Source organism: Hippoglossus stenolepis, chromosome 8, assembly GCF_022539355.2.
Source record: "Hippoglossus stenolepis isolate QCI-W04-F060 chromosome 8, HSTE1.2, whole genome shotgun sequence".
In the NCBI taxonomy this organism is placed as follows: domain Eukaryota; kingdom Metazoa; phylum Chordata; class Actinopteri; order Pleuronectiformes; family Pleuronectidae; genus Hippoglossus; species Hippoglossus stenolepis.
This window is the reverse complement of record NC_061490.1, coordinates 4,530,042-4,602,130: the sequence shown is the minus strand read 5'-3', so window position 1 is coordinate 4,602,130 and position 72,089 is coordinate 4,530,042. Positions and strand designations below refer to the sequence as shown.

The window sequence follows — 72,089 nt, the reverse complement described above, 5'->3', positions numbered from 1 at the left end:
TGAGCCGGTTGATAGTGATCAGCAGACACATCAGGCCCCTGCTGGTAAATCATGGTTATTCTGTGCTATTGGACAGTGAAAACTTTTATTTCCTCTCAGCAAATTCCTCCTTTTCAGAGTAACGGTATAACTTAGAACAATGTAAACAGTAAGACAGCGAGAAAGAGGGGAGACAAATACAACAAATAAGCCTTGCCATAACATAACACAACATGGCTGCGCGTCATCCCCAGGAGGTTGTACACAGAGGCCCGCTGCCTGCTGGCCAGCCAGGTACGCCGCTTCGCTCTCAAGTCTCGGGGTGATTAATGAAATCTTAACGGCAGGCCAGACACAAATATTCATCACCTGGCTGCCCCTATTGTAATGCATGTGGAGAAGCCGGAGCGTGACAGAGGAGAGGGGAGACGAGAGCCGGCCCAGAGACAAAACACAACATGGGGCACGGGGATTATTACCAGGCCCACGGAAACAACGCTTTTTGTTCTCCTCAACAAAATGGAGGCATGTGATTTATGGACAGCCAGCATCTGTTTGGAGCAAGGGGAGACACAGATTCATGTCTGCTATTATGGGCTGTCCATGTTACCGGGGTGAGAATTTGAAGGTAGGATGGGGGTGGGGGGGTGGGGGTTGAGTTGAGTTGGTTGCAGCCCCGTAAAGAGCAAGACCTTCTGGGAAAGTGCGCTGTGTCAATTCCTCGTCGCACTGTGAATCTGTGACATTGCAGCGTGTGGGTGAGGTGTTGTATTACACTGTATATCACAAACAGATGTAGGCCTACGAGCCACCCGGGGGCGTTTTTTTTTGGAAAGAGTGAAGTGTACAGTGGGTGGGACCGAGAGCGACATGCACACACACACACACGCACACACGTACACACACACACAAACACACGTACACACACACACAAAAAAGTTTGATACACCAGCTGATAATGTGTTACCGAGCCGAGCAAGAGGGAGGATGAAATCTATTGTATCATCATTCCTCACAATAAATACAGCGTTGTGCGCAAGACTGATATGATCACTTTGATTTATGACACGAACGCGAAACTTCCAGGAATCCCTGTGTGTGTGTGTGTGTGTGTGTGTGTGTGTGTGTGTGTGTGTGTGTGTGTGTGTGTGTGTGTGTGTGTGTGTGTGTGTGTGTGTGTGTGTGTGTGTGTGTGTGTGTGTGCATGTGTGTGTGTGTGTGTCTGTTTTAGGAGGATGTTAGTGTCTCTGAGAGGTGCAGAGGCAGAGGGACAAAGAGACGCACATAAAAACAGAGAGAGCGAATGAAATAGCCAAGCAGCGGAAGTGAGACAGAGTGCAGTCGACAGTGAGGGAGATTGTGTGTCGGTGTGCTCACTGTAGCATTGACTCCTGCATGCTCCCAGTGATAGATAGTGTCAGGTTAGGCTGCTCAGTGGCAGGTCTCACACTGTCAGTGCTGTGGCTGTGGGGAAAAGCAGGGGCCCGAAATGTTTTACACCCATCGCTGATCCCTGTCAACATACACACTAACACACATGACATCAGGTGGCGCTGGCTGATACACGCTGTGCATATGTGCACCTGAGTGTGTGTGTGTGTGTGTGTGTGTGTGTGTTGTGTTTTCATGCGACCCCCACATGCTTGTGTGTGTCACAGCACACACTTTACATTCTTTTGTGCATAGCATCATCGTGTCTCCTCCCTGAAAAAAAAAGAAAAACTTAACATCTCCAAATCACAGCCTTAGAAAATAATTATACCAGCCCATTTTTTCATAAGGATCTTTTTTTTTCTCTCCAGGCAGCAACAGAGAGGGAAAAAAAAGGTCCTCATTGTTCCATTGTTCACATTGTGTCATTCTTTGCCTTGGAACAGCAATTGTTTGCTGCACAGTTAGGAACACAATGGTGTACACATAAAAATGAGCCACTTAGCTCTCACACTAAATTAGCACTGCAGAGGAGAGTCGGGCTTTCCAAATTTGCTTATTCACATTTTCCGCTCCTTACCAGCCCTATAAAACCCGCCGCTTCTGCTGAGGTGGACAGAAACGGCGACAGGCGGAGTGTGCGACGTGTCTGTGCCCTGTGTTTTGATGGAGAAAGAAAGGAGATATTCAATTATACGAGGATAATTTTATTCTCATTCGACATGATCATCTGGAAAATCAAAAGCCTGTTGCAAATAATATCTTAGAACAAAATATGGGGATTAACATGTGCTGTTGACATACAAGGGTCCAGTGGGAAATCCTTTTTTTGGTTCAGTTAGAGTCCTTTATGCTCACCTTTACTGTAAATCTCACATGGCAAGAACATGTATCCAGCCCTGCTTGCATAGCAAATGGCATGTCGCACCGCTGCAGCTTTAAATCTGAAAAGTGGCCGTGAGGTGCTCCTGGTGACGAGTGACTGGAAAGTATTGTGTCATCTGTAAAGAAGAAAAAAAATGGTGCACAGGAGAGGGTGATTTTTCCAGGCGCTGTTAAAAAATAGTTTTGCATGGGTGCCTTTGCTCTCCTGTTAGTAAAACACGTCTCGGAGCCCTCCTGCTGCCGTGACCAAGAATGAAGTACTCTCTTGGGCCAGACAAAATCAATTCCTCACTCGGGCAAATTTCCTCCTACCCTGCTTTTTTTCTGTCCAGCTATTTGTTTTTAATGCTGGCATAGACTTATGGCTCGAGGAAGGCAGTTGTGCCAAACAGTATAAACTACACCTCCTGACAAACATTCAGAACGGCATTGAACTTTCATTCATTTTTGGGAGTGTCAGCCTCAACTTTCCAAGGCTTTGTTATGAAGAAGTAGTGTTGTGAAGTCCACCGTTCCTCAACTGTGGCACACACCTTTTTTTTTCAAGAATGCACATCTGTCTATGTCTTTCCAAAGCCTGTATTTATCATTGAGATCTGTTCATTTGAATGATCCCCTGGACAAATTACCTGAGCCGCTACATGCACAGCATTTACAATAGATAGAGGGTTTTTTTCCCTGTGGGAAATCAGAGTCACTGACTCAGAACCCAACATCCCTGTTAAATCAAGTATAATCCTATGTTTACTGCCTATCACTCCAACGCCGAACACTCTAAGTACAACACTTGTCATTAATTGATCCTGCTCACGCAATCACAATGTACAAGCTGTAAAAGGTTGTTTTTTATTAATAACAATTTCAAACACAAAAAAGAAAAAATCAATGTTAAGCACCATTCTCTGTAATTTTATAGATTGGTCCAGTGATTGACATGTGATTAGTAAACCATGTAAATTCTAAACGACCTCATACGCCAATTTATGAGCAATAGATTTGAAATATGGACTCAAGAACCAGAACAAGATGGAGCCCATTGTTCGAAGCACATTCACAAACTTTGTGATAAAATAAGAATTCCCTCGAGAACAGCCGTCTCTGTGTATTTGGCCGGAGTAGGTTTCACACGGTTTGCTGCTCCTCCTCCTCTCTTTATGCGTCAACTCGGGGTGATTTCCATGAGAATCAACGCGGTGATTAATCACAGTGTTCCTCCACTCCCAGATGTCATTCAGGGCCTTTTAAAGACATCACTGCTCTGTGATGTTTATGGGAGGAGAGAGATATGGGCTTGGCAGCCCTGCAGCCCGAAGACCCTTGTGCAATCTCCCTGTGGGACACTCTTCCAGTCAGTCAGCTACTACTGTGCTGGATCATCCCAAACACAGGCGAACTTCCTTCCTCCAGAGAGAGAAACAATCAAATCCAGACCTGACCGACAGCTGTTCTCCATCTATGATTGATGGTGTTTATAGAAACTTGTATAAAGACTAATCGCACACATATTTAACCAAGATGTGGTCATTTTAAGTTTTTTACAACAGTCAACTCTGATTTAATGGCGTGATTTTACAGTTTTAATGGATTAGTTATTTATTATTAAAAGGACTATAAAACACTCTCTTTCAAAGTGCTCAGTAATTTATTGTAATTATTGCATGTTTTAATCATGGTAACTACTCTAATTATACTTATTTGTGGGAGAAAACTCTGCACTGTATTTATGATCATTTTGCTTCAAACTATTTCACTCACACAAAATCACACTTTAGTCACTTTATTTGGTAGAGTCAGCTCTATACAGTACGATCTAAAGACCGTCAACTTTAGAGGTGGTCATGTTCACATAAGCTGTTTTCAGACATGACCTAGGGGTAAAATCCGCAGAATTGGCGTTAACGTGCAGTTTGCCTCTAACACATGCACCACACAGCGGGAGGTTCTCTGCACAGACACGTTCACAACAGCAACAAATCCTCCACATTATTCAGGCGAGAGGTGGAGCAGCCGGGAGCCGGTGTCTTCTATGTGTATGACACCGCTTCTTCACTGGGAAATATTTGTTTTCTTTCTGTTCGTTTTTTTTTTGCATCAACCTCCCCACTCGCTCGCGGTAAATCCAGCGGAGGATCCCCCGCTGTGATCTCGCATCGGATTCTCCTGACATTCCACGGACTTAATACTGGGAGGCTAGGCGGAGAAAGTCGGCAGATAATCTGGAGCCTCTCACTCAGACTTTTGCTTTCACGCATCCACCTGCGGAGTGCAGTGCATGTCTGAAAGCAGCTAAAGCAACCTAATGTTTTTATTATTACAAGTAAAATTCAAGTAAATATAAAATGTCAAAAAATACTCTATATGGTGTAGTGGAGCTATGACTCATGTTCAGGAGACCCCAGGCCCGATGTAACAGCTCACTTTTTCCCAGTGTTCATAATATGATTTTAATCTGATGAAATGTTTCAGAAGTCTACACGTTACTTCAGGAATCTCAGAAAGCACTGCTGTGAAACAATGCAATGAATTTTCATCTGCTCCATTTGTGTGATGGGGTTTGACAGAACTGTTTAGGCAGCACCCAAATACCAAATACGTCTATTGGAGCTCTATTATTGGAGTTTCTATAAAAGCTAGTCTTGTAGACGATTTAATTGTTCGACCTCTCTGGGATGTCCTGACCTTAAAAACAAGCAACACCACTATTCATATAAGCCATTTGTAAATATTTCCTTATTTGGGACGGTAATAATAGTGCTTTCATTTCTGTATTTAGTTTGTGGCAAAGGGTCAATTCTTTTGTTTTTAATTGGTTCTAAAGAAAAGCAGGTTCATTTGTCAGAAAATAAATAGTTAAGAGTCAACAAAACACAAAGTTAATCACACAATCAACTAAATTCAGCCAATTCAGTTGATAGCATATGTTTATTTCTGCTTCATAACCTGCTGCTGGAACACAACAATCCAAATCATCAATATGCTGTAGAGTTCTTTTTCTTCAATGGACTAGAAATGCGGCTGCCTCCACCATAAGTATATGCAGATGAGGGCAACAAAAGCAAGTGACAGGAAATTCCCCCACATGAACTGAGCAAAAAGGTTACGAATCCCGAGCGCTAACAGGTCCCTGGTAATGAAAGGGAAGGCGCGGGCTTCAAGTGACGTCTGAGTGAAGGTGGTGGGTGGAGGGGTGAGCTCAGTTTAAAGAGTCTGGTGGAGTCAAAGACGTGTTAATAAACAGTTATGGAGAGCCCCGGGGTGGGGGTGCGTGTGAGGATGGAAGGAAGCAAGAAGGGTGAAAAGGTTGGTTAGGGCAACGTGTGTGTGTGTATGTGTGTGTGTGTGTGTGTGTGTGTGAAGGGGGGGCTGAGTGGATGCTGGATGGGGTGGAGTGGGGGGTCAGGATCATGGTACTCGAACCGCTGTTTCCTCCTGGGGAGAAGAAAGGAGTTAATGACACCCTAGAGCTTCTCACCCCCACCCGACGCTCCTCCCTCTCCTTTATGGAGGGTGAGCGACACACACAGCCCTTTTCGGAGGTGAGGAGGCCAGGGAGACAGCCATGCCGTCCCACCGCCCCGCAAGCGGGAGGCTCTAACAAAAAGGAAGGAGGAGGAGAGGGAGGCGCGATAACTGTGATTATTATTACTAAATATAATATAAAACAGTCAGTGCGGGGGCACACGGAAAGGGATCCACCCCTCCGCCCACATGCTCACTATTGAAAACTCTGTTGAAGATGTGGGGACAGGTTTAAAGACAGCGCCTTTTCAATGCCAGGGGAAAAGGGAGGGGTTAATGAGGGGCTTGGTGAAGGAGCTTATGGCAGGGTGAGGGGTGAGGGAGCGCGGAGAGGATGAGTATGGCGGGGAGGGATGCCTGGCTGCCATGGTGTCAGCGGAGGAGACGGCGGAAACAGACCGGGAGACTAAGCTGAGACAAGGCGACAGTGAGCATGTCTTCTCCCCCACAAATGAGGGACAATCAGCAACCAATATGTCACCATGTTTTGAGCTGTAATTGTAGCTTCCTATTCTGGCCAGGAAGTGTAATTTTTGAAAAGGTGAGGCTCATCATTTCTCCGGGTTTTGTCAAAAACGGGAGGCAAGGCTGTCAGAGGAATCACATGTGATGGAGAGAGTAACAAAGTAGCTTCCCCCGCCGTGCCATTTTGAAAATACCAGAATGTGGTGGATTTGGGCTGATGTTGTTACTGTTTTGGTGCCTGCGATTTATCATGATCTGATGCATCATTTCCCCGAGTTTTCTCACAAAGTGGAACAGTGGTGACAAACCGGCGAACAAACAAATAGACTGACACAAAGCCCCTCTTTGATGCGCGGATGAAAAGAATGAGCAAACCTGATTTTCACGTCTCCGCATGACGAAATGACAGCGGTTGTGCGTCCTGACAGCCACCGCAGAGGTGTTGACCATGTGGAAAGTCAAGTTGGAGGCAACACTGGCGATAGTCAAGGTCACTGGGAAATCAGGGTAAAGACAGAAGTGAAGGGCTGATGTGTTGTGGCAGCAGCCATGAGCAAAGGGGGCACTAACTATGGGACAGTCCAAGCTGGAGTCCCAGAGCTATAAATCCCTCTTCTCCCTGTCCAAAATTCATTAATGGTCACACAAAGTGGCCAGTGGAACCAGATGGAGGGAGAAACGGGGGAGGAATAGGTGTGTGTGTTGGGTGGGTGGGGGTTAGCGTCTATTCTTTGGGCACAGCAGGTCCCGGCGTTCGGGGACAACTGGTTCTACTCCATTGTAGTGTGAAATTATAAAGCGTTACCTGCTTTAATTTTCCAAATACAAATTAAATCCTCAGTAAGCTGACTTTAAATCAATAGTTTCATTTAAGGGGCCGCGTGATTTAACAAAAATGAAAACTAGCTGGTCTGGTCAATGGAGCCAGGTCATAAATCACAGGGCTTTGGGAGGCAAAAAGCCGATTTGACTTGTATATGGAGCGGCTGGTGGCCAGGGGGAGTGCAGCGGGGAAATGAACTCACGCTTTATTAGGACTCATATTGACCTGCCTCTCCTCCACCAGCACCACCTCCACTCTCTGGCATCATAGCGTCATGCTGTATACACCGCCTATTGAAAACCAAGAGGTGCTTGGCTGGAAAACATTAATTCCTAAAGTCACGTGCAGCCCGGAGTAGATTTCTCTGTTTCTGCTCCTCCATTCTGGCGACTTTTGTGGTTCGAGAAAGAGACAAATAAGAGATAAAAACAAACCAAACTTTTAAAAAGGGGGGGAAAAGGTAAAACTTGAAGCGAATCTGGAAACAACAAATGTATTGTCAAGAAGCGGAGAAAGAAAAAAGAGAAAAAATCATGTCTCACCGGTGAAGTTTTTATTTGTACATCAGTTGAGCATGCCAACATCAAACATTTAATGTCAGCGTTCTTCAGAGACACAGACGAAAGGAAGAGAGATGCGAGGCTCACATTGTCATCAAACAATCAAACACTCATCCGCTTCTCTAAACAGCTTGCAGCTCGGCTCAGCTGGCACCAGACACTCACATTACAATAAACAGCTCTCCTAATGTTGTGCTTACACCACACCATGCTTACACAGACACAATGCACACAGACATAAAAAAAATTAAAAAATAATACACTGTGTAATAGGTCGGTCTGACAGCTGGAAAATGGAAGTCGGGACAAGCCAGCACACACAGACATGTGAAGATCAGATTGAAGTTGCCCTCGCCATCAATACTTTGCCGGAGGATTATTCAGGAAGAGGGACATGAACATTATGCTTGATTGTAAATGAATGGTTCAGAGTGCCACAATAAATCCATTATCAAGTTGTTATGTCATACTTAAACCCCCCCTCCACCCCAAAGTGTTCCCATATATCTTGTCAGCGGTTCATTAGCAATTTGGACAGGTAAAGCTTTCTGAGTTCGGCCCTCGGCTGACCCCACATTCTGCCTCTGTGTTCCACTTAAAAATAATGGACATCCCCTGTCCCGCGTCCATCAATCACACTGCGAGAATCCACGAGAAAAAATAGTTTAGAGGGATAGAAATTACAGTTACAGTGGCGCGCTGACTGGGAATAGATTAGCCAGGCATTAGCAGTGTTTCATTAACCTTGCGTTAAGTGACATCCCCGCGTGATTAATGGACATTATTAACAAAAGGGAGATTGTGTTTCCGAAAATGAACCTTTTGTGGAATGTCTGCCGCATTGTTAATAGCTTTGTTTATTAATCATTCATGGGAGAGGGCCTTCATTTCTGAGGTAGTGATACAGAGAACGATGCTATGAAGGAGAATGACAGCAGCTCAGAGGGAGCTCCGTGCAGAATGCAAGTGGACACTGTTTGCATCTGAAGCACTCAGCAGTTTCATGTGAGCAGATGCAGTGGTGGAAATTAAGTTCATTTACCAAAGTACGGTTACTTTACTTGAGAATGTTTTCCTTGTTATGCCTCTTTTCACATGTACTCCACAACAGTACATTTCATAGGGAAATACTGTACATTCTTAATCCAAATCCAAATATCTGACTGGAGCAACTGTGGCTCAGGATGTGAAGCAGGTCATCCACTTACCTGGCTGTTGGCGGTTCGATCCCCCTGGAATGGTTATTCTGTGAATGTGAGATAGAAAAAGTGTTGCACATATGCTGCATGATTGTGTGTGTGAATGGGTATATGTTACCAAGCTCTTTGAATGGCCCTGAGAGCTCAACACACTGCAGCTTAAGAATGCACGTTCATATAGAGAAAACATGTGGAAATGGAAGAATCACCATCATCAATTGGACGACACTTCGTTCTGCAAATACTGGCAACAACACAACCAAACACTTTGTAGGAGTTGTGTTGTGTCTATTTGCATGTTTTCTTCAATTGTAGAGCTTTGAGCTCTCAGGGCCGACGTATGTTAAAACACGTTTACCTTATATACAAAAAAGGGCCCCAAGTTTTAATTCTGATGTCTTTGAGTTATTTACAGTTTCAACAGTTTCACCTCTTCACTTCTAAAATTGTTTCATCTAAATGAGATTTTTAGGTCGAAAAAGTCAGACAATCCAATATTTCACAAAGCTAAATACAAAATTAGAGTCATCTAAAAGAATGAAGAATGAAATGTGTAAGATAATCTTCTATTCTAAAACGTACAACCCCTCAGATTTACCTTGAGTGTCATTAGAAGAGGCCGGAGCCCTATACTGTATGTTGAAAACCACTGGAGTAAGTTTACTGCATTTAAATGTATGAGCAGCTCTAACACTCAAGCAACTACAGTAGTTAAACACTAAATGCTAAATCAGTTCCCATCTAATAATGTCATACATATTAATAAACATCACTCACAGGGGCCATGGCTCTGCAATTCACTATGTTTACTTTTGACTCTTGAATTCTGTACATTGGCATATATTAAGTAGGAATTGATCCACATTGATGTATTGGTACTTTAAGTAATGTAACGTATCTGAGTGCTCCTTCCTCCACTGAACCATTTTACAACTTTGTGGGCGGCTGTAACTCAGGATGGAGAGTGGGATATCCTCTGAGAAGCTCAGTGATTCAATCCCTGGCTCCTCCATGTGCTGAAGTGTCCTTGGGCAAGACGCTGAACCCCAAATAGTGCGTGAGTGAGGTGTGATAGAGAGAGTGCTGCACATACATGCACTGTGTGAATGTGCATGTAAATGGTAAAACTGTGCGGTAAAGCACTTTGAGTCGAGATTAAGACGAGAAAAGTGCTTTATAAATACAGTTTACCATAACTCACATTAACAAATCTGAGTTGATGTGAAGGCTGAGGTGTATGAATGCAAGAAGAAGTGTTAGCGGGAGCACTAATGATCACTGTGGCTGAGAAGACAAAGAAAAGAGCTCCACCTATATTACCTTAAACGGCACACAAAGGTAAAAGGCTCCACAAGCAGTCTTTGACTGACACATGAAACCACCAGGCAGAGACATCACAGCAACGTGCAGAGACAAAAGTCAGCGCAAAACATGAGCATTTTGAGGATAACCACTTAAACCGTGCCCCCTCTTCTGCTGCTTCATGCCACAGCTGTCTGTCCGTGACGTCGACCAGAGAGGGGAGAGAGTTCACACCAGAGACGGCCCGTCCATCACCTCTCATCCTGCGGCTCTCTTCTGAGGGTTGCTGTCCTGCACGGTGAGAGGCAGAGGGTGAGGCTGGAGGTGAGGCAGGAGTGAGGTGAGGTAAGTGGGAGGAGGTGGGGGTGCAAGATGTGACGAGGGCATGAGGTGCTGCTGCTGCTGCTGCTGCCGCTGCTGCTGCTGCTGCTGCCCGGGCCTCCTGTCCTGCTGTCTGGAAATTCTCCGAGCCACATGGGAGCTTGCGGCTCAGTCGGCGCTGTCGGACAACCTGACAAACCGGGCCTCCGTCACATCTTCTGTGTGTATATATGGGAAGAATAAAGTGCAGGGTGGTTTGTGTGTACACCTGCGTTTGTTTATGGGTTTGTGTGTGTGTGTGTGTGTGTGTGTGTGTGTGTGTGTGGTCGTGCGTGTGTGGTCCAGGTATTACTCATGTTGTGGGTACCTAAATCTGTTTACACAGTCAAAATATAGGCACATGTCATCCTTACGGGGAAAGAAAACAAGTCCCTATAATGTAAATCATTACATTTTAAGGTGAAGACATGTTTTAAGGTTAGATTTAGGTTAGGGTTTGGCAGTAACTATGGTTAGGGTTAGATTGAGTCTCCAGGAAATCAGTATAAGAAGTTACACATGTCACGACGTGTGTGTGTGTGTGTGTGTGTGTGTGTGTGTGTGTGTGTGTGTGTGTGTGTGTGTGTGTGTGTGTGTGTGTGTGTGTGTGTGATGAGTATTTGTGGCGGGTTTTTGCAAGACTAGCCATCAGGTCTGACAGGATAAGCAGCTCAATCACCAACTTGCCAGCTGTCAAATCCCCAAGCCAGACACAAACAGACACTGTGTCGCACAAGCATAATGCAAGAGGTTAGTGAGCCACCAGAGAGCCGCTTCAAAGCTTTTGGACCAGCTGAAGAAATACTGTCTGTATCGCCCTCCGCCTCAAAGCAGGTGTGACTGCGTGAACCAGCTCTATCACCTCTTCTATATCTAAATGTCAGAACCATAAAGTGAGCACGAGGGTGTGTTTGCGTATTTCCCTCGTAAAATCTGATTCCGGTGGCATTTTCCTTGTAAAGGCAGGACTCTAATCCCATCCTTGCCACCTCCTTGTCAGCCTGTGGTGAAGGTCTAACTCCAGCACCCACCCCCCCCTGCCTCCCTCCTCTCTCCCCCTACTTCTCTGTCCCTCAGCCTGCTGCTGGGCTGGAGGATGACTGACGCTGTCATAACGTCTGGCAGTCAAACAGGCCCGATCCTGACGGGTGGCGGCAAACGCAATGTGACACAGCCAGCAGTATCTGGTTTCTCCTGCACCGACTACATTTCATATGGCTCAGAGGGGCTTAGAGCGGCCATGAGGAGGGTGTCTCTCTCTCTCTCTATGTGTGTGTGTGTGTGTGTGTGTGTGTGTTGTGTGTGTGTGTGTGTGTGTGTGTGTGTGTATGTGTGTGCGTGTGGCTGTAGGAGGTAATCGAGCAGATGTCAGGAGAGAGTCTGAGAGGGGATGTGTACACTGAGGGACGACTGAAACCTGTCACATTGATTTTCAGTGGTCTTGTAGCATGTGCGTGTGCGTGTGTGTGTGTGTGTGTGTGTGTGTGTGTGTGTGTGTGAGTAGAGTACAGGAGCATGTCCATATTAAAAGCCCCGATGTTAAGTGTTTGTGTGGCAGCAGGACAAATGTAACCACACTGTATAGGAAAAGACTGTAGAGTACAATAAAAGTGATTTTATACATTACAATATAAATACATTTAAAAAGGATCACATGAAATGTACTTGACGTTTGAAAACATCCATATCGGCGTGCGCTTTCAGCACGTGTGAAGATAAATTGTAACATTGGCACTTCTTGAATCGTGAGCCTTTTTTCCGAGAGAGCAAATTCCCCATGTTGTATTTTTGTAACAATGATAATGTGATGCTTCCCAATTAACCCCTCAGAAAGGAGACGTTCCAATCCCTCATGTCTGGCAAAAAAGAAATTGTTTGGTACAGATACGAAACTGCATCCGCAGCCCGAGCGTAAGGAAAGGATGATTAAATGAAATCAGCAGCCCCCATAAAAAGACAATTTTGGCGGATTCAACGAGGATGCGTCACGACAAATTTGTTTAAAACATGATGTATGAAGTCATCTTCTTCATTCCACTTTTATCTTCTTTTTTTCCTGAGGGGGTAACCAAAAATATGAAAAACCACACAATATGTCCCACCTGCTAAGTCGGGCCATTTATTTATGAGACATAAAAAAAAAAAAAGGAGAAAACCACAACTCATCAGAATAACTATTATTTTTAGCCGCTGCGTTGTCAGACTGCGCCGTAACTCCACATGTTCCTCAGACGAAATGAACCGGGGGGTGGAGGCCCTCAGATACAATGTCACAGCTATATATCCTCAGGCTCATTTTAGTGTAAAAGCAGGCACAGTGCGGTGTGTTGAGCAACATGAGCAGAAGCATGACATCCGTTCACCTACCTCGCTCTTTCTTCTCCCTCCTCCTCCTCCTCCTCCTCCTCCTCCTCCTCTACGAATCCTAGAAGCTGAAGATTCCCAGCAGAGGAAGCACAGACGCTCTCCAGGTTCGAGGTTAAATACAGACGCCGCGGCCGCCTCGACGCTCCCCGCACAGCCCTTCCTCCAGCCATACGTAGTGTGCCATCTTTTGGCCGCTCGCAGAACTGCTCCCTCTGCCGCCTCCTCCTCCTCCTCCTCTCTCTCTCTCTCTCATCCCCCTCCTCTCCCTCCCCTTTGCAGGCAAAGATCATAAAATCAGTGAAATAAAGTGAAATGGTTGTCTGGGGGATGGATACGTCCCGTGCAACGTGAAGTGGAACTTGAGGAAATCGACGGATCTCCTGCAGCTTTAAAGAGGACTTTTGCTGCAGGGCTCGCTCTCTCTCTCTCCTTTTTTTTTTTTTAAACCCTCACAATTTATGCAGGCTCTCGAGCCGTAAAAACACACATTGCTGCCTTCTGATGTCTCACACGCTCGCTCCTGATGGGAGGATTGGATGAATGAACGAGTTGAGAGCTGAGAGTAATTATGGCAGTTAAAAACAATTAGACGTAAATAGTACAACTTGGTGTAAATTCACAAGGACCCTCGTGCATGCGCTGTACATGGGATTGCGTGTGTGTGTGTCAGGGTGTGTGTGTGTGTGTGTGTGTGAATGGCATGCATTCATACGCTTCCACACAGCAAAACACAGAGAGAGATAGAGATATTCACCTTCGAAGGGTCACTCTCCTCTTCCTGGCTCATTAAAAACAGCCCCATTAGCAGTGTTCCTTCAGAGCCTGACTGCCGACAGATATGTGAGTGTGTGTGTGTGTGTGTGTGTGTGTGTCTGTGTGTCGTGTGTGTGTGTACTGTGGTAGAGACATGCAGTGTGTTTTGGAGGCCTCTGGGCTGCTGAAGAATACATTAAACAGCAAAGAGCTCCTCTCCTCTTCCTGACTGACTCCTGCTGGGACTACTTAGCATTTCTGGGGTGAGAACTTCTCCAGCAAGGTTGTCAAACACTATATACAAATTACAGCGCAGCTAAATTACTCCGGTATATAGTTATTTAACTTGTGTGTGTGTGTGTATGTGTGTGTGTGTTTCTCGGGGTGTTTGTCTTGGCCCGCTGAAGGCTGTATTCCCTCGATACTCAACGGGGAACGTTCCTAGAAAGGAGGGAGCAAAGAGTAAGAGGAAGGGTTTGAAAAAATTGTGAAAGAGACGTTCAAAACTACAAATCCCAGAAGAGTCCAAAACAACTTCGACAATCGTTAGCTCATGAAAATTCTAGTAGTTCTAATGTGTTTTTAGGTCGCAGATGGTTAAAGAAAGTAGAAAAGCCTTTTCGCACCACACTCATTGCAGCATAATCTGGGGAGAATTAAGCAGAAAAAAATTTAAATTAAATTAAATGCTAATCACAATCAGACCACATGCAAGTTTGTCCTTGTTGCTCTATAATGTTAATGAGTGAGGTTTGATTGGCAAAGGCCAGATCTCAGATCAGCACTGGAAGTCAGGAAAACTCTTCTTGTCTTTTCTCTTTCATGAGACGTGTCCTTGTAGCACCGAGGGGTGTTAATGTGTGTGTGCGTGAGTTTAACTTTTTCCTTCCTCTATTTGCAAGAACAACTGTGAGTTGGAAGTTGGAAGTATTATCATTCTTTACTTGGGTAAAAGTACAACAAAGTAAAAAAAACACACCATTAAGTAATAAGTGATTCTTATTGGAAACAAATGTACTGTGGTATCCATTGGAGATGGAGCTACACCCTGAGCCTCGGACAGTTCCAACTCATCTAAAGGAAACATTTAGAGGGCGAATGTCTCATTCGTGGAGCAGCTAACGTTTCGTTGGGAACCACTGGTTTAACTTTGACAATGTGCTCCTGCTACTTTTACTTCTTTAAGAGCTGCTTTAGAATGGTATGAAGGAACATTAGTGCTCTTAAAGGAAAAATTTAGATTTCGAGAATAAAATGTAACTTTTTTCTGATAATATTACAACTTTATCCTCATAATATTACAATTTTTTATTTTTATTTCACAGGATTAGAGTACCGTAATAGAAGTGCCATTTTAGAGGGGGAATATCAGAGGATCAGCCGCTCACCCAAAAAGAGGAATGTGGAGCATTTTGTTAAATTATGCTTTAACATAGGTTTCACAAATAACAACATCCACATACTGTTTTTTCTTATCATATTACATCTTAGTTCTTGAAATATTACAACTTTTTTTCTCATTAATTTCCGTTAAAGGGGTAGTTTGATGAACAGGTGAACTATCCCTTCAAGACATTATTCTCAAAATATTATGATGCTATTTTTGAATCCTCCAGATACTTTTATCTATAATATGGCCTCCATACTCGTAAGAATGGTGACTTGAGTTTGGAATTGTTTTCCTAAAATTAGTGTAAATTTACACGATAAAACCACAACAATCACTCATTTGTTGTTGTGGCTGATTGGTGAAGGTTGCAAGGAGGAGGCAATGAGAAATTAACATTATCTCTAGAGGTCCTAAGAGGAACCATAACACCACTGTGTTTGTCCAGGTATTACACAGTCACATTATGGGGTTTTGATTTGGTTATGAGGACAAAGGAAGTAGTACAATTTAAGGTGAAGACATTTTTAAGGTGAGGGTTAAGGTGAAGGTGAAGGTGAAGGTTAGAGTTAGATTCGGTTAGAGGTTAGAGATAGAGTAAGTCTCCAGGAAAAGAATGTCAGTCAGTGTAATTTGCTCTGAAGTCACGGAGACACTACTGTGTGTGTGTGTGTGTGTGTGTGTGTGTGTGTGTGTGTGTGTGTGTGTGTGTGTGCGTGCGTGTGTGTGTCTGTCTGTGTCTGTGTGTGTGTATACGTGTCTCGTAAGAGTGAAAACAAATCGCCCCGCTGCTCCTGCACCATCACCAGCCATCCATTAAGCAGTGAACCAGGATTCAAATACTCGACCCATCAGAGGTGCCAATAACGAGGAGCGCCATAGAAAATTACAGGGGAATTTAAGTCTGCTGGCTAATGGCATTGGCACCGACACTTTGCCAATACACATTTAGCAGTGTGGTGGTGCGGCTGGCCCGGGGCTCAGGCAGAGACTGACACATCTCTCTTGAGTCTGTCCAGGCAGGAGATTGGCCTGTCTGTCAACGGCAAGGCCCCTGCCATTACCCATGATCACCCCCAGCACTTCTGACCCTTTTAACCCCCTGTTCCTGCTCTGAAATACCCCCTCTTCTCTCTTTGTCCACAGCAATCCTCCATGTTTTCTTGTTTTCTACCGATACCTCGGTCCTCCATCTGTATTTTACGACCATGTAGCCGCGGTAAACAGAAGAAGTGTTTAACTCTCCAATTAATGATCTAAATGAGAGAAAACAACAATTAGTTAAAGCTGCAGGAAAACATTAACTGGTGATCTTTTTGTTTTCTTCCAAATAAACTTAACTTTTTTAAACAGTCTGGCGTTCCACACATGATCCCACATTCAATTCCAGTCAGTGGATATTGTGAATATACAGTATACTGTATATGGTTCCTGAAGCATGCTCAGTGGAGCTAAACAGTCACACAAATGTTGGGCTGCACACAGACGTTAGCATATGGGTCCATGTCACAAGCAACACAGTGGACCCAAGTGGACTGGTTGATGCAGAAACTATGTATTCGCTATAACAGGTGAACAATGAGTCGACTGAAGGACTTAGACACATGGACGCTCCAGGTGGTCTCTCTGTTATTCATCGATATTCCTCTGTGTACGGACTACAGTTAGGGATGTACAGGAAGTACTCAGGTCAGTGAGTATGTATTGGTATCAGTATCCGTCCCGCTGAAGCTTTTAGTTTGTACGTGTTTGTAATCCTGAACGGTCTCATCAGGGAGCACATGCAGCTTCAGTAAGCCCCCGAGGGGGAGACGTGTCAGTCACCACCTGCACTTCTTAAAGCTCAACTTTATTACACAGTACTCACGTGAGATTGCTACACTACTCAAGATTGTAAAGTTTTAATTTATATGGCTGGTAGTTAGTGTGTGTGAACATATAAAAGCTGAGTCAGGGGGAGAAGGTGAAAGCTTTTCTTAAGAGTCTCTCTTTCACAAATGGCTAATTCCTGGAAGCAGGGCGGACCAGGCTTGTTTCGAGAAAAGATGCGTTTGTTCGTTTAGGATCAGAACTAAAATGTAACACTTTAATGATTCTGTAGTATTATCATACTGTTGCAGTGCTGGAGATACCAATACCTATATGATTTGTTAAATCTGAATCTGGTCATTATTCTTATTGAATTGGTCAACAAAAAGTATTTAAGTTAATCAACTAATTAATTAATTAATTAAAAATAATCATAATTTGACTCATTTCAATTTAGTCTGGGGTACTTGTATGGCTGTTTCCCAAAGTAAAATCAATTTATTATATATTACTCAAAAATACACAAAACTTCATCACATTCTTAAAAAATATTTGAAATTTGTCTTTCAATTTTACTAATTTATATCAAAATATCCAAATAATGTACACATTGATTTTTAAAAAGAAAAGTATAATATAACATGAGCTTATGATGGCAAACGCCTACTATGTTTCCGTATCCCCCTATTTTCACCTTTGTCACATGTTTGCTGTGGGATTGTGGGACCTCTCTGTAGAAGCACATGGGGAAATCCCTCACCCCTTGAACAAGGTTGGAGACAACCTCTAATTACCAGAGAGGAGGGCAGGGGGCTGGAGACTGTTTGATAGAAGCACCATTTTATGGAATAATCACATCCAACTTTAAGTTGAAAAAGAAAAAAGATATTGAAACACTGGCATTTCATCAGAGACTGTTATCCTGGCGATTTGGCTCTGCTGAGGGAGGCTGGAGGTGCTGAAGGAGAAGAAGAGATGAAGGGTATCGGACAGCAATTGTTTAAACAAGACGGGCTGAGGGTGATAGAACAAGCACTGAGCCAGAAAAGAGAAGACCCCCCTTTTTCTTAATCTGCTGTGATCCTCATGTCAATTGGTAAAGAGGGTGTGACCGATAGAATAGATTCCCAACTTAAAGGCTTTATACCCCCCCCCTTTAATTCACTATCGTTGTTGTCTTCTTGCAAAGGAGCAGAAAACGTAAAAAAAAAAGGGCGACTGAAAGATTTCTGCCATAAGTGTAACATGAAATTTAAGCTGCAAGAATCTGCCACCAGCATTAGCTGGTTAAGTATCAGCAGCAGAGAAGGGGTAATGAATGTAGAAGGGGAGACATCTGAAATGTCATTAATGTTAATTCTAATCACTTTTTGGCTATTAAGCACAAATTAGTGAAGGCGATGTTAAATGTCATGGTCTGTCCTGGGATTCGTATAAGAGAGGGTGGGGGGCACAGAATAGGTTCTCATTTACATACTTAAGATCCAACTTAATTCTCACAAGGGGTGATGGAAAATGAAGCCGAGCCTTAAACCAATGGCGATGACACGCAGGCTCGGCAAAAACACAAACGTTTTCTGGCGGCTGATTCTTCATTGTTCGCGCTCAAGGTCATTTTCATGAGCCTGTCGTCGAACGTCATTCCCTTGAATAATTCCGCTCAGGCTTTTCCTCCCTCTGGCTTTAAGGTTTGCGCTATTTAAGACCAATCATGTCAATGGGGAAAAGAATTAATCCTGCTTAAAAAAATATATTACATGACTAGAATGTATGTTAGCATCCCCCTGATTCTGTCTCTGGATATAGACTTTAGTTTGGTGGAGCAGGAGATAGTTGAAGTAAATAATCATGCGGGCTTAGATATCAAGAGAAGTTCATTGTCAAGTTCACTTAGGTACTTACAAAGGCTTGTTTTCATGTAGGTGCTCTGTATCTGTCAAGCGCTCAAATCCTGGAAGAAAATCAAGGCAGTGAACAATGCCGCATTTTAAAAGCGAGTCAAGCTCAGGCCCCACAAAACCATGTCGTGTAATTCATTGCGATAGATAGATTAACCTCAGTGCACCGCGGAGGCCTCTGCATACTTGTCCACATTGTTCTAATGGCAGCCCACAGTCTTTGGGAATATCCTGTTGTTGTTTTTATTTTTTTTATATTTTTTGCTCCTCTCTCTTTCTATCCTCTGTGGCTACAGTTGACTGTGGGAGAGTAAATAACATTTGATATGCATAAACAGCCCCTTCCTATTCATTACTGTCAGAGCGTTGGAGTGCAGGAGGCGGAGGTCAGCATGTGAAGGTCCTCCTCAGGCAGGAGAAACGCCTGTGGTAGCTGTCACTCCTCTGCTCCCCACCACCACCACAACTCAACCCCCAGCCCTCCCTACCTACACCTCCTCCTCTATCCTCCTCTCTCTCCCCCTCCCTCACTCCCCTATTAGCACAGGCTCCAGGTCATAACCTTTCCGTGGCATTTTGCGATTCCACCACCCTTTGATTAGTGCAATATTTACATATTTCACAGTGGAGAGGGCGTTCTTGTGTCGCAGACACTTGAAGTGTTGTAAATGCGTTTGGCCTTTTGCCTGGGAAATGCGGAGGAGTCGGACTCTCTGGTGGTAACGGTAGTCAAGGCTGCCATGCTGATTTACGCCGTAGTGTGTTTTAAGTATATTTACCCCTCCGTTGCCCACACCGCAGCGGCTATCGTACACATACAAGTGCCATTTGGTCTGTGATGTGGCCCTCGCCTTCCTGAGGTAGGCCGTTTAGCGGCCATTAGAGAGTGATAGTGCTCCCTGGTGGCAGATATAGATCATGCCCTCTGACATAGACTCCACACAGCAGAGTTTCAAAGGGTTACATGCAAAGAGGAACAGAGAAACCTTCCCCAGAGGGAGGACCACTGTTCATTCTTACTTGCAGCAACAACGTGAGAGATACCAGAGCAACATGGATGAAATGCAAGGCTATAGAAACATGGTGAAGGGTTTACAAGGGTTAGAAACTGACTCCCAGTCGTGTGTGAGGTTAGATAACTTGACTTATTGTTTGACATGCAGGGTCATGTGTTGGGTCTTTAGGTGAAGGTGTAGTCTTTTACCTCTCTGTATCGTTTTAGACAAAACCACAGGATCGTGCCAAAGAAAGACATATCGGCTTTGAACAATTGTAGAATCATTATTTGATTTGATGACAATTAATGTCAGAGAAAAAAATTTCTAAAATAATTGTACTGTTATATGTGATGATTTTTCTAAACATACTATAAGAGTAATACGTGGTGAAGGGGCACTTGTCTTGAAGGGCCACAAAAATGTCTCCTCTTAAGAAAATGCTTCATCATTTTGGAAAATGTTCTGAGACTGATCACATGCTCATCTTTGTTTGGTTTAGCACAAAAACTGAGGATACGTCCTGGTAACTGCACCTTGCCTAGAAATGTTCACATAAACAAACCACAACTTTTACACCTCAGTTTTTATGAATTAAACAGACAAGATACATTTTGAATTAGTGAGCTGTAGCGCTGCTGGGAGGTTGATTTTATCAGACAAGGTAGACAAGATAGCCATTTTCCCTTTTCCCGTCTTTGTGCTAACCTAATGGCTTTAGCCTTATATTTACTACAGACACAATGATATTGATCTTCTTAACTCAGCAAGAAAGCTGATAAACTAAAACATCTTGAGTGGGCTTGAAACAAATTACTTTTATGTAATCGTCCACTCTGTCTAAATATAGATTTACAGCAGTTCTGGTCTCTGTTCCGGCCAAACTCGAAGGCTGCATCATAGAAAGGTCTGAGACATGATAATCATTCAAATGGGGATGACACATTTTTGGACAGTCTAGACAAAGTTCTTGGCACACTTGTCTGAACAATATGAAAAATTTAAAACAAAACGATGTGTGAGGCATGGAAAATGCACTCATTCAGCCTTTAGCATTCTGTGGAGGTCAAAATAATGTTTGAGCCTGTTCCCAAATGGTCAGAATAGAATTCTGAGTAAAGTGTTTTTGTCCTTTAAAGTTTGGGGCACAAGAATGTTCACATAACCCCAGGTACGCATGCATTTGAAAAGCATGCATGCATTTGAAAAGGTAAAAAAAAGGCCTTGTAGATTTCCTGTGCAATGGGAGAAAAGTAATGTGTTGATACCCCCGTTGTTAACATCTCTATTAAAGCAGAGACTTCGAAGGAGGAACAACTGCTCTCTTTTTTACAATGAAGTTGGAAAAGATAAAAAAAAAGCACATTACACTCTGTTCACCAACACACCTATCCATCAAATTCGAGCTCGCCTGACGTTCAGCGAATTTTCCACCTCAGTCAGTCATTCAGTCAGTCAGTCAGCTTCTCTCTGCTGGGTGACAGAAAGAAAAGATGTCAGCGAACAGGTTTTTCAGGGAGCTCAGGGCCGTCACGTCTGTCTCCGCGGTGACTGATGAGGTTGGGAAGAGTGACGGGCAGCTGCAGTCTTTTCTCAGCCTGCAGGCCTGCCTGGCATTAACGTTATGTGCCATGTTCTCAGAGGGAACCCGTCATTCAGCTGTCACTCAAACCGACAGACAGATGGTGCACATAGACGCCGAACATGAAAGAGACTGGCAAAGTAGCAACGAATCCCTAGGTGGTCCCTCGTAGTTGAAGGGCGAGGGTTTTCTCATCACCGTTGCTTGGCAGCTCGACTTCGACTGCGCGGCCACACGTGGACATCAAGGTGCCAACGGGCCCGGACAGACATCAAAGTCTCTATCCATCAAATGTGTCACATGCTATGAAAGTGAACAGCTTGCGGTATGGCTTAGGTCTGATCTGTTTTCACCTCGTGTCCATGAATCATGACCACTTTCACTTTCTTCTGCAGGCAATGGAGATTATGTATGGAACCCCGCCGCAGCCAGAAGGCGCGATTAGACGCACCAGACTGTATTTAGGAAGCATGTTAGCGTAGTAGAGTTTCAATCAACTAAGTGCATGCGTGGGAAGAAAATTATTTAAACTAGTTTACCTGTTGGCACGCTTAGGTCCTCGCCCTTGTCTGCCACCCGACTTACACTGAACCCGACCCTGATTCCTGGGCAGGTCGGTTAGTGACAGACAAGTTTCAGATGACTTTATTTATTGATGGTTATCAGGATGTGAAGCTTTCAACAAATAAGATGAAGTAAGAAGTGAAGTAAGAAAGTATCTGATAATAAATGACCACAAGAAAATGCTAAATACATTTAATTTTTAATACTGTCAATTATCACAGACAGCACACTGCATTTTTCTAGTGTGAGTCAAATGGGAAAATAAAATCTGAAAACTGTAACAGCCGCCCAAGCTTTTTCATCTAAACTTGGACGTGTTCAGTCAAAGCGGCAAAACAAGTGAAACCAGATGAAAGGCTGTGACAACAGGTGGCATTTTCTGTGTCTTTATTGTGGACATGACATTACATCTTTTTGAAATGATGTACAAAAGTGTAACAGAACTGAGAATGGCTCAGACGAGGTAGAGCTTTCACATCGGCTTGCTGGCTTGAAAACAACACGTTATAAAACAACAACAAAAAAACCCCAGAAAAATCAAATGAAAACAAACACTCCTGTCTACCTCTGTCCTCTTATCCTTTTTGAAGTGATAATAAATACAGATATCAACCAAATACATTTGGAATAATAATAATGTCTTCTAAGGTAAATTACTCATGAAGTTCATCACAAATAAAAAAAGCAACAAGGACACAAATAAAACAACTGAAGAGGCATGACAAAAAAAAAACAACCAAAAGAAAAAGAACAACACCTGCCAGTGCCTGGGAGGGCAGCCATGACTAGCTACTGAACAAATCCTACAGTTTAGCAAAGAGAAAGACTAAAAACACACTCTTACATCTTTCTGAAAAAATAAGCACTGCCTGATGCACCTAGCATTATCTTACTTCCCATGAGGAGACTTAGCTAAAAAGCTGCGCCGCACCGCCGTCACGGAACAAATCATTCGCCGTTAAAACCAACGGGAATCGCCCTCAAGCCCCTAGAACAGAAATGACTTTGCAGTGTGTTAGCCGGCACAATTAAAGAGACATTCTCAAAGAAACCTTGTGGCTAGAACTGGACAAAATGAGAACAGTTAAAGCAGTAACCTAGTCTAAGTGCACTAGTAATGCCATTTGGTTTCTACTGCTGTATATAAAGGGTTTGGTAAAAGTGGATTACAGATATACAGCTTATATTACATACACTCACTCCCACTTCATAGTTTTTCTAAGTCACACTTCGGAGTACAAATTCATAACTGAGGAGTTAATCTTAAAGGGAATTCTGTACATTGGTATTAGTAGTACACTACCACAAAGGTTAGAGTATCCATTTCAAGTATTTTCACTACCCACACCTTCAATATACACACTGTATGTGTATTATTAGGCATAATCAAGCACACGATATTGTATGCATATCTAAACAACCCTCTGGTATAGCAACCATGCTGTCATCCTGTAAAAACGTCTGAGGTCTCAAAATAGATGGGATGTACAGTACTCTGTTTGCTCCGTAGACTTCAACTGGTGTAAATTTTGATTTTTTTTTACGTGTACAGAAAAAAAAGGTCTCCGCAAATCGACAGTTCTACTCTTGCTTTTTCGAGTCGAAGCTACTTTGAACTACCTTGCTTTTTCTTCTTCTACTTCTTCTTCTTTTCCCCCAGCGTGTCGAGGCATGGCTTATTCAATCTCTGCAGACCGCTGAGGGGAGGAAAACTAAGCACGGGACACCAAAGAAAAGAACATTTCATCCTCGCAAAGAGCAGTTCTATACCTTTACAACCAGCCGACAAAAACTTAAAACAGGCTTTCATTGCAGAGGAGGTAGGCTGGTGCACAAAAGCATCTAGAGGGAGGCTGGAGTACACAGGAGCGAGTGAACCCCTCACACAGTATGGAGAGGTTTGAAAAGAATGCACCTACACATGCATCGATGCACACTCACTCTCTCACACACACACACACACCTGTGTTAAGGCTGTGACGGCGCTACAGTTTAATAGGCCTCAAAATGTGTCCAACTTGTGTATTTATCCCTGAACTCTCTGGAAGCCTGACCTCCTGACCTCTGGCTGCTCTCTCTCTCTATCTCTCTTTTTCTCTCTCTCTCTCTATTACCTTTTCATTTCTGTCTTTCTAAAATGCAAATCTTCTCATCTCAACTCAAGAAATTTAGGCCTTGTCTACATCACTGCGGATATTTACAAACACTCAAACAAGCATGCCAGGTCAATAGGGGGCAAAAGAGTCGATGTTAACGACCTGTCAAATACCAGAGAAGATTTTTTTCGCAAAAATATCTGCATTAGTATAGACAAAGTGTGAGATTCGTGGCATCTGTCTTAAATGTTTTATTGACAAAATCAGCTCTGAATCTCGGGTTATTTGTTATGTCAGATGTACATGTTGTACGATATGTCTGTTTTTGTTAAATCTGCCGGTTTTAAAGTAATAGATGGACAGTTTGGGAATAATGCACATTGATACAGAGAACTCAGCTACTCAAGTTTTATTTAGAATTTTATTTTTATTTGTAACTGTCCAAATTAAGCAAATGAAGCTGCAATGTTTCACAATTATTTGAGAATGAAAAAGAACAAATTTTAAAAAGCAATAAAAGCAATTTACCCCAGTGGTTCCTAAAGCATAACCAATTAATGTCTTTACTGTGCAGATATTAACTTGAAAAGTATCACCAGTCGGGACTTTCGGGGCTCCGTAGTTTTCCCTTTCGAAAATCTCCTTTGAAAATGTTATTAGATATTTTACAATTAAAAAAAAAAAAGTTTTGAATTTTTCCTATCCCAGTTACTATCTTGTGACCCCCTCAGATTACAATGCGACCCTGTTACGGGACCCAAAACTGCTTTCTAACAAAAAGACTAACAGGATTTTGGTACCAAAGATTTCATCGCATACTGAATGTAGCTAAGGATGAACAAGCCAGAAGGTGAGAGTTGCCCTTTAATGATGTGGAATATTAAGACGCCTCTTTTCGAACACTAGCAGTACCATGTTGTCCTTTGCATGTACGGGACATAAGCTGGAGCTTGATCTGTCCGCTCCACTTACGAGTTCCTGCCACTCCCTCTGTTGTGGAGTCTAATTCAAAGTCAGACACTCCCCAACATGATGGAGCTATGGAGGAAAACTGCCTCCACTCAGTTCTTTCCTCTTAAATGGACAATAATTGAATGACCATAAAAGTGGTACGCTCATTTATATTGGCTATTAAAAACGCACACTCTTTTTAATGAGCACTAAAGCAGACACCCCCATTAGCGTTCTCTCTCTCTCTCTCTCTCTCTCTCTCTGTAATCCTACCTCTCTCCAACTCAGTCTCGCTCTCTCTCTAATCATCAGCTGTGCAGCCTCAGAGTGGTCACTGCACTCTGGAGTGGAAGGAAGTGAGTTGAACACGCAGACACACACACACACACACACAACCACACACACATAGAAGTCGCCATCTTCATGACTTAGAGCCCAGATGAGACGAGCTCGCAATGTGTCAGTTGACTGTTGATGAAGGGCAGAGCATCCTCTCCTCTCTCGTGTCATTTCCTGGATGATTGGTGTCCTGAGGAACGCACAAACGCATACAATAACGCAAAAATACAATGCGGGAAGGGGTCGACTACAGCAGCCATGCAATGCCACAGTCCTCTACTAAAATCTTTTCTTCTTTTCATAAATATTGTTGCCTCTTGTCGAGCTGCGCGAAGCAGATGGTGGTGCCTCCAAAATGGCAGCAAGAGGTAAGAATTTCAGTTCTGAGGACCTCTATGTTCCGTCGTCCTTTTATGTTGATGTAAACTTAACACAACTTTCCTTATTTTGCCAAACTTCACACTAAAAAAGAGCAAACGTTGGCGAGTCCACCTTTCCTTTCTGTCTATTCTCTCCTTCTTCTGTGGCCCTATATTTTCTGCTTTTACAACTGCCTAGCACAGCTTTAACTAGCTTCTTAACAAAAACAAAAGTACTTCAAAAAAAATTACAAGAACCTTCATTTTATACATTTCTTCTCGCAGGATACTCAGCGGAGAGGAGAGGCTCAAAAAGTCAATCATGTGTCTCGGGTTCTATTTGAAGATATCTATGAGTGGTGGCTGTGTTTTGGAGTTGTTTGATTCCCTGACTAGTCTGGCCCCCAAAACCAGATCACAGTACATCCAGAGGAGATTGTTATTGTTGTTGTTGTGGCGTTGGTGGGTGTTCGGCAGCCAGCGCTCCTTGCTCCTCCCGGCTCAGTGGCAAGCTCCGTGTGTCTGGGCACAGGCTGTTGTCGAAAGGCATATGGTGGACACTCTGGACGTGCGTCTTTAGGTTCCCTTTCTGAGATGCTCGGTATGGGCAGAGCTGGCAGCAGAATGGCCTCTCCCCTGAGGAACACACACACACACACACAGTTGATAGGTCAGGTACAGAGGCCCCAGGTGACGTTATAGATGAATACAACAGAATACGACATAAACCACAGATAAGACTCGCTGCGGTGGAAACAACACAAGCAAACACAGACAAACATAAAACCAAGACACGTGATGGTAGTCAGAGGAAAAAAAGGGAAACATTATGCAGGTTAAGAGCAGCGTTCACATTTCTTTTCTTTATTTTTTACACCTAATTCAACTTATTCAACCTAATTCAAAGTAAACGCTCTGCCATTCTGTCCTGACCCAAATGGAATAACTCTTCCTTTCTGTTTGTGACACACTTCTGCTCTCTGAACAGTCCTACTTTTCTCTGTACGCTTTTCTCTCAATCACACAAGCCTGCCCTCCACCACACACACACACACACACACACACACACACACACACACACACACACACACACACACACACACACACACACACACACACACACACGCACGCACGCACACACACACTATACCCTCTTTTCTAATTAGACTGACCTACAATGGCACAGACACCTCTGCGAGAAAAAAAAAGAAAAAATAATAATAATAAAGTAAGCAACAAGCACCTGAACAAAACAAATGAGATTGCCATTTAATTGCACCTAATTATCATTTTGATAAATGGAGGAATATCAAAGCAGGAAAACAAATGACTCCCCTTGCCCCCTCCCACACCCCCCTCTCCCCGAAGAAGAAACAGGGAAATATAGCTGTTATCATACATCATCAGTAACACAACAGAGAGGACGAAGAGGAGGGGGTGAGAACAAGAGATAAAAAACAAAAAAAGATATACAATTAATCACACAAAAATCAAAAAAAAAAAGAAAAAAGAAACAGCTGGAAAGACGGCGAGGGTGAGACGTGAGAGGAAAGCGAGCACCTCCACGACACCGTCCTGTGAGGAAAACATCGCTGACGGGACCGGTGCACTACATTATACTAAAGGTTATCGTCACCGTAAAGCAGCGTCAACACTACATCTAATTGGACCCCTCTGCCGCGCCTGCTCCCATCATTCATAGCGTGCGGTAAATCTGAGACCACGCGGGTGTGTGGTTGTGTGTCTGTGTGTGATGAGTTTGATTAATTAAGATGGAGGCGCAGCGTGTGTAGAACCCAGCTCGCTCCGAATGTCAAATCAGAGCAGATATACTCCTGTGTTCCCTCGGCCTCGACGCACGTCACTGGGAAGGTGTTAAATTTGTCAGATATTTAATAATATAATAAGATATTTACATGTTTACTATAATACAAGATGAAGAAAAGGATGAGCTGAAGCCAAGGGATATTTATTAAACTACTACTTTATTATCGAATTACCTGCCAATTAGTTAACAGCTCATTTTTAGCTCTAGTCCCTGTTCGAAGTTGTGATGTTTTTGAACTGCACCTCCCACAAGTCACTTCTTTTTGTTGAGGAAGTTTGAGTTCTTATAGCGGGAGCTCTTCCATATGTGAAACCATACATCTTAACTCTACGTGCAGATGTTTCCATCCGAAACACTCGGCAGACACGTGTCAAGGTGTCAACTTGAAAAAATACTACTTATTCAGACCAACTTTTTTTCAGAACGTTATACTAGTAGAGTTATAGATGATGGATGGCTGCAGCTGCACGCCTGCACTCACGATCACTCCTCATGCTAAGTGCCTGTATGTTCCTCTGATATATGTCCCAAATAGACCAGAAACAGAAAAGCTCATCACTTACAATGGAGGAACTGAAGGATGTATCCGACTCCTGGTAGTGAGCAGGTAACTGGTATATCTCTTATTAGAGCAGAACTTTACTATTGGACACTGCATTGTGTTTGATTGATGTGCATTTTAAAGGGTTTTCATGTGTTTATGAAATGAATATATAATCGAAACCCAGGAAATTTATATCACTAAGAAACATTGTAATGTTTAAGGTTTTGAGGGAAACTTTACAAATGCCAAGTTGCTTTTTCTCAATTAATATGAAAACCATTAACCCTGTCTAATTAAAATATGAAAGCCACTGAATGTGTACTGGATACACACGCTGATGTCAGGTGTGATCCAGCTGTGAGAATGCCAGGTGTTAATGGCGGGTGCCACGTGTGACTGTTACACATGAATAAGAAAAAAGAAAAGAAAAAACAGAAAGATGGGAGGTGCAAGACTGACACTGACACGCACATGCGGAGGTGAGGCAGTAGAAAAATAATAATAACAATGATAAGAAACATGCAGAAGCGATGGATGTGGGTGGGGAGCCCAGTGATTAGCCATCGTGCCACATACTTGTTTGGGAGCTTCAGAAGCGGTGGCGTGAGCGTCAGTACCTCTGTGGAGTCCGTTAAAATCAAACCCAACTGTGGGGGGAGAAGGAGGGGAGGTGGGGGAGGAAGGGGGGCAGGGGGAGGAAGGGGAGGAGGGCATTTGGTTAAAAGCTCTACCAGATTCACACAAGCAATTTTTTTTCTCTCTCTCTCTCTCTCTCGCTCTCTCTCCTCCACCACCATCGGCATGCAGTAAGGTTTGCCACCAGCGCCCTCGTTAATGGAGGGGAACTGGCAGTGATGATGATGATGATGATGGTGATGATGGTGGTGGTGATGATGATGGAACCTGGTGGAGGCAAGTCAGTGATTTAATATGACGCATGTTAATGGAGGCCTCGGGGTGGCTGGCCTTTTTCAGCGTGTGCACGTCCATGCTGAAGACAACCGCTGGTGACAACATTAATTACAGCCTCGGCAAGTGTTTACAGAGCCTATGCATGGGCGTGTGTGTGTGTGTGTGTGTGTGTGTGTGTGTGTGTGTGTGTGTGTGTGTGTGTGTGTGTTTACAGTAGAGCTCGGGGGGAGGCTGAGCACTGCATCACTTACCATTTGGCCTCTGTCACTTAGAATCACTGGCGGTGCCACATATCATTCACACTCTCTATAAAGAAGCTACTTAACTCACTGTCTACTGTGATCACCGCCAACTCGGCTGATGGACATGACAGGAGAGGAGGGGAGGTAGAGAGAGGAGAGAGGAGAGAAGACGAGAGGGCGAGGGAAAAGTGGAGTAAAGAAGAGTAAAGTAAACAGAAATGATAGGGAAAAGTTAAGATGAGAGGGAAAATAGAGGAAGAGGAAGAATAGAGAAAATATTTTTAAATAACGCAAAGTAAATAGGAAGAGAGAATAGACTAGATGAAAGTGAGGAAAGCAATAACAGAGAATGTGTCGGTAAAGGAAATATGATGGGGAAGTAAAGACTGACACAGGAGAAGAGGTGAGATGAGAGGAAAGAATAAAGGAAAGGAAAGGAAAGGAAAGGAAAGGAAAGGAACGGAAAAGGAAAAGAGGACATGAGGAAATGAAAAGTAGAGGGGGAAAGGATAAAGTAGAGGAAAAGGTGGGATGTCTAAATCAAGTGAAAGACATCGGGACACATGCAAATGGATTCATGAGGCTGGCGTGGACAAATGCTGTTCTGCTTCATTAGAATGCACAATTCCATCTCTCTAATTGACATGTGATTAATAATGTATACAATTTGTCACAGGTCAGTATCCGGAGCAAATCATGTTTCAGTTTAAAAAATAGAGACAGCTGCCCAGCCCAGGGCGGGGGACGGACTCACAGACCGGCTGCCACACTCAACTGAACAAAAAGATCGGTTTTGATTTATTTCGGCGAGTGCAGGAGCACAGTCGACGTATGGAGAGTCGGACGATGAAATATCGTCCGGGATGTGAATCTCCATGCATATATTCTCCACATCTCACGTGAGTGTTTCTGGGTGGATAAATAGCCGTGCGGGCGATGATGTGTGCACACGGGTGGCGAGGGAATGAGTGACTGTTGAAGGAGTGGCAAAAAAATGGGAACATCGAGTAATACATGAATAACAAGTGGCTAATGAGGTTGTTCTACAGGTTTAAGACCTCTCTTACCCACAGCACAGTACACTGAGGCTGTCAGCCGTGCTGCTCTTTGCAGAGGTCATTTGTCTGTGTTATAATACACTCTCAGTGACGGATGCTCTTGCAAAAACTTCTTTAACCGTTACTGCGAATGACTTTAAAAACTCGACTGATTGATCTATTTAATCCATATGTTCTCTTTTGGGGGCCTGGAAAGCCAGCGCCCTTTTCAATAGCTCAAAAACTGGAATTAGTAAAGTTTTTACAGATGTAGTAGATTAGTCTGTGCGGCTTCTAACGATGAGCAAGTAAAGCAATTTTCAACAGAGGTTGAGTGGTTCTCGGACAACGCAGCAGGAGATTTTTCCGATCAGATGTGTTGACAGAAATCTCCGGAGTGGTTAGGTGAGTGTTGGCGCAGGACGTAAAGAATCTCTGCAGCGGAGGTCACGCATTTTTGTTTCCAGCACTTTGACATATCGGCCCTTATCACCAAAAGCTCTCTTGACATCTTCCTCTGTGTCTTCTACATGTATGGCCCCGCTTTTCATCCTGAGATATGTGGATTCTTTTTTTTTTATTCAGTTTTCTGTCCGTCACATGTCATCAACACACCCATTCACTCACTGTGAATCCTCTGGATAATCAGCTGTTTTCTTGTATGGGTCACTCGGACATTATCCAGAGGTTTTACTGGGGGGCTGGCAGGAGAAACTCCAGAGAAGGTCAACGGCCTCTCACGCAGGCATTTGCATTCTCACATACAGCCCCTCCGGAGAATGTCAGGATATTCTCTGGAGTTCAGTGCATGTCTGAAAGCAGCTATACTGATATTGTATCGGCTTTTATGTTGATTAAGAATCCATCTTGTTTGTCCTTTTTTATGTCCTGCATGTGTTGATGTGTAATCAGTTTTCCTCTGAGTGAGTGTGCTCATGTTGGCTGTATTTTACCTGTATGGGATCTCACGTGCGTGCGCAGGTGGCTCGGCTGACTGAAGCTCTTCCCGCACTCGTTACAGATATACTGCCCCTGTCGCATGAGAGACCTCAGCATCCCTGATCACACAGAGAAAAAAAAGAGAGGAACACACATTCAAAAAATATAAATAAGGCAAATCATTTCAACCTGGAAGTTTAATCTGGTAAAAACATGTGTAAGATGTAAATCAGATGTATGGAAGGTACGTTAAGCAGATTCAGCTGTTTTTGAGGAGGGTTGAAGAAGAGGAGGCTTAAAAAATTAAACATGGATTGTGACTTTTAGGATGCAGGTGAGTTAAAAACACCTTTGGTTTAAAAAAAAAAAAAAAAAAAATTATATCTCTCTTACTATCAGCAGATAACATTTTGCAAAATTGGATCCCTATCAGAGTTTTTTTTGCGTTTGGCCCTTTTGACCTGTCAGTCCTTTGATCTGAAAATAACAAAGCCCTTTTTGAAACGTGACTTGTGTCCATCCATCCATTTATACTACTTATTCCTTCAGGCTCACTGGGGGGGAGCTGTCAACAATCCCAGCTGACAACGGTCTCCAACATACAGAGAGAAAGAAACCTTCTCGCTCACATCCACACTTACGGCCAATTCAGAGTCTCCAATTAACCTAACCTGCCTGTCTCTGGAATGTGGGAGGAAGCTGGAGTACCTGGAGAAAACTCCACTCCGACCCCAGCTGAACCGAGATGTGACCCGGGAATTTACATTCATAGATCAAACGCACAAGTAGAAGGGTTTTTTCTCACACACACGGGCCAATAACATTTGTTTTGCACGTCCATGTGACATTTCTCATGTGAGATTTTTCGATGAAGACCGGTGGAAAATGTGGACTTCATTATCAGTCGATTCCGAAGCAGGAGACGGTTTTGCGTGGCAGTGTTTGCGGAGATTGAATGGAGATGTAAAGGTCAGTAATGGGCAGAAAGTGAGTGGGTGCACAGGAGCACGGAGTCTGGCTGGAGCGGTGGAGGTAGGTAGCGTCAGTAGTGGACTCGCGCGAGCATCATTAGTATGTCTAATGTGTCATTATGAGCGGCTAGCTCCAGGGGCTGGACTGCAGCTGTCACACAGCATCATCTCAGCGGCTGACAGCCAGACACACACAGCACACACACACGCCGCATAAATTACAGGCAATTAAAACGCCCCGGCTGTGATGTGCCCGCTCCGCTGCCCGTGTGTCACATGTCAGGTGTGTGTCCGCATGTGTATGCATTTCAAGAGTTATATTTATGTGTGTGTGTGTGTGTGTGTGTGTGTGTGTGTTTGCTTGGGTCCCTGGCACAACCTGGCTACATTTGCACTCACCCACGTGCACAGGGTGATGCAGTAACACTCGCATTACATGCACAAGTCACCTTTACAAATTAAATGTCATACAGAAGCAACTTGTTGAATTTTGATGACTTCAAAGCTCATATATCCCATCACATGACTTGACTAAATGCAAAACCAAGATCATTTGTCTTTCTTCTTCATGGAGCTGCTGAGGAGGTTCAGATGTTGTCTTCACTTTCCAACTTTTTTTTTTTTTTACAAGAAAAAAGTTGAACCCACAATTTTGGGTAACTTCACAAAAGAACTGCATAAATCCCAACTGATGAAGTCACATCCTTCTTTAACCTCCTTAAGTGACAGTTCCAATGCTGTGACACACATCCTATGAAGAGCACGACAGGAGTACTTGCAGGTAAATTAATTCAAATACAAATCGTTTTAAAGATGTTTACAGGTATTTATTTTAAGTGCAGTTTAAAAACCAAAAGGAAACCCTGGCAAAAAAATCTACCAATTTCCAACTGAACATAGATAATGGTATTTCTGAAACTATAAAGAGACAGTATAAGAAAAATGGCACCAAGAAATGAATTGTTATGGGATATGCAATCCAACTGTGTATGGTAAAGCAGAGTCTAAGCGAGCGGCCACTCAGCATAAAGGAGCCTCTTGTTGGAACTGAAATGACTGTAATTCAGGCATTCACATTTTTATTATTTAGTTATCTTTGTAATAAGGACCTGGAGTGTATGTGCTGTATGTAGACAAGTCATTGAAAGATCGTTGGATCCGTTGGATGAACTTGTGACCTCACACACTCACACGTAATCCTGTGACCTCTCTTGCTGAAAGATAACAGACCTGAGGGTTTGGGGGTTTGCTTTACTTCTCAAACGCCCCAAGCATTAAAGCTGGCATATACCTGGCCAGTGCCCTGCCCACTAGTTGTGTGTTTTTTTGTGTGTGTACGTGGAAAGCGGTGAGTGTTGGAGGGACGCAGCCCGACAAGGAGGACGGGGAGGCGGAGGAGGTGACAGAGAGTGTCTCTGGCAGCCGGACTGCTGGCCTCTGGATACTCTACTTCTACTCTGCGGCCGCCAGCCCTTCTCACTGATGCACTAATGAAAGACAAGACAAAGCTGGATGGAAAAACACATGCAGACACACACACACACACTGGTACGAATATTAGAGAGAGAGAAGGGAGAAAGACTCAGTTGCTCAAAAAAGGTCACTTTATAGCATGTGACTCAAAAGGCTAAGGCGGATGGTGACGATATGTGCCTGGACGGCTGACAGCGATGTCATGCGTCCGCTCTGGGGCTGTTGTCTTTGACCCCTGGCTCCGCACAGCCCCACTTGACCTTAGAGACACAACTGAAAATAGGCAAATAATTCGGATGTTGGGTAATGACCATTTCCAAAGCAGCTGGTGGGGTAATTATTCTGTCTCATCTCTCTCTTTGCCTCTTATGTTCCCGCTCTCTGTGTTTTGCCCCCCCCCTCCCTCTCCACTCGCATCTGTGCGAGCCTCTCGTCAGGCAGAGCCATGACCTAAACAGTTTGTGACAGCTTTCTGGGAGAGTGGAGCTGGAGACTAGGCATGCCTCGCAGACCTGAGAGTAGCAAAGGTTCTGTCACGTCTTTCACGGCATACAAAAAAAAAAACACACACTTTTGCATCTGAAAACCTGAGCACATACGGACACACGTGCACAGACGCACATGCTGCCCTAGATTCTTTTCTCATACCAGGTAAACATGTGTCTGCTCATTTAATGTATCTCCCCTTCATTATTATTCAAACCTTGTCAGAGTGGAGCAGTATGTGTGTCTGTCATGATGAGTGAGTGAGTGTGTTAGAGAGGATAAATACATATCTGGCTGAATATGGCTCGTACATTGAGTGTGGATCTGTGTGTCTTTTACTGGTTTACCTTGTCAAGTCCAGTAGCAGCTAAACAGCAAGATACTCAGTGGCTGGAAAACATTTTCCTTCAACTCGTGACATTTGGCATTTTCACCAAGGCCAAGACTCTCTGGGCATATTGTGTGTGAGCTGATGATGAGGGATGAAGAGGACTCTCCCAATTTATGGCATTTCAAAGTAGCAAAAGCCAAATTGTTGCATTGTGTTACTACAAAATTTCACATTTGTAGATGTAAATCAGCAAATAAAAGACAAAAGAACAAAAATGGCTCCTTACCAGTGGGATCCAACATGGCGTTGGCTGCACCCCAGCGGTGGTATAAAGTGGCCAGATCGTGGGGGCTGTAGTTTTTGAGGAAGCTGAGGACGTCATTTGGCATCTCCGGTGTCTCAGCGATTGGCTCCTGCTTCACATCTGCACGAGACTCCAAAGGCAATGAAGTAGAAGTAGAGGAGGGGGCGGAATTATGCAGCGTGCTTCTGTGTGCCTGGGGGGCTCCGTAGTTGTGTCCCGCTGCGGAGCTATGGGTGATGGCGCTGGGCCTTGTGGCGTTAGCCCGGCCCTGGCTGTGGGAGTTGGGATGCGGCTGATGAGGCGAGCCCCTAGCCCGGCTGTACTCAGCAAGGCCGTGTTTGCTGGACAGCATGAAACCGAGGCCCTCTTGAGGCATTAAGTAGCGGTCGGCCATCCTGGAAACTGTGGCAGAGCTGGGGCTCGGTGCTGAGGAATGTGAGAGGGAGCTACTGCTCTTCTCTGTGGAGCCTGAGGATGACAGCGAACTTCCCCTTGGGTAAATATCCACTTTGGGTCTGAAGCGAGATGGATAACTCTGGTCCTCAGTGTGCCTGATGCTGCTGCTGGCGCTGCCGCCTGGCTGTACAGGGACTCTCACCGCATGGGTGCCCGAGGAGGAGGAGGAACCCCTGGAGAACGACGAGGAGGGGGTACAGGATGATGATGATGATGATGATGATGATGATGTTGATAATGATGATGATGATGATGATGATGATGGCGTGGCTGCTTGACTGGCTGGCTTGTTCTTCTTCTGCACTTCACTGGAGTAGGTTGGGGGCTGGGTACGTTGGGTGCGGATCAGTGGAGGCAGTGGTGGACACTCTTTTCCCTCCAGGACTGGCGGGGGACCGGTGCGCCTCCTGGAGGATAACGAGCCGTCCCTGGAGCCCTTTGAGTTGTTCTTAAAGGCCCATGTAGGAGCCAGATTGGAGCTACTGCTGTTGATGCGGTGAGCCACAGTCTGGTGCATCCAGAGCACCTCAGGATAGCGGGTGGAGTGGGAGCAGAAGGAGCACTTGTGGCTAGGGAGGCTCTTCCTGTCCAAGGTGAGGGAGGCTATCCCCCTCGTGCCATCAGCCCTCACACACAGATCCACAGGGGTCATGCTGGGGTCCAGCGGGGACGATCGAGCGCAGAGGTAAGCCGAAGGGGATGCTGAGCTTTTCAGCCCCTGGAGAAGAGCTTTCTTCAGCTTGGGATAACTGCTGGGTGTGCCTCTGTCCGAGCTAGAGCTGGGGCTGGGGCTGGGGCTGGGGCTGGGGCTGGGTCTGTCTTCAGGGGCGGGCGGGTGTTTGACACGAACATGAGTCAGATAAGCCTGCGACTCGGAGGTAACAAAGTCACACAGGCTGCAGATGTAAGGCTTCTCATCTGTAGGGGAGAGATGTGACAACATAAAGGTCAATGACTGCAAAAGAAATAGTCTAGATTATACTCATTACTTCAGTTCATTTAATCGGAACCTCGTGTAGTTTTGGTGAACAGCCACCAGGGTGCAGTATTGGCTACTGTTCTCATATCCCCTCTTTTCATTTTACATGTGAACAGAACCTTCTCTGCCATAACCAGAATTATTACATCTGCTATTGTAAGAGAACTAAACAAATACAAAATAGATTAAAACAGACAACAATTATTACATCACATCATTGAGAGATGCTCCAATCATTTATCTGAATTATTCGATTTTTTAACTAGGTTAATATATTCAGCTTGTGTCAGTGAGCAGTGTTAATTCATCTCTATGGTGACTGTTGGGATGTAAAATGTTCTACATGTTGAGAAACAATCTCAATTGATAAAATACAACATTAAGATAGAGTTAACACTTACTTTTTCCACAGTAAAATAAAATAAAAGGAGTATGAAGGCTAAAAAACTAGCTATTGTATTAGTTATTGTATGGCTATGTGTACGTACAGGCATTGCTTTGGATTCTACATGTGTTTACTAAATTGAGCCCATACTGCTGATTCCTGCTGTGTACTATTGCAAACTCTCCACAAGGGGGCGTATATGCCCCATCTGTCACTGGAAAAGTTTATGTCTAATTATAGAATTAGAGGGGGGGATTAATATGAAGAAGAACAAAAAGGATCCTAATTACAGTTAAAATGATCATCAAAATACAGTGATGTATAATATGAAATCCCCCGATTGGATTGTTTGAACATAAACATGTTCCAGGTCATGGAACCTTACACACATGAATATTTTACAAAAGTCTCCTACAAAAGAACAGATCACATACTGTAAGTAGGCCATTATTACCATCTCCACCACCCCTCCTCGGTTTTACAACAACACCAGTAACCTGCCATCTGTTTTTCATTTGGCTTCCTGTTGGCAACTCTGGCCAACACTCACAGCTCAGACTGTGCCAAGGTGAAGCCCCAGGACTGGGCAGTTTAGCAGGCGGGGTAGAAACACTCGTGTGGCCTCTTTATAAGGCCCATACTGTTCTTATAATAATCAATCAACCAGCTGAAGAATCAAACGGCATGTTTACGTATGTGTTGTAGAAATATCAGCGCAAACCTGAATCAGTCTGACAGATACACACAAACATGGAACACACACTAACACACACCGTGCCCAGCCGTATGGGCCCATATTCTGACACTGCAGTAACTTGTGAAAGGAGGAGGAAACCACATATGTATCTTAGAAGCACACGAAGGATCCATCTTAACTATCCATGAAAATACTGCCTCCTAATTTCACACTTGCATAGAGCTGGTGAGAATAACGCTCAGGTGTCAGCTCTCATCGGGAGAGAAGCTGAACTGAAAAATGTCCATAGCTTCACAGTTGTGAGAGTAAATGGTGCAAATATATCTCAATATAACTCTAATTCTTTCATGTAAATCATCAACTATGTTTGCACAGGGTTAACAATCCACTTCTCTCATCAGTCATAAGTCAAAAAGCCTACGTGCATGTTGGTATCTCCACGCACACACTCCCACTTCTCATTTGCATTCCCAAAATGTAGCAAAATGGCTGTAAGGGACGACAGAGTATTTTGGGACTACATTGTCCTCTGAGTGTCTCTTTCTCCATTGCCCTTATCCCTCTCCATCGAGAGGAGACTATAAATAACCAATCCCTCAGACATCAGGCAGCCTGGCTGGCTCAATGGTAAGAGGAGTGCATGAGTGACAGTGGAGGTGTCACAGGAGGTAACCTTAGAGATTAGAGAAGAAGTCAGAGGGGATGGGGAAGACAGGTAAAGAGAATAAGGACGGACAAATCGACAGAGGCCTTTAGATCTTGACAAGAATGTTCTTTGGGCAAAGGCTCATATATCTTCATAAAGGATGACTTTGTCACAAATATTAATTAGAATGACACTCAGTATAGTGATTTTTTAATCTAGAGCCATGGATTATTCTTTGAGAAATAAAATCGCCCCTATATTGCACTATTAAAGAAAGTGAAAAAATATTCCAGGATCCGCCCCCTGATCCGGACCCACTGTAAAATCTCATGGGTTGTTCTTTGGGTCATATCCCACTCCTCAGATTTCATGAAGTTTATTTTTGCATAATCCAGCTAATTAACAAAAAAATAATTATATGGCACTGTAGAGCCCACGGACCAACACTCCTCATAAATTCAATCAAGCTGCACCAAATTGCACAAACTCACATAAATATTAATATGTCTGATTTTCATCAAGATCCATGATTCATTTTTGAGAAATCAAGGAAAATATTGAAAAACGACATCTTGCAATGTTAAAGAAAGTGAAAAACAAAAAAATCCTCGATCTGCCCCTTTATCCAGATCTGCACCAAAACTCAATGGGTTGTTCCCTGTATCCTCCCACCAAGTTTCACGGTAATCCATGGTCACAACCAAATGCAGATTAGGTCTGATTACATACTGTACATGTATATACAGCTGAGTTTAGGAGCCCTAAAATGTAATTCCTGCAACCACCCAGCAGGATGTCAATGTTTTTGGCGAGACAATACTTTTACTCATAAAAGAAGCTAACCACACCTTAAACTGCTGGAGTACAGGACTCGTGTGTTTCTATTTAAGTCAAATAATCCTATACTGTACAAAGCAAAACATCAGTGAAGACTAAAAGGAAACATGCAGACAGATTTCCATGGCAAAGACAGAAAAAAGGACATATTCACATGAGATAAGGGGGGGGGCGAGGGGAGTTTCCTGAGACAGGAAGACCTGAAATAGCACGCAGCTCGATCAGGCCTGACGAAATGTTGCTGCTATTTTTGAATGTCTGCACTTACACGGAGGAATGGAAACAATCACTACAATTCTGAGCTATCCACTGCACTGTCCTAACCTGGACAAACAGTGTTTTCAGTGTGTTTGAAAGCTTAAAGACAAAAGCCAGAGATCTCAGGTCCTGCACACACAGGAATCCTTCCTTTAACATATTTCAACCCTGAGTGACTGTGGGTGTTTTGCTCGTCCATGGGTAGGTTTTCTCCCTTTTTTTTTGGTTCTGCAGTGTTTATTGGTTGTGGAGGTGAAAAAATGATAGGCATTCCAAAAATGCCCTCTGCTCTACTGACATGCCACAGAAGAGCAAAAACAAGTTTCACCTCATTGTTCTTGCTCTGTCAAACAAGATAATTGTAGTGTAGTAAATTGAATTTTCAGAGGAACTTAACGTTTATTGACTATATTATCAAATTTGTTATGTGCAACTCTGTAAAAGAGGTGAAGTAAGATGATGCAATTTCTCTATTTTCCCACATGGGGGCTCTAGTTCCCACTCCATAGGGGCTGAGGAGCTGAGGAGCTGCACCTACACAAAGGACATTTCATCAACAGATGTTTACTACAGAGTGACAGAGCCAGAGGCCTCGAGTGGGAGGCTTGAAAGGAGCTACAGTCATTTCTGCAACAAAAAGACTAATGCAGACTTGACTCATGCTTGTGGTTTTTCATTTACATTTAGGCAGTTATATTTTCTGATTGTTTTATGTGAGAAAATTAAATCAAATTAGATAACGATTGTAAAAATGGCCTCATCAGTGACTTTAATAAAGCAATCTTTAGTGCTCTGACATTCAATTAATTGTTTAACAGGAAAAACCCACTACATACAAAAGATCACATGATGCTATGATCAACTATTACAATTAAATATTCTTCATTTAAACTGTTTGTGATGAAAAGACTGAAACAGATAGATGATAACAGATAGATGATAATACAGTTAATGAAAATGACACAGCATTAAGACAGAACAAAGAAAGATGTTGTTGACTAACCTGAAAGCCCTCCAGAGTTTGCACTACCCATCTCTGAGGCCTGATCTCCCAGGGTAGAGGCCGGTGGAGAGTCTCCGTACCCTGGGGTGCAGGGCCGACTGGGGGAGCCTGACTCTGGATCACTGGTGGAGCCCCATCGGTCATCCCTTGCGGTTCTTTCCTTGTCCCCTGCGGACGCCCTGCCTCCGTCCTTCCTGTGGACCCGCTGGTGGACCATCATCTGGTGACGACTGCGAAACACCTTCCCGCACTCAAAGCACTCGTTGTACTTGGAGGAAGACTGCGACTGGGATGACCGTCGTCGGTCATGGCGAGACGATGGCCGGTACTCGGAGTCGCTGAGGTTCTCTGGCGTCCGGTCCCCTGAAGAGCCATGACTTCCCAACCCAGAGCTGCTGCGTCTGCCTGAGCTGCGCTTCTCCTGACCTTGAAGGACATAACGACGGCTCGCCTTCTCAAAGACCACAGCGGCTCCAGCAAGGGCATCCTCCCCCATACCTCCTCCCCCATAGGAGGCCTTGAAACTAGGCTCCACTGGCTCCACAACTCTTCCTTTAGTGGCTAATTGCCAGGCCTGGTAGCTGCAAACTGGATCTAGCTCAAGAATCCTTTGCCCCAGAATTGTCTCCCCTTCCTTGTCTTTGTCCAGGGTCTTTTCCTCAACAGGTCGGATGTTTAAATAGTCAAGAAAACGTCTTTTAGCAGCTGGTGAGTCCTCATCATCACTGGCTCTGCATTGGCTCTGGGATTTCCTGCCACAGTTGACACCATGAACCTTTTCATGGACTCTCAGGCTCTCTTTGGTGTGAAACAGGTTCCCACATTTAGAGCACATTTGATAGATGGATGTTACAGAGCCAGAAACAATATCAGGATCCTGGGCTACATCGTTGATGGTGGCCGGATGCTCAGCTGATTCTGCTTTTGACCGTGACCTAGATTTGGTGTTGTGTGTTTTCATGTGAGATTTGAGAAACCAAGCTTCGCGGAACCGTCGTCCACAAATACGACAGCAGTGGTCCAGGACCCCTGCGTGTTTCTTCATGTGCGACTTCAGAAACCAGGCTTGGCTGAAGATTTGGCCACAGGTCTCACAGGGGAAGGACCCATCAGCCTGGGCTGGGTTGGCATCAGGTTCAGTCACAGCCTCTTCCTTAACAGCAGTCTCTTCTTCTGCGTCTGCAGTAATGTGGACCTTTTCAATGTGGCTGAGGAGCTGATCTTCTCGCTGGGCCTCATAGCCGCAGAGACGGCAACAGTAAGGCCGCTGGTCAGTAACAGACTTCTCTCTTTTCATGCTCCTTGCAGGCACTTTCCTCCGGCTCTCCTCAACGCTATCCCCATTGATCATCCGGTTGCAGGCAGAGCTACTTTTAGTTGGACTCGTACCTCCATCGAGACCCTCAGACACACTCATCTCCTCCTCCTCAGCCCCGCCTTCTTCATCCTCATTGGAGTGATGGCTAGAGAGCGTGCCCAGTTTATGGCTGCGAATGTGAACTTTGAGGTTGCCTTTCTGAGAGGCCCTGTGGTCACAGTAGGGGCATTTGTAAGGACGTGCACCAGTGTGGCGTCTCATATGCTGCGACAAAGAGCTGAGGAAGGGGAAGCTGCGTCCGCAGACAGTGCAGTCGAAACTCCCAGGGATTTTGTCATCCTCACCCTCAATCTCATTCACAGGATTGGCCTTGTCTCTCAAGAGCTTTTCCTTTTGACCTCCAGCCTGGGTCTCCATCACCTCCATATTGTCTCTAGTATTCATGGTACTAATCTGCTATATCTTTCTGGCCTCTCACAAGCTGAAAAAAACTTGAAAACTCTGCTATCTGCAGTTGGACATCTAGGGGTGTCTAGAGCGCCCTGGTTGATCAGTTAAAATGCTATCTGCCTCCAGTCATTCGGAAATCCAACCGCTAACGCAGCAGCTCATTCAGCACTCCCTCCAGTGCCACACCATCAATCCATCTTCAACGAGCACTGTCATTGAACATTTACAAAGATGTTGAACCTATTTTCAGGCGAACAGAGGCCTAGAACAAAATGGAAACCTGAGATTTTCTTTCTCAGAATGAAGTGAAAGTTCTCCCCCTCAGTTTCAGGTCATCATTATGTCAGTGGCAGGAAGTTTCGAGAGGTTTCTGTGTCAGCGCAGCTAATTCACCAAACTTCTATTATTCATGTCACTGGCGTCTCTCCTTCATCCTCAGTTTTTTTGTGTATCAGCAGCTTTCAGGTCATGTAACAGTGAGCTCTCTGTAGTGCAGCCTGCATGTATATCATCCACCTGTGAATAAAGAACAAAGAGAGAGGTGGTGGGAGATAGCAGGTGGGGGGGAATGTGAGAAAAGAGACAAATGGAAGATATTAGTGATTCTGCAGTATTTTTTAAAACAAATTCAGTTTCCAGCCACATTCAGTTACCATTTGCATGAAAGATGGTTGCATTTGCCTATGGAGTGTATGTGTCATGAAGTAGACCAGCATATGTTTGTCTGTTAATGTATCTGTGAATTAAAAGGAGGGTAAACCGAGACTTCAGGTTGGTGATCAAGTCCCTTACAGGTTTGAGACTGCAAATGCTAATCCACAAGCAATTTGTGAAGTGAAAATGTTCTATTAGACTCAACCATAACCAAACCCTAAATCTGTGAATTTCATGTTTGTATTCATTCATTGAATCAGTAGTAACAGTCATATGTACCCATGTTGTGGATACATCTTTGTAAATCCCCCAAAATGTGGTGTAAACTATGAGTTTGAGTTTTTTGTGAAGATTTACATATTTGACGGACTGTTGTCATGAATAAAGTCCACCATGTCTACAAGGATAGAACTGCACACACACCACCACTACGAGCGTACATGTGTGTGTGTGTGTGTTGTGAATGTGCATGAGTAGTGCAGGGCTCCGGCGCTCTGATACCACACTGGCTGAGTTGACACTTTACACAATCAGGGTGGTGGTGAGGGGGGGGTCATGTTCACATCAGCAAGATCAGCAGTGCCACAGTACTCCCTCCCCATACTGGCCTCACACACCCGCCTCAACTGACACTATCACATGACAGGGATCTTAAGTACACAACAGGAAGTGGCTCTTCAGACAGTTTGCTTTGTACTGTTTCTCAAACGGGAGTTGAATGGCATTGGGGAGAGAGTCAAACGGAAAGAGAAAGAGACAGGGTGATAAAAGGACACTAATTTTATATGGGTGGAATATTTCGATATTCAGTTGTCAATGACATCTGCTGTAATTATATACATAAATTAAATTGTACTATGCTGTGCATTTGCCAAAGTTGTCATGTTTCGTCTACATTTCTGTATTGCGACCTATTGTCATTTCTTGCTGCGGATTAACATAATATTCTCACTAAGAATAACTAGAGGTTAATCACGTCTTTCTTCTTTTCTCTATGACAGCAGACACGTTTTTTGAACGTATAAAATTAGAAGCAATTTCTAAATTCCTCTCAGATAAAGATCACAACTTTGAAACATGAAAAGAATTTTCCACAGGAAACTAGAGTATTCATTTCAGCAGATGCTCGAGCCTGAAAGTGTGGACTATATGAAACGTGAGTGACAGCATTATTACAGGCTATTATATAAAGTGCCAGGGCCCATAAGCTGAGTTACTGCCAGGCTCTAATTATAAGTGGATAATTGATCATAATCATAAGAGGATAAGGTGGTGGAGGAGGGAAGTTAGCACAAGAACAATCATATGTCTTAAACTTGCACACTGAAAATGACTACCCTGCAATAGAGCAACCTATCTTTCTAGAATGATTTATGATATTGAAATGCAGCGCAGCCGCAATGGTTCACCATGCTTCCTCCTGGAGTGTTAAGTAAGCCCAGGCTTCCAGTGAACAAGTACTGCTCTAGCCAGAGGTGCAGCTGTGGCTGACATTACTCTGAAACAAAATGTATAATTAGATAGAGACCTATAAGAGTCTATCCATGTAGATCTTAAGAAAAAATAGAAGCTCACTATTTCTGCTTGCTTTTGAAAACCATGCAAGCAGTATTAATGTGTAGATCACAGTGACAGTCAGTTTTGGTCCAGACTGAATGGATTGCCATTAAAATTTCCATGTACACCCACGTTTCTCAGAGAACAAATTCTAATGACTGTGGTGATCCTCTTACTTTTCCTCCCGTGCAGAGGCAGAGAACCTCTGTCCTGCGTATACGGGACACAAGACTAAGACATATGAAAATGACAGCAATTAATTGTTTCTGCAATAAAGGAAAATAACATAAAACAATAGACTAAAATGTCCTTCTCAGTCGTCCCTTCCAGCTGTATGCCTGTCAGGGTGGATGAAACACTGTTACTTGATGACAAGCCTCATGGCTAACTGTCAAGAGGAGAGTAAAAGTAGAGGCGTAAAGTCAGACTAAGGGAAATGACAAGAGAAATGGACAAACAATTGTTTTTTTGTTGAAGTAAAATACTTCATGTCTGGTGTGCTCCCTGTAATGAAAAGATTCTGGAGCCTCATGACAGCTGGAAACATGTCAAACTAGATGAGTAGCAAAGACAAATGCACTTGGATAAAGGTAAAGCTTATCTGCAGCGTTTCAGTGCCCAACAAGAAATACTGACATGACACAAGATATTGAAAAAAAAAACACAAACTCAAGGACATTACCAGTAATTTCCAGTTCTTTTTCTAGCCTGCAATGAAACAACAGATATAGCCAGTACCAAACCAGGACGTTTTGGTCATGGAATCAACTCAGAGTTTCACAAGAGGGATGCATTGCTGTCTAAGCCAAGCAGGGCACTGATAAATTGAGGATTTCTTTGGGCAGGTTTTTTGTGGCAACACCAGCTGCCAGTGGCATCATCGTTGTCATCACTACCATCTGACATCAGACAACAAACCAAAGAGAAGCTGTCCCTTCCAATGCATTAGGTCAGTGTGATGTATGTGTTGAATAATTTACTTTGGCCTGTGAAGAATGTGATAAAAAATGGAAAAGGCCCTTGATAGGAAAAAGGTTCCCCACACTTGCTCTAGTGCCTCCACAAGATTCACATTTGTTGTTTTAAGTGAAAAATCTCAACAGTTATTGCATGGACTACTACAAACACATTCACGTCCCCCTCAGGATGAATTATAATCACTTTGAGGATCGGAAAAAATGTTATGGTAAAGAAACTGTCTACTAAATATTAGCATGTTAGCATTGTCCAAGGTAGCTTAATAGCATACTAACATTGACATTTAGCCTTAAGCTCAAAGTGGCTGCTACGTCCTTTCCTGGAGGGACTGCTTCATTATTCTAAACCCATAACACCATACTGACTTATGTTATGAACAGTATTTAAACGTCACACAGCTACAGTGTCTGATCGGACTTATTTCTCTGCCTCAATATATAAGACGCTCTATAAGATAAGATATATGAGGCATAAAACCCCAAAGAGAGAATTTTAAAGAGCCATAAACTTAATGCACCTCTTCATTTGGGGAACAAGGAAGCATGAGTGAGTAACAGCCAACACATGACATGATATGAGAATCAGGTGATGATGGAAGACGCTCAGCTCCATTCATCCATCCACTGTAGTTTTGTCTCCGCATTGTTCCAAATATCACTCATATAAGTTAGTAGCTTCTTGCAGTCCTGGTGCTAAAAGCAGAGGATAATGATCTTATTTCCTATTAAATGGCTTTGCTGATTTGGGGCCAGGAGGGCTGGGAGGAAAAGGAGGGTGGGGGGTTTTCAGCAGTAAGCCTGTCATCTACCAGACAGTCATGTGCAAATTGAAATGTAATAAGATTAGCCACCAGAAGGGAAACAATGCAGGCTCCACATCACCAGGCCAAAGAGGGGGGGAAAAAAGACAAATTGGCTTAAGGAGGGAGAAACTGTCCAGAAGAGACAGACAAGATTACCAATCATCAGAGTCATCAAAAAAGAGAAGAGGCATCAAAGCTCTATTAAAGGCCAATAAATGGATATAAAGTCTTTCCTGTGGCTGGCAGAAACAGTCCAGTTTGTAAACCTTGACTGCCATTGACATCCTCCAGCTAATTAATCTCACATACACACAAGGATTAATAAGACTGGAGCTGGTGTGTAGCTGAAGTTGGAGTAAAAATTTGAGTTTTATTTCTTAGTTTATTGTGTTTTAAAGCTGCATTCTGACGGAAACAGTTGTCTTCTTTTCTTGCAGAGATCCATCTGACCCTACTCAGGAATGCCTGTCTATCAGACATGCCATTAATGGACACTTAAGCTGTCCTTCCATGAGTCACAGGGAGTGAGTGGTATACACTGCTGATAATGATTGAAACCCCCCCACCCTCTCTCTTTCCTTGAATCTTCAGCATTCGCTGTTCCGCTTTCTCAACACTGAACTGAAGTCCGACGAGAAGAGGAGGAAATCCGCTCTTGTTTTCCCGACCACGCACAACCTTTGCAGAGAGCTGCTCTATTTCTGTATCGGAGACTCCTGAGGTCCACATCTGTAGTGGATGTGGAAACAAACAGTGTCAAACTGTGCGTGCAGGCCAGCAGAGGACCTGTTCACGCATGTCAGGTTTTTCTGTTTTGTATTAGTATTCAAAATTTGGCACTGTCACAAAGCCAGACATCTGACCTAAAATATAAGTTGGATATATGTTATATATTATGAAGCAGTATACTAGGCCAGCTCTGAATAAATGTTTGCTGTTTACAATATAATAATGTTTATTTTAGAGATCATAACTGTATATGTCTAAGCATGTTTAGATGTACTGCAATCTGGGTTTGACTCTCTCTATTACACTCTTTATTGCAATCCGCTCAACTGCCCCCTCTAGAGGCTACAGATTCACCTTGCACAAAACATCTGGTGCAAGAATGTGAAAAAAATGTGTTCAGGTAAAAAAAAAAATTGAGTTCCTGCAGTCTACTTTTTAAACAGCTGGTGTTTAACAGAGACTCACACACAGGTTTAGCAGAAGGTGCTAAGCCTTCTGCGACAGAAACACTGCCATCCAGCCAGGGAGCGCCTTCATCATAGCAACCATCTCAGAGGCAGCCATGACACAAATCTGCCGCACCCAAGGGTGCAGAGATTGGCTTTCATAACACACTGACTCACTCACACTGTCACCCTATCAGTGATAATCACTGCAGGTCGTCCTCGTGTGGGACATCCGTCAGCCGTGGTGGGATCTGTTTCACTCCCAGCAGCACAGACACAGACAAGCATGTGAGAAAGAAATACACAGTGGGGGGAAAAATAAAGAGTGGACCCTCTGTTTAAACACACACACATACACATACACACACACACACACACACAAACACACACATACATGCAGGAAAACTGAGGAATCATGAAGCAAAACAGAAGGGGCTTTTAATGTTGTCCACACACAGCTTTTGAAAGTCTACACGAGCACACTGTGGGCTTTTAACAGTGTTTCATACAGGCAGCATTGAAAGCTTAACGGCCCATACAGAGAGCTGCACACACACACACACACACACACACACACACACACACACACACACACACACACACACACACACACACACACACACACACACACACACACACACACACACACACACACACACACACACACACACTGCTTTACGGAGCATTTTACACTTCACAAAAAACCTCACTATCCTCTGTACAGTTGCTGATAAAGTGGAGACATTCAGTGCACAGAGTGCGACAGAGGGGATGGTATGGAGTCTTAAACACACACACACACACACACACACACACACACACACACACACACACACACACACACACACACACACACACACACACACACACATAGTGCACAGGCAGTGTATTCCTAGACCAATCAATAATCCATTATGAACAAACTGCTCTTCACCTCTCACCCTGCTCTAAACTGGCATACAAAGAGGTCTGCTGTAAGCTCCACTATGAAGAGAGAGGGGAATAAGGCACAGCTGGACACACACACACACACATTTGAGGGTAACAAACGTGTCAGCTGTGGAACAAAAAAAGACGCGAAGTTTGAGGTTGACAGTTTCATCCTTCATGTCATCAATTTTGTCATAGTAACTGAACAGCACAAAAGAAGACATTTGAAAAAGATTCTCCATGTACATACGTGTGCTCATAGGCTACCTTCCAATGGTGCATGTATATTGCAGTATGTATTATATTACATTGTTATCACTTCACTATCAAAATGTAGACACTCATGAGAAGATTCACATGAAGTAACTAAATTCTTCAAATACCTGCAGCCGACCACATCTGGTAATGTGTGCACTTGTGTATACAAGTTAGAAGGGACAACCCTTTAGAGACTACATGTGGGTGGTTGTGGTGCAGCTGTGAGTTTAGGTCACTGCTGTTTTGTACCGACTCTGCTGCTCATATAGCTCTCGAATGGTGCTTGACTCTTTTTGGTATATATATATTTATATACTATATATATATATATATACACACACACTCTGACCAATCCACTGTCGTACCTGTCTTGTGAAACACTAGCAGAGCCCACATGACTTCCCAGCTCATCATAACTCATCACAACAGCTCATATAGCAGGTATCCAGGTCAGGAGGAGGCTCTGTGTAGCTTGACAGGAGTTCAACAGCTTGGCTCGACTTTGACATGTTTGACTCCACTTCAGCTCCACTTTTACTGGAGGTTGAATTTAAATGACAGGTCTAATCCAGGACTAGCCTATAGGTTACATTCACATCCAATGGAAGTCCAGTTCGGGCAGTTTTATTATGTTATATTTCCCCCTCTTGTTGGGGTCTGTCCCGGCTCTGTCAGAGCAGGTCATGCTCATAAGCAGGAAGAGCAGTGGGGGGCTTGGTGGCATTGTTGGGGTCTCCAATTCCCATCCTATCCCTAGTTCCATCCCTGCCCCCCCATACTTTAAACCCAGCCAGAACAATAGAGGGGGTCCACGCTGTCTGTCCCCTCTCTCAAACCCCCCTCCCTCTGATAAATAGGCTGAGAGGGGATCTTGCCTGCCTACTCTATTTGCGTGAGAAGGGCCTTTGGACAGAAAGGAGTCCACTGGGTCCATGTGAGTGTGTGTGTAGGAAATGGCAGGTGTTTGGGTCAGTACTGTCATGTTACATTTTAGTGACCGGTTCATGCTAGTGGGATTACAGGACAGGTCCAGAGGGGAAGGAGACAGTTCTCAGGCCAGCAGAGTACATAACAGAGGCAACCACACACCAACATCTAATCATCTACATCTACTGGTTAAGACTGACTGGTTTTCAATATTTTCTGCATTTCTCGTAAAAAGGGGAACAAGGTTTAAAACAGTTTTACAACAGCTTGAGCCTCCTATCTATTCTGTTTGTGCCAAAATAAGATTTTTAAAAACATGTATTCACATTTCTGTTTGTTACACACAGATTTTTCTTAATAACGTCACTAAACTGATCAACATGTATTGACACCTGCTGCTAGGATTTTTCCTAGTTTAAAACCAACAGGAGCTGACTGCTCTCATGGGCCCGACCATCTTCAGCTTCCTCTGGGATTCAAGAGTGTTTGCAGTTGTGTTGTGTGTGTGTGTGTGTGTGTGTGTGTGTGTGTGGGCGTGTGCATGCTTCCCTCCCCTCCCTCTCAAAATCTGCCTGTTTTTCTCACACCGCTCGTTAACCCCTGGGTGCTCCTGCCCATGGAGTCCCCCCCCCTCCTCCTCCTACTGAACCGCAGCAGCATTCCTCTTGCGCACGCACACACACACACATGAAGCCCACGGAGATCCACTGTCGCTGTGCAGTGCAGTTTAAACTATCATTCCATGTATCTTAATTGTTTTGTTGCGTTCAGAAACAATAGATATCATAGATAATTTGTTCAGGATTGTAGATTTTTATCATTAATCTTCAAACGCTTAAACCCAACTTCAACCCCGGCCTAGACCTTAATCTAACCATAAACCATAAACCTCAATCCAAAATCTTAATCCTGAAGTGCCGGAGTAGATGTGAGGATGATCAGAATGTTCTTATGTAACAGGATCTTGCTCATTTTCCTAAGAAGGAGAGACTTTTTAGGACACACAGCGTTCCTGTTGTGTAAACAACTGTATGCAACAGACTGAAGGTGTTGCATTGTTTTCTGTTCAAATCCATGCAAGTAGATGCCGTCTATGACTAAGCCTGCCCTTGCTTCGATCCTAAAGGTATACATGACTCCAAAGAATGAGGCTGGAGCAAAAAACAGCAACGGTAAAGGTCCAAGCTGCTTGTGCAATCGCAGAGAAAGCAAGAGAGCAACTCGTGGGGATGGTGTTTAATTTCAATCTTAATTGAAACTTCTCCCTCTCTTTTCACTCCATGCCCCAAACTGTCCACTCTTCTAACAACTCTCGTCCTCAGCCTGTGCTCTCTCCTCCATCCGTCTGCAGCTCCTCAACCTCTGCAGCTGAACCTAAATCACTCTCTCTGAGGTGTAATTAGACCGCTGACCTGGGAGCTGGCGCCCAGTCTTTCTCACTGTCACAAGTTCTGATGTAACCGTTTTATTTTGCTGCTCGCTGTAGCAAGATGGCACAGCGGTTAATTACACACACACACACACACACACACACACACACACACACACACACACACACACACACACACACACACACACACACACACACACGCGACATTAGGGAATCGGTTTGATCCAGTGGTTTGGTGTTAATAGCAACAAATAGCAGACATTTCAAACTAACCACAGTTGTGTATAATTGTGCATCTTTGGTCTATGAAGTGAGACGGCAGCACAGAGACAAAACATTAATGAGACAACAGCCAAGAGGTGTATTTTGTAATTTGGCTGATTCACAGATTCAACATTAATTAAAGTTGATCAAATCTACGGCAAATAATTGTCATTTCACACAGCAAAATGTATCTGAGAAGCGTGTGTCCTATATTCACCACATAGGCTTAGTCCATATTTATACGTTTTCATCGGAAAACACATCAATTGTGCTACAAATACGCCTGTCTTCCACACTACTTTGGGAGTTTGGTGTTTTCAGGCGTGTTAGTAAGGACGGGGATTAAGATGCAGAAGCAAAAGGCTTGTGAGGAGAGATCGATAAAGTGACAACCAGTGCCTGCTTTGAGGAAAATGCATTGAGGTGTTGCAATATCGTTTGTGTGTGTGTGAACACAGTGTATCTGTTTGAATTTTCATTGCTCACTCATTTACTTGGCTCCTTTGCTTTTGTTTCGTGCTGTGTGCTTTGTTTTCAAACCTGTCTTTACCTCGAGGCAAAATGTGAAGAACACATCCTGTAAGAGTTGTCAAGAGGAGATATGAGAACATAGCAGGGCAGCAGATCTGCTTTTTGACACACACACACACACACACACACACACACACACACACACACACACACACACACACACACACACACACACACACACACACACACTGGCAGGATGGGATGGTTTCTAAAGAAATCTCCTGCTGGCTCTGCTACAGAAAGTGTGTGGGCTCAAACGGGCAGTTGTTGTTGCAAAGTGGTTCACACAAGTATAAACACACACACACACACACACACACACACACACACACACACACACACACACACACACAGTATAAAAAAGCACAATTCCAAACAAAGTAACCTATATGTAAAATCCAACTTCAACAACTGGAAAAGGTGTCTCTGTATGGTACAAAATACTGCGTTCTGAACCCTCTCTGTGTGCATAGACAGTATATAAAGTTACTGATTCCTATATAAAGAAGGATGATGCGTCTCCCCTCGCTCTAACTATCCAGATATGAAGCCAGAATATCATGGCTGCAAACACTGCATCTTGCAAATTTGGAGCCAGCGATTGGCAGATGGAGCGACGGTATCGAGGTGCCACCGATACATACGCTAGACCAATCTGTTAAAGCTGTCATCATGACATTTCACCTCGTTTATTTATAGCATCAAATAACTAATTAAAGCAAAACTCACAATAACAAATTTGCACTTGAACAAACACCAGTGTGATAAGAACAACCATCCTTGAGAAAATGTATCTCACATGTTTTTTTACTTTTATTTTTAGTCAATACCTCATCCACAAACATGGAGGAGGCAGGATTTATGATAGGTCAGCCACCAGGTGGTGATCAAGGCACTTTGGCTTCACTTTGGTGGGGACGTCAAGTCATCAATCTTTATATACAGCCTCGTGAATATAAGTGTGAATGTCTATATGTCACTGGAATACCACTAAATACAACAAAGACACAATAAATCCTTATAGGATTATAAGGGAAGCATAAAACTAAATATTATGGTGTGCTGGGATATGAGCTAAAACGACATACTATACATCATAACACATGACATGGTTATTAATAATTACTAAACAAAATCACCACAATTCACCACAGACTCCAGTAACAGCTAGACTAGCTCGGTCCAAAGAAATCAATCTAACAAAAATATTATTTTGTCAAAAAAGGCTCAAAACAACATGGGAAAGTACTGTGTCTGTTCAAGAAACAGTCCGTGTGTATAACCTTAGTTTTAGTACAGGTAACAAACCAGATACAACATGTGATTAGTGAGCTTAAATGGTTTAGGAGGTGGATTGTGTCACCTTTAGACTGAGCCAGCTTAGCTGTTTCCCAGTGTTACCAGACTTTGTGCTATAAGCTACAGTAGCCAGCTGCTGGTGTTAGCCTCTGTGCTGACATGATAGTCGCAATGATCTTCTCATTTAATCAATTAAAGAAATTGAACAAGAGTATTTCCCAGAATGTCAAAGTATTCCCTCAAAAGAGATACTGCAAAAACAGCAGTGTAATGTGGTCCACATAAAGTCCCTGTGGGCTTATTATTGGCACATGAAAGTTCACAAAGGTCACAATAAAGTCATTATTGACCATCGTCAGTCCCTGGAGGAATATTCGAGGAGCGCTTTTGTTTATGAGTGTGTGCGAGCCAGTGAGTGTGTTTGTGTGTGTCCTGAAACATCTGCCCAGGAGTTAATGTCCAAAAATAAAATAAAAAAGACGAAGCACCACACAGGAACTGGGGGCTGCTAGATGAGAAAAACAAACGCTGTTAGTCTTTTATACAGGGCACCGAGTTTTTCTAGCGAGTGCTCCGAAGCTACATGACACATTTCTTTCATACGCAGACTGACAGGCATTATACCGTGAGAGGGAGCTTATGGGGCTACATGGCCATGATGGATGGCTGTATAAAAAAGAGCTGGAGATCCCATCTGGGTCACGTCTTATCGGGGCTGACTGATTCACATTGATGAAATCATGACGGCTCGCTAACCCGCCCAGCGGAGAAACTCTAAACTAACACTCAGGTAAACAAGGCGGCATCTGAGGAGAGATGCATGTCAAGGGGAGTAGAGAAGGCAGAGCAAATAATGAGAGAAGGGGGGGGGGGCAGCAGAGGGAAGATAAGTGGTAAATAGTGATGTAAAGTCATGGCAGGAGATGGATTGGGATAATAAGAGCTGACCGAGAAAGAGAGAGCGAGAGATCGAGGCAGACAGAGAGCGAGGACGAGAGAGAGAAATGCAGGCTGTGGGCTGCACGCTGCAGAAAGTGTCCATCACACAGGAGTACCCACCACTTCTTAGCAATTTGGACTATTGATCACCGTCGTCTAATGAGAGGATCAGTGCCCGAAATAAATGTGTCTCTGAGGGTTATTAGCTCTGTCTGGGTTTTTCTCCCTCAAACTTGCATTAAGAAGGTGTAACTGAAACTGTGCCAGACTATACATGGCTTGTTATGACAGATATTCTTTGCAGTGTAACAACAGCACAGGAAACTGGCGGATCCACAACATTCATCCAATTGTGCACCAGAGACAATCTGCTGGTGAAGTTACAAACTCCCCCCACTCCCAATCAGGTTACACTGCGCAGTGCAAATGTGGGTGTGCGTGTGTTAAACACACCATGCAGGAGCACGGTGGTGTGCTCGTGTGTGGGTGGGGGGGCATGGAAATGGTGAGATTTCGAGAACATTTGCGTTTTCTTTTTTCCTCTACTTTGACAGATGTTTTAGTTGGAAAAAAAACTCAACGAAATATCCCACTTAAGAGATAGCTGTTCCAATTTTTGCTCCTAAGTGACCTGTTGAAAAACAAACAAGCCAATTCCACTGGAAAACATCTGTCTCCGGAGGTTTGACTAGAAAAGATCACTTGTTGAAAGCAGAGAGCTACGAGAATGACGTTTGCGGCTATGGCTGCTTGCAAAGAAATGACACAGAACAAAGATAAACAACACCTACATGTCTGACATATATACGTTAAAGATAGGAAAAGAGTAGCTGGATGACTAAGAGAATGACATCAAAGACCAAAGAACATTGAAAATAATGTGCTGGAGGACGGAAATGCATTAAAATAAGTGTGGATACATCTCCATTATGTACCATAACCAGCTACATATATTTCTCAAGTTTATCTCCCTCCTCTGACGCAGGTGGGCTTAAGGAAACCAGATCACGGCATCCTGTCGATGAACAAGAGGCAGTAAAGTTCAACGACACAACCTGATGTTTAAGCAGTAGTGGGTTTAGCACAGCGACATCTGGAAGCCTTCAACACCTACACTGAGCTGGCATCAATGTCAGGCTGACAACCTGTCCGGTAATGGGCACATTATGTCAGTGGGATATTAATGGTCACAAATTGCTGTCAAGTAAAAGGTGTGCAGGCTGAGTGTTTATTTCAAATGAAGCAACCCTGTCCCCTATCGGCTTGGAAACAGGAGAAACAAGAGTAAGGGCTTCTCAAAATCTTTCACATAGAACTAAATAGACTACATTTGGGGTTTTACTTCCTGGTAAACATCATTATACTTTAATTTTGGTCTAGCTCAACAAATGCTATATTATTAGAGCTTCTCTTATTTTGACGCTGTAGAATTGTCGAAAATATTCTGTGGGTTTTTTTGCATCTCGCTGACTAAACCTTTTAATATAATACTTTGTAATAAAATACATGTAGTATTAACATTAATATACTATAATACTTCTTTATAATATACTTAAAATTGTGTCATTAATATACTATAATACTTAATAATAATATTAACAATTATATATTGCAGTAATTGAGAAACATCTATAGCCTATACTATAACACTTTTTATATATATAGGTCTATATACATACTTTTTGTATATACAGTGTCTATATAGTACTAAGCTTTTGTTGTCATCCTTTGTTAGTTACTGCTTCACACAGACAATCAATTATTAATGATTACTCTGGAACTGCCCCGGATATGAAGGACAAGCTAAACTAAAGTATCAAATGCTGCTTGGCCTTAACTTGCACATCAGCACAGAGACATGCAGATTCAGTTTGAATGCAGTTTGCTTATATGACATGACAAAGTTTATATCCCTTCATAACACAACATAGGAAATTGTGTGATGTGAAACGATTTTACTTCGTCAGGCCAATACAAGAAGATCATGCATTAGTAGCAGTTAGTAATGCATGTATAGCAGTAGTAGTAGCATATATCATGTATATAAGAACGTCGCGTCTATGGAGACGTCTAAGTAGCTACAAATTGTGGTACGATGGGTATAATTAATTTCAAAACCTGCAAAATTTCAGCTCCACCCTGCACTCCACCGCATGTTGATATATTACTACAGAGGAGCAACAAAGGGTAACACAGGAGAAAGCAATGGTTGCATCAAGCAGTCATGTTTACGCAGCTTCCCCTCGAGAGAGAGAACAGGCGCTTCCAGCGGGAGTTACCTGCTTCAGTCAGGCAGCAAAACAGCCATTAAGTCAAACAGCCAGCCAGTCAGCACTGCTGCAAACCAACAGGTCAGTTATACAAGAAATAAGCGACAGAGGGATTATTACACACCGTCATTCTCTCCACACCGCACCAGTGGACAGCTTTACACAACACTATGGCCAACAGAGACTGCTGGATGGGTTACTGAAAATGGAGATGACTCGCCTCCAAAGAGAGACACACACACACACACACACACACACATACACAGAGAGAGAGAGAGAGAGAGTCTGCTGGTACACTCATATGTATTTATATGAATCTAGGATCAGTGAATCAGACTGGGTTGTGGGTATGGAATGGAAAACACAAGAATTTAGCTCACAAAGAAAGAACAGAGAGATGTTTCGAGAGGTAAAGAAACTAATATGAAAGGAACAGAAGGACTACGACTAAAAATACTGTGGCAAAGTGGTTCTTAGTTTTTTTTTGTTTTTCTAAACTAAGGACCCCCTACAAGAAAGAAATTATTAAGGGGCCCCCTCATGAACAGTATGACCCTTGGAATAATATGAAACATTGCCACACTGTTATTTATGTAATAATGACTTAGTTACACAGTCACTCTAGAATTAATAAACACCACACTTGTTGAATGTCAATTCTAATGAGTTATCTCGGATTTGCTTCACACAATTAGTAGAATTAGATGAATAATGTTTAGGGGTTAAAGATAATGTGAAAAACATTATCTGTAATTCCTCTCTTAGTTGGACCAAAACCATTTGATGCTTGAATAAAGTGTTGGCATTAGTCGACACTTTGCATTTTTGTAGGCTAGTTGTTCATCTGTGGGTTTAGCTGAGTGCAGTAGTAAAGCCATGTGGCAGTGGCATCTACAGCAGATACGGTGTTGTTATTGACAAGCACTTGAAAAGTCATAGTTGTCATGCATGACTTTAACAGCGCTAATGCGGTGGACACACAAAAAGAAGCATGGCCATGCAACCAGATTTAGATTCTCGACTAAAATCAACAGTGTGGAAATAATTTACCAGAGCAAATCCGTCAGCTGCAATATAAGTAAGGCTGCCCTATAAGTACAACAACAATACAAGCACTATACATAACCAACTAAAGCTACACTGGCTAACGCTAGCAGCAGTAAAGTTATCGAGGAGAAGCACCAACAGGGTGGACAAGGAAGGCAGACGACAATCTGAGAATTCTCTAAACATTATATCACCGACCACCAAACGTCCAGTCTCTGTCTCACATTGACAAAGGTCAGAAAAAATGTGTCTCAACTAGTCTGTCTCGACCACTACTATAATGCAGAGGTCATAAATGCCCTAGTATGCACCGAGGCCAGCTATAACCTCAAATAACCTCATTAGGAGGTGTTGTGCCCATAGCATGTGTATTTTGGGGATAATGTGCATTAAAGATTAGGATTTATCAGTCTGGTTAAGTGTAAAATGTTGCTCCTACCCACATGAAAATGCACATTTGGCATTACCATTGTTTGCTTATATTCTAGATGAGGAGTCATGGTCATAGTTAGGCTGCTGAACCCTGCCTGCCGCCCTGTTAGAGACTAAGTATGAGATTAAGACTCAATGAGTGTGTCTGATTTTTCTTATTGTTTTTTGGGGGATTTTTTTCCAGGGGAGAGAGGCTTTTGTGGTCATCCTTAAAACTATTAATTGGGTGATTTTGTGGAGTTGGTCAGGTATAATCTGATGGGATTAATGGCTATCCTCTTTAAATAGAGTTCTGTGGGCGGGGATTAGATGATCACAGCCAGTCGGCCTCAAGAGCGACAGATTTTCATCTTTAGGGTTTTAAGGGAAAATAATGTCGAAGCAATGACTAAGTTGATACAAGGGGACATGATGTTGTATACAAATGTTTTTGCCAGTGCGTACAACAAATAGAAAAAAAACATCATGGCATGTTTTGATGAAAGTTTATGCATTAGGAGGGATACTCTGCAGGTCCTAATCATTTCAGATTATTGGAAGAGCTCCAGCCTAAGGTTGGTGTTTGACTCGGATGGTGTGTTTGGAGGTAGGGGTTAGGGAGTGATGGGGGGGTACTACCAGGAGCCCTTACCTTCCTCCCCTTAACTACGCTCCTCACATCTGGATACAATGTAGGAACAGGGCACCGAGGCCAGGGGGATAGCTGAAGGGAGGGTGCGAGTGTGCTGGGGGATTCTTTACAAAACATCAAGAGCCAATGGGAAAAGGTGGTGGTGCTTCTGCATTGGGTGGTGGATGTGGAGTAGCGGGGTAGTGTGTGTGTTGTGGTGGTGGGAAGGTGGGGGGGTACTAAAAAAGCTCCCTGTCTTTGGTCTCTTCTTCCCTGTGTAGTTTGTCTGCAAGGCCCCCGAGCAACAGACAGAGAAGCAGCTGGGAACTGAGGTGAGCAGCGAAACAGCAGCCCCGGAAAACACACTGAGAGAGGGCAAATCTGGACGAGGTGAAAATCTGGCATTTTAAACTTTAATGGGTTTAATACACTGGACACATTGTAATCACACCAGGTTTAAATTGCCCTATACACTTTTAAATAGTTATTGAGGCTACTTCCATACTACTGTTTTAGTTTAAAACAGTGTTTTCAAACTAAAACAAACTCTTTACTCAGGAGCATTTTGGCACGGTATCAGTTTTAATCCCATGACCTGTAATCAAACGTAGATGTGTAAAACCTGCACACTAATTTGGTAGGTAAGCTATTTAGGTGAAAAGTGAAATCATAACAATTTAAGTTGCCAACATAGACCATAGAATGTCTATAAAGAAGGATGAAGCGCCTCCACATTCCATCTGCTCACATTATCCAGGAACGAACCAAAGTATCCCAGATTCGAGGGCTGCCATCTTAAGCATTTGGAGCCAGAGCCAGAGAATCAATGTCCGGCCGATCCACGCACTCGACCAATCGCAAGTCAGTCTCAGCTGTCAATCAAACAACTAATTAAAACCAAATTTACCAGAAAAATGAATATTTGGACAAACATCGCTGCAACAAAAGCTACTTTATATGATTGACCCAACTTTGAGAAACATTTATTTTCATGTACTTTGACTTTTGAGTGTCCCGTGTCCCATCTGCTAACATTGAGGAGGCGTGGTTAATGACCGCTTTGGCCTTTGGGGAGCAGTCATGTCGTCCATCTTTAGATACAGTCTATGGTGCATAGGTGTGAATGTCTATATTATATCACAGAAAATAAAACACACTGCCATATAAATTCACTATTTTGATACCACAAAGACACAATAAATGCCTTTAGGGTTATAAAAGCGTTACAGCTAAAATAAATAATTTCTGTAGGATAAATGAGATATAGAACTACCACCTAATTATCATAACACCACCACTAGTATACAGTTAACAAACAGCCACAGACTGTAGTAAAATCAAGAGTGGCATCATGGGCTTTGCTAACAGCTAGCCTCATGATCGGGACCCTTTTGCTTCACTTTTGGGGAACTGTCATATCGTCCATCTTGACAGTCTATGACATGAACAAGCTTCAACAAGGTTCTTCATTGTGGGAGCATAACACATCACTCATCGTTATAACACTAACTGAGAGATTAGGATTTAACCTATTTTGTCTAATACTGTATTTGTGATTTTTTTTGTTCTATATAAAATGCAGACAAAACAACAAGAGAAGGTTGTAAAGGCTGTTACTAATTTCCCTCTTCCCTTCCTTGCTGAAGAACAAAAAAACCATAAAAATAGGGTGCACATGGCCGGCAACCTGCTCCTGAATCCAGCTTCCAGCATGTTTGTGGTTCCACTGTATCTCTGGATTTGGGGTGATTAGACCTTGGGCGAACCTCCTGCTCCTCCTGACCTCTGTCCTCAGAGACCCTACAGCCTGCTTGACCCAGACAGACGTGCTACTATAACTACTTCCTAAACCCTTCTTCCTCATGCATGTTTACTCCCTTCACTGCTCAAATGAAGAGAGTTAGTTAGGAGTGGAGTAGCAATGGATCCCTGTGTATAGGGTTAAATTTCACTGCATTTCAATTCACAGGGGTCTCAGACTACCTCAAGAAAACCAGATGAGATGTTTCAGTTCTTCCATTTGGCTGATAATTAGGTTTTTACATTGTATTGTTACTATACTCTTCATTCTTTTGACATGTTTTCAGACAGCCACAAGAAGTCAAACTGCCCAGTATATTTCCATCTGAGTGGGTCTGGCATGTCTTTTCTTTTCCCCACAGAAGAAAAGGACATAACAACAGTGAGGAGCAGCCACATCAAGCGCAGCATTTCAACAAAAAAGAATAAAATCACTACTAATTGTGGTTTTTAAAAGCAACATCACAAATGATTGTCTTTATCTTGTATAACAATCAAGTTTTTGACAGGACAATGTCCAAACTAACATTCAGCTCGACTCCCTCTCTTCCACACACACACACACACACACACACATGTGCATGCACACACTAACTACAGCATAACGTAGCAAGGTTAGGCTGACATCAGCGGCTAACGATCAGTTCCTCTGTGGGCTGAATGATTAGCTGCAGTAGCCCGGAGACATTTCCAGGTTTTTTTCCCCTAAGTTAGTCAGACATGCAATATCGTTGGCTTTCAGTCTGCACTAACTACATCCACTCTCTTCCATTCGCTCTGACTCTGTACAAAAAAAGCCAAGGACTTTTACAGACTGATCGATGATGCTAACGATGCAGTGAATGTGGGGCAGTTGAAAAAGAGGGAAATAGTAGAGGAGCATACAAGTTTTTCATATTTTTATGTGTTTTCATACTCTAGTGGAGCAACAACAGGAGTTACTCTGAGTGTGTGTGTGTGTGTGTGTGTGTTTGTAGGTGTGTGTGAATGGGTGATGTGAGTAGCAGTTTATTTGTATCAAAGTGAAACTAAATTGAAAACTTGTTAAGTGGTAATCCAGAACTTCCTGTTTTTTGTACTTTTAGAACCCTGTTTACAACTGAAATGCATGTAAGTTTTATGTCTGCTTCCTGCCTACCAGAAATCACGTGTCAGTCAAATTTTGGATTATTCTATTTATGAAATTCCAACAGCTGCCGCTCCCTTTTTTGTCTGTACCTCACCTACCTAACTATTTCTTGTTTTTCTTCTGAAGCAAAACGTGACTTCTGTTCATCAGAGATGCAGTCAATGTTTTCTCTTAGGAAAAAAATACATAAAAAAATTATATGTATTAGTGTAATTTAGGACCTATTTTTCTTCAGACTTGTTTATTCCCACTCGGAGGGTGTTTATTAACTGGAACAGTTTGGTGAATGCTAAAGAGGAGCCTCTTTGCTTGGGAAACAGCTCAACACAAACCCAACCCCCATCCCACCCTTACAGCCCTCCGGGCTGCTGTGAGTTTGGATTAAGTTTGGTTGCCATGTCTCCTCCCTACCAAAGCCTGGCTGTCACCACCACAAAACACACACACACACCCAGACACCTACATGCTAAGTTTGCATATCACCTAGTGGCCTATCAAATTTGAGGAAGGCCATTGTCTTGCAGGAAGATAAACAGACCAGACAGATGAGGTAGAAAGACGCAAACAAATCCATGATGCACTGTGTAAGACATAGTAAAACATGCATTAACTGATCTATTTGACATGTTTTTCATCAATCTGATTTCTTTTTATGAATAGATACAGGATGAATCAGAATTAAAAGCTGTTTATGTAACATAATTAAGAAATTGACGCTGTCTTTAATTCCCATTTAATGCTGTCTACTTGAGTGCGTGGGTGTGTGTGTGTGTGTGTGTGTGTGTGTGTGTGAAGCAGTGGATCAATAATGGTAGTCTACTACAGTGACATCTGGGCTGGACAAAGAGTGCTGTTCCTTCCCCCGCCAGCTCTCCTCTCTCTCCCTCTCTCAATCCCTGATCACAGCCACGTGGTTCTCTGGGCTATTTCTCCCGGCTAAGCTTATTTCTCTTCTTTAATCCCGCAGCAATCACAGCAACAATGCCAAGCGTCGGGTTCATAGACGCAGGCAGAAATCTATTAACTATGATCACGATGTCAGCTCCAACCCGATAAGCACTGCTAATGAATCCGGCACATTCGGCGCAGCTCTCTGTGCTCGTGATTGTTATTTCATTGGATCATCAATAATGTGTAAGATGGGGAAACCAACGTGAGTGACGGTGATGGATAATGCCGCTTGTAAAGTGGTTAATGTGCTTCCATTTGGACTGAAGTGAGATTCTGTTCTCTGTAGAACTCCGACACTTCCTATTCAATTCAACTGATGCAGTGACGAGGAGCTGGAAAGCTGCGGGCCCACGCTGCTGTGTTCTCAGTTCATAAATGGGGTCGATATTCAGCCATGATTAACAGATTATCAGCAACTCAGTGTGGTCAGCCTCGGATTTTGTTCTTGTCTTCACACAGCCACTTATTAGTACAACCAGTATTAATCTGACAGGGAAAATACTCATTGGGGATGAGGATAACCATGATCAAGCATGACCAGTGTTTTTAATTAAATGTTGTTTTATGTGCTAAGTTTTAAATAGTTTGACTACAAAAACATAGAGAAAATCTAATCAGAGGACTTATTGCACTATAAAACACTGAGAAAGGGAAATTGTTGAAACAACTGAAAAAAAGTACTTCAATTGGTAACATACAAATTCATTGAAGTTTGTTTACATTAAAGTTAACAAGATATTTTAACACAATGAATGACTTTGATTGGAAAAGACTTCCAATGAGTTTTAAGTAGTTTTACAACAAACGCATGCAGAAACAAAATCAATCTTCCTTGCACTATAATACAGAGAAAAATAGAAATTGTTGGACTAACTTCAAACAACTTTAATTGGTCACACACAAAGGAACTTAGTTTGTTCAAATTTAAATTGACAAGTCATATTAACACCACTAATAACTTGCCGAAAACCAACTGGTAATAAGATTTCTGTTTCAGTGAACACACATTGAATCTTGTTTATTAGCTGGACCTTTAATCACACTATTTTATCACGAGAAAATGTGGGTTGAGTTGTGCTCATCACTGGGATACCTGCACTGAAAGGGTTTGCTCTAAACATGTGCCAGAGATTTTATTTCAAGAGCAGGTTTTGTTACGTTTCCTCCAAATCCAGTTAGGTCTCATTTAATTTAGTGTTGACTTTATTTTTAATAATATAGCTTCAAGTTTTAACTGATGTTGACGTTAATAAAACTGTCAGTGTTAAAAAGTTATTGGTGTGTACAACTGTGGTGACAACATCATTAGCTTAGTCTTTTGTAAACATTTCTAAAATGAATAAACCCTACATGCAATTAATGTGGGTTGTTTCCACATCCCACATTCAGCTATTGTCACTTTGTGTGTTGACAGCACATCTATAAATACCACTGTCATTTTTTTTTTGTTCCTGATGAAGGCATAGTGTGAAAACATCAGTAAATAGTTATATTAAATAATGACAGTAAACAAAAAAGGGGGAAATGATGTGACACCTTCTACATCAACACACACAACAGATGTCTATGGTTGTTTCTTTTTTTTTTGTTTCCATTAGAGTTGATGCAATTTTAAGATGTGATATATTAATTCCTTTGCGGTAAAAATGTCACTGTTTGCAAATCTACAAAGCCCTCTAATAATCAGCTTGTCTGAAAGGATCCATGTAGTGTAGTTTGCATTGGGGGGGTTCCTGAGTCCCACGATGACTAAGTGTGGGAGATGGGTTTTCCACCACAGCAAAAAACGGTTTGAAGTTAAAAACACCAATGCACAAATGAAAAGGTACATGTAGGTGCAACAGTTGAGCCCCACGCAACACCACTACCATGTTCCTGCCCCCTCCCTCCCCACCACTTTGGGTGAAGGCTAAAATGGCCCCGTGCCTAAATCCCCACGCCAGCACCTCCTCTACCCCCCGTCAACTCTAACCCCCCTCCTATCTTAATCCTCCGATTACTACATCATTTCTGTGGGTCTAATTTGGACAGCTCTCAGCCCTCACAGTTTATATCTGGTGTAGTCTCTATTGATCCAATATCGGTGGGGAGCGTGCAGGTGTGACCCAAATAGAGAACGACCCATCTGTCACCAAAGTTTCAAGGAAATCTCCATCTAGGAATGTTTTGGTCTTAATGAAGGGACAAATGCACATACTGCACAGATGTAGGGTGACTGCTGCGGGAAATCTAAATTCCTTCTGATTATCCTAAGGCAGTAAGCAATACGTTTCCCATGGAGGGCTCATTTATAATTTAATCCGGGAGCTTGGTGTTTCTAGGCTGACACAGAGAGAGATTGCCCTTTCAGAGTGGAAACCCCCACCATGCAACGGGGAATCAATGCCAACAACACAGAAAAGAGCCCATAATAAAATGATGAGACTGTCTGGACCACCAACAAAGATATACACGCAATTCTTAATTTGTCTCTAAAGATGAAGCAGCACCAAAAATGTTTTTTTCACTTGTTGTTCGCTGCCTCTTGACACGATCCAACCTCAATATGACACAAAGTTATTTAAGCCTGTGAAGGAAGATATATCTTTCCTTTCATGAAGAAAAGGTTGATAAAATCTAGAACATAACAAGGGGGAAAAAAACAGAGAATAGGATGCATTAGACCTCAGCCTAACCGACTCAGTACAGGAAAACATGTCTGTCTTGGGCTTTATCGGTGCCTTTACTTTTTTCATAGCCATTCTAGTTCAAAGCTGCACTAACATGACCAGTTTGGACAGAGATGAAGAAACCGAGTCAAAGCAGGGTGGTAATTACTCTCGGAGAAGAAGCGAATGGATTCAGCTCATGGCATAAGTATGCACATGTAGGGCTCAACTGTAGCACACGCTGGAACGCTTTCAGACGCGGATTCAACCAGGTGCTGCAAAACCACCCACAGAAACCTGGGCCAAGTGTTTTTTGGCCACTAGGAGGCAGCATAAATTAGGCAAAGTGTAAAGTTGATATTGCTAATAGTTAGCAAAACACTTCCTCTTCACACACTAAGCAAAAACGCTGCAGTCCTATAATCTTTCTCTCTGTGTTGCTTTCACATGGACAGATCTCGCTCAGCAAACTGCTCCAGTCAATGGGTTGATCGCTACGAGCAACGCCTTCAACATTACAAATCACCATTATTAAAATAACCTATTGATCCGTTTTATTAACTGTGGCGTAAGTGAAACCTGGAGGATAATAATTAGAAGAAAAGAAAAAAACTGATCTAACTCTGTGATATTTTTTAAAAATTGACTGACCGGGTCGATGTAGTGTTCACCCCCCCCTCTCTCTCTCTCTCTTGGGGAAGGTAAATGACTATGAGCACGGTAAAAAAGGCACAAGGCAGTAATGAGTAATGAAAACAGCCGAGTTAGTGCTGCCATTCAGTGAAGGGCCTGCTGCTGTGGAATGTGAGGCGCCATTCATTCACATGGGTTAAAAATGCATTTCTGCCACCACAAAGCCCTGCCTTGTCCTCATTGTTTCTAGCCACCAATAAAACACTTCCACATTCTGAAGGGAGACGACCAAAAAAAAATGAAAATTGCTAATTTTACTCCCACAGATACAGAAAAGGGGGGGAGGGGTGATGGGTGGGGGAGACTTTGGGGGCAAAAAAAACTACAAAGTCATGTCGGAGATAAGTGTCATGGTGGGGTTGAAAGTTTGATCATGATAAGCACGGGGATGCAAAAGCAAGCAAACACGCTGCTTACAAAAGACCAACCGTCCTGCTCCCAAAAGCCAAATGTATGCAGCATTTACTCAGTATATGAGTGGACGCACAATGGTGGGGGGGTGGGGGGGGGGCAATCAAACACAAAGAGCTTCACTCGAGTCATGCGTGAGCTCTCGGTGGATCACTATGTGAATGGGAGGCATCTGCGGGGAAAAAAACGGCTTTCTAAACAATCTCATTTTTTATTTCTGTGCTATCTGTCATTCTGCGACCGTGGCAAGTGCTCAAATCAACATGAATCACCGACTGTCACGACGAGTCACATTGAAACATAGGTCATGTTCCTCTTTCTCCATAGTGCTCAACAAGTGATCTCAGACATGACAGCGGGCAGACGCTCGCATGACATAACTCCCTGAGAAAAATACCGCCCCGCTGACATCTAGAAGTAAGCCTGTTTGTGGCTTTTCTATTTTGATTTGTAATGACCTGCTGTGCTGCTGTTACACAGAAAATAATGACACATACACAAACAGCATTTATTTACAGCTTCCCTCAAGCTTTGCCGACCAAATGTGTTTACCTTTAAATCTATTCCTGGTGTTATTCCTGGGTTGGGAAAACAGATGGTGCAGCTCTTACACACTATTTATTATCTAACAGTCAGTTTGGTGAAGTCGGATCATTTATTGTTGTTGTGGGGTTTTTAGTGCGCCGTGTTCACTCATACAACCACAGAGTGAGAGCTACAGGGCTGAGGAAAGAAAATCATGTCTGAAATCTGACGTGGGGGGGGGGGAGACAATGTAATCCTGTCTGCAAAACAACGCACTGCCTCTCTTCCTCCCTCTCTCCCTTGTCTCTCTCTCTATCTATCGCTTTCTTTATGTGTGTGTGACCTACAGGAAAATTGCTGTATTTCTCAACAGGTACAGAGAAAAAACAGCACATCTCAAAAAGTCAATATCAAAAGAAGAAGAGGGAAAAAACACTGTCAAGTTCAGAAAACAAAAAAGAAACAAGAAGTTGAGGAACCAGAGCGCAGTGAGAGATTATTGCAGGAATACTGAAGGAATGTACACACAATATAATGTCTATGACAGACAGATACTATAGAAAAATTATTATATACAGTGAATATATAGTAGAACTCTACTAAATGTGAATATATATAGTGAATATGTAGTAAACTCTACGAAATGTGGGTATATACTGTGAATATATACAGTAAGCTCTACTAAATGTTAGTATAAAAAGTGAATATGTTGTAAAACTCTACTACACACAAGTGACACATGGAGTAGAGTGATTTATGTGTGTGCGTGTGTGTGGGGGAGTGTGTGTGTGTGTGTGTGTGTGTGTGTGTGTGTACAAAGTAAGCACTATTAACAACACTGCTGTTGTAAGTCAACACCAGTTAAGACACTGCATAATTCCCCACCCACTTTTTTTTAACCATTCGTGTTCTTCCAACTACAACCGTGGATGTGGGCATGTTTTGACAGTTGTGCACGAGCATGTGCACGTGCACAACTGTCTCCTCACTCTCCCTCGACTGCAATCTGAGCTTTTACATAACTATCTCCTCTGATAACTACTCCAGCCTGCCCCCCCTGAGGGAGAATGGCTGTGACAGTCCTATAATGTCCCTATAATAAACACATCTGTAATGTTAAATAGCTTAGATGTAGTGATCTGGAGCTGAGCTTTATGGGCTCTCTCTCTCTACCACCCACTGTAATGTTCACTGACTGGCTCCTGCAGCCACACATAAGTTTATTGCTGCCTTTGTGCTGTACTTTATAACACTGTTATATGACCTGTGATATAATAAAATGTCCATATAAAGTCTGTTTTGCCTGTTATTTCCATAAAGTGTCAGTGTATCACAAGCTTACTGTCGCTCTTTAAGGCAGGGTTGCACTCTCTTATCAAACATTCCTCTAAATCAGCCTTATCTCCATTGTAGCACATTCAGGCGACTTCTGCTGCCAGTCCGGTGTCTGTGCACTCTTTAAAGGAAATGACCGGGTTGAGCCAGAAAGAGTCTGAAACAGCCTCAGACTGCAGGAACAGCAGCAGCAGCAGCAGCAGCAGCAGCGAACACACCCTCATAATAACAAACAATAATAATGATATACAAGTCACTTCCTTACCGGTTAAAACACCGCGGAGCTCTGAGGACCTTCTCCCTCACACACTCACACTCACACACACACACACACACACACTCACACTCACCTTCACACTCACACTCACACACACTCACACACACACTCACACAGAAGAGCAGGGACCGGCGCAGTTCCTCCAAAAGCAAATATAGAGTCCAGATCCAGCAGAGATAAAGAGAGACTGATACTCTCTGTCCTCCAGGACCGCGACTGCCTGACCACAGCGAGCTCAACTTATTATTACCAATATTATTATCATCGTTATTTATCTGTGGCCGATTCCTGTCTCCTTGTGTTGTAGTAACAGTACAGGTTCCTCGCTCTCTCTCTCTCTCTCTCTCTCTCTCTTTCTCTTTCCTCGCTCTCTCTCTCTCTCTCTCTCTCTCCCTCCCTCTCTCTCTCTCTCGTCTCTCGTCGTTTCACTGGTGCTGCCTTCAGGTGTCATCGGAAATCTTTCAATTATCAAGCCAAACTTTCGAAACTGGGAATTCTGGATGAACATTTTTAACATATATTGATATCCAGAGGGCATTCATATACATAATAAACATTTATATGTATGTAATTGTGCATAAATTAATAGCCCTACAATGTTTGTCTACATACTATATTTCCTGAACGAGGGGTCCAAGATTTGGGAATGTATTATGGGATATTGAGTGCATTGGGTAATTCAAAGTGATGGTATATCAAAGACCGAAAATTGCCAAATAAGTAAAAAATACATAAATACATAAATACATCAATTAAGGACTCAATAATGAATTTATAAATGTAGAAATATATGTATAGCCTACGTCATTACCAAATTGTATGTACTTCTTTGTTTTTTATGTATTTGTTTTGGCATTTACTTACTAATTTATAGGCCATTACTATCAAGTTCATTTCTTTTATTTATACATTATCGAGTTGTTTGTTTATATATTTGTTTACGTATTTTGGATTTTGGCAATTCCGGTCCTCAATATACCATCACTTCAACTAAGTTTCTTAAATAGCCCAATAACACCATAGTAGTAGACCTATAGCTACATGGTGTCGTGGACGGAGTTGCAGTGGTTCCAGTCTCTCAGATGAGAGGAAGTGTTGCTTTTCTTCTGTTAATGATAATCCATATATTTTGGTTTTCGGAGATTTTCTCTATTTTCTGACTGATTTCAAAGAGCAGATGATAAATTAATTTAAAGACATGATACAAAGTTTATGGGTAAATTCACAAGCTTCACTTGATTAATAACTAGTATTAGATAATTCAGATTTATTAAAATCTGAATCAGATCGATATATAGTTTATGTGTTATTGGTGAGGTGTGTTTCAATAGAACCTTTGTGCAATCCATTTCCCATAATTGCTTCACTTATAAGAAAGTGCACTGGGCAGCCCCAGATACGGTGTGATAAAAACATTAGATCACCCAACATCCCCTAAATCAACAAAACTTCCCTCTATCAGAATAAATAACAAGGGGATTTCTGATCGAACTTGTACGTGTCATAAGGAAATGTCGGAGTTTATGGGAGCACCTGAATGCATCATGAACGGAAAGAAGCCCTGTGTTTGCGAAACAGTGAGGACAAGATCGAGGGCAAAGAAAGAGAGAAAAAGTTTGTGTTTGATTTTCACACACACACACACACACACACACACACACACACACACACACACCAGCTGATCCAGTGATGGAGACGTGTGTGTGTGTGTGCGTGCGTGCGTGCGTGTGTATATGCCCAGAGAGGAGAAGAGGTGACACTGAGCAATTGCTCCTGGATCACCAGCAGTCTCAGCACGCACACACCGCACGCTCGCCAACGGTTGCGTGCGTAAAAAGACGTGTTGGTGCCACAGGCAATCGGACGCGCTCTCTGTGATCGTGTTACGCGTGTAGACAACATACTTTTTCACATTACACACGCACGCACGCACACACACACACACGGTCACCTGTATGCGCGTCATTGATACGGAGCACCCACCCAGCAGCCGGAGGTGGGGTCCATTGTGTCCCTTTAACCATAACAGCAGGCTCACATCCTGGAGGTGCATCATCATTAGGGGGAAACAAAGTTACATGCGCAGAACCCCCGCACACACTATACGCGAGCACACACACACACACACACACACAAACACACACAATACCCCCTCTCTTTGCCCCTCCCTCTCCACATGTTTCCACTGCCCCCCCATCTCCACCACTACCACCCCACCGAAACACGCACATGCACGCGCACACGCACCGTGCATGTGAGTGGTGAGGCTGCTGCGCACAGACTGAAAGCAGAAGAAATGCGACAGGAGCGGACCTGAGATCAGCTTCCAGCGGTTTCACATCCTCAGAAGAGAGAGAGCCTCCCCTGCGCGGCCGCGCACTACTGAGCTGGCACCTGTGCCTTGCTCAGCGGCAGTTGTGCCAGGCCTGTTATGTAGGACACGACTTCTTAATATGGATACCCCCTTTACTCCTCCCTAACGTCCACCTCCACCCAGTGTGTGTGTGTGTGTGTGTGTGTATGTGTGTGAAACAGTCTTTTTTTTATAGATCAACTCTCTCCTCTCCTGGATGTTACTCACAACTATGTAACTGCACCTCATCTGTGTGTTTCATGCTGCTGACATGAAAGTGTGCCTGAAAAATCTTAATAAAAAAGGAAGAGATGTGTGTGTCTGCGTGTGTGTGTGCGCGTGTGTGTGTGTGTTGAGCTGGTGGAAAGTTTGATCAGCCCCAGGGATGTTGGTGGAGGACATGGGAGCAGCCATGCGCACTACACATCCCTACTTCTTTTCTTTTCCTTCATTTGAATAACTGACTTCAGACATTAAGTGTGATGACTCACAAGTGTCATCGAGCCGGTGCGAGTTAGACACTGTCAACGAAAAGTGGAGAAATGATACGAGTAATACCTGTGATCACCGTGAGGAGGGTCAATCCGGAAACATATGTTCACATTGTAGTTTAAATCATCCCTTACCCCCTTGCCTGGGTATTCCCTATTTATAAATCAAGATCCGGACAATCGCCTGCCACCCATGTACCCCCCTTCTCTCTCTCTCTCTCTCTCTCTCTCTCTTATAGACACATGGAGTGATCCGGGATAGTGTGTGTGTGTGTGTGTGTGTGGTTGTGTGTGTGAACGAGAAGCAAACGATGAGATGTACATACCTGCTCGATCCAAACCCAGATATTCCAGGCTGAAGAGGCTCAGACAATCCTAAAGGTGAAAGCATGCTCTTTGCAGTGTCTGCTGAAGTGCATGATTGAGTAGGTCGAGTCCATTCTGTCCCGCGGGGGTGGTGACAGAGGGGATTCCTGCTCGTATCACTCCGATACTATACGTGTGTTTTGCTTTCAGTTGAACATACACACAACGTTTCGTTACGTGTGGAAACGGCTGTCATAAAACACGTGTCGTCTCAGTGCCCCCGTCGTGCGTCTCTGAGAGTTTCCTGACACCCACCGTTCCGCGGCTGACTGGTTCCGCCCGAATTAAATGGAACTATCTGCTATTGTCTGATCAGCGAAAAGTTGTTGATAGTGCGGAGGACTTTTTAAGAAAGTGCGCAAACACAGCGACAAATTGCACATTTACATCCTTATTCCCGAGAGTTTAAATAAGGATGCGGCTCAGCCAGGACGTCAAATCTCACATGGTGATTAGAATGGAAATCTTTGCCAAACCAGCCCCTGGTGTTGACAGCTGAGGAGCACTCCGCCATCCACCACCCTGTTGTAACACTCTAAACACTAAATAACTCGACGCACCAGTGAAGACAAAACCCACTGCTTTCATAAGGGTGTGATACACATTGATATATAGTTGCATTATTCCACCAGCATTTTTGTCTGATTTTGTTCTTTGGAAAACTAAAATTGAATTAAATATGTTGACATTTGACTTTTTTTAAAGAAACGTTTTTAAATTGTATCCAATTCTATCGAAATATATTTCTTTTTGCGATTAACACTTATATATGGTCTCATTTTTCTACCAGCATATTGTCTAATCCTGGGCTGACAATAACACTAACTTTGTCATGTGGGCAGCTAAACTGAATTGATTCGTTTTCATTTTTTAAAGAAAAGTTTTATGAAATTTGTATTTATTCCTCTAAGTCTATTATTCACTGTTTGTGTCCTCACATACATGCTACAGGAATGTGGGACTATCGTCCGAGTACTTGATTTTCAGTCAAGCAGGTTCTCAATCCTGTTTAAACACAAAGCATCGTCTTGGAAATGACAAACAAAATAACACAGCGACAGACAAAGGTCAGTCTGTACCCAAAAGTCCATTTGATATTCATAAAAACTACAAGGTGTAAAGACACATGTAGCTGGTGGTTATATCTCTAATATATCTAGCTCAACCTTTGATTATTTTTCATTATTTTTGGACACACCTAAGAAACTGCCCAGACAAAAAGAGGTTGACTCTGCCTCCCTTGCAGGGTTGAAAGGGTGTGTTTGTTTTGACACACATTTGTAGATCAGTGTCTTTTGTGATACCTGTGGTGAGTGTGTACATTTCTC

The 72,089-nt window shown here is 43.2% G+C and overlaps 1 protein-coding gene across 3 annotated transcripts; it reads right to left on the bottom strand.

Moving 5' to 3' along the window:
- Positions 1 to 22,248: 22,248 nt before the first annotated feature.
- On the bottom strand, positions 22,249 to 70,853 carry znf516 (zinc finger protein 516). 3 transcript variants are annotated; one of them, XM_035163369.2, is made up of 6 exons: positions 67,540 to 67,873; positions 39,952 to 42,235; positions 34,673 to 36,064; positions 31,140 to 31,244; positions 28,572 to 28,642; positions 26,051 to 26,259 (listed from the first exon to the last, which is right to left on the bottom strand). In XM_035163369.2, exons 2-6 carry the CDS (start codon positions 41,711 to 41,713, stop codon positions 26,200 to 26,202), a joined length of 3,390 nt encoding a protein of 1,129 aa, XP_035019260.1. In that variant the 5' UTR covers positions 41,714 to 42,235; positions 67,540 to 67,873; the 3' UTR covers positions 26,051 to 26,199. The 3 variants fall into 3 exon arrangements, with proteins under 3 accessions (XP_035019259.1, XP_035019258.1, XP_035019260.1); XM_035163368.2 differs by lacking the exons at positions 28,572 to 28,642; positions 67,540 to 67,873 and adding an exon at positions 70,722 to 70,853 and having other exon boundaries at positions 22,249 to 26,259; XM_035163367.2 differs by lacking the exon at positions 28,572 to 28,642 and having other exon boundaries at positions 22,249 to 26,259.
- Positions 70,854 to 72,089: the final 1,236 nt, after the last annotated feature.

Coding starts and splice junctions, on each gene's coding strand:
- znf516 (XM_035163368.2), bottom strand. CDS start 41,713: ATGAATACTAGAGACAATATGGAGGTGATGGAGACCCAGGCTGGAGGT. Junction 36,065..39,951: donor AAACTCTGGAGGGCTTTCAG/GTTAGTCAACAA, acceptor TCTCCCCTACAG/ATGAGAAGCCTTACATCTGC. Junction 31,245..34,672: donor CGCCATGTTGGATCCCACTG/GTAAGGAGCCAT, acceptor CTGTGTGATCAG/GGATGCTGAGGTCTCTCATG.